Source organism: Macaca nemestrina, unplaced genomic scaffold (genome assembly GCF_043159975.1).
Source record: "Macaca nemestrina isolate mMacNem1 unplaced genomic scaffold, mMacNem.hap1 Scaffold_89, whole genome shotgun sequence".
Classification (NCBI taxonomy): Eukaryota; Metazoa; Chordata; class Mammalia; order Primates; family Cercopithecidae; genus Macaca; species Macaca nemestrina.
The window spans coordinates 6,545-77,919 of NW_027257880.1; the positions used below are offsets into that span (position 1 = coordinate 6,545).

The 71,375-nt window shown below is 48.7% G+C and overlaps 1 long non-coding RNA gene across 1 annotated transcript; it reads left to right on the forward strand.

The window, feature by feature from the left end:
• The first annotated feature begins 8,203 nt into the window (after nucleotides 1–8,203).
• On the forward strand, nucleotides 8,204–47,007 carry LOC139361658 (uncharacterized). The gene is made up of 3 exons (XR_011619238.1): nucleotides 8,204–8,771; nucleotides 32,150–32,267; nucleotides 44,622–47,007. It is a non-coding gene; the product is annotated as an uncharacterized lncRNA (long non-coding RNA).
• Nucleotides 47,008–71,375: the final 24,368 nt, after the last annotated feature.

Sequence of the window (71,375 nt, forward strand, 5' to 3'; positions counted from 1 at the left end):
GCATCCTGTGTGTCTCAGGCTGTGCCCAGCAGGGAGGCTGGCCCGATCAAGCTGCGGTCTCCACCCTGAGAGTGTGGGCTCCTTCCCCCAGCGCGGGTTAAAGCACCGTGTGTCCTCCTGTGCAGTGGCTGGTCCCAGTGGCCCTGGAGGGCTGAAACCCTGGGTCCCGCCACTGGTCCGGGGCATCCGTTTCCCCTTCCTGCAGTTCCTGTGTCTGTGTGTCCAGGGGGCTCCGATCCCTGTCTTAGGACCATGGCTGAGGGGTCAAGTTCACCCGCTTTGGAGCTGGCCCGGATCTTGGTTCTGTGGATCCTCGCTGTGTGGCTCTGGAGCAGTTCTGTCCTCAGGAGATGGATCCTCACAGCCGCCTCTTGGGGCCATGAGGAGAATTAATAGGACGACCCCCGGGTAGCTGCTCAAAGCCCTGTGCGGGGCCAGGCCTGTGTCTCCACCAGTTCCTTTGCTCTGTGCTCCCCCCCACTGTCACGTCGCCAGCCTTTATTTCCTTTTCCTTGGACCCAGACAGCGAATGCTCCACTGGTCTTGGCAGCCCCTTCTCTAGTCTATCCTCAAATCACTTCCTGACGGACAGCCATGAGTAGCCATCGGCGTGACCAAAACCCCACAAAATAGAACCCAACTTTCCTATTAAGCTGTACAGAGCTGTCCCAGCCCCACTTCCCACAGGCTGGCGTCATTCACCATGGGATCTGTGGTTCTCACCTGGGGCTGGGGGTGCCCCTGGCATCTGGTGGGGAGTGTCAGGGATGTCCCTCCAGGCCCAGTACAGTCCCCCAGCCAGTGGCCGGCAGACAGCAGCACCCAACCTGATGTCCCTGTGGCTTCTGGTTCCCCGAGGCTGGCTGTGCTTTGCTGCCTCTACATGCTCTCAGACGTGTGCCCTCTCTCCACCTTCACTGGTTAGCAGTGTTCCATCCATTAGAGCTCAAAGCACTGCCTCCCGGCAATGCAGCCCCTTCTCCTGGCCTGCCGTCTGCCTGTGCCCCACGGTCTGTACCGTGTCCTCACGGACCGATCAGAGCGAGGCTCCCAGGGATGGAAAGGTTCCTGCTTGTGTCTGCTTGTGTCTCTGTCCCGCCTTCTCTGGACCCGGCACCGTGGCCTTTGCCGACAGAGGTCTTGGGTTGATTGTCAGCGAAGCAGACAATCTATATGGCTCTAAATGGCTGTGAACATGCTTGATTGGGTTATTTTAAAAATAGTTGTATATGTAAACATTTGAGTGTGACACAGGTGGATTTTTGGGCTAATGGTCTTGTTCTTCAGGGAGTAACCACAGGCCCATCCACAAGGACCATTTTCAGCTGATTTATGGAACGCTGTTCTACCTGGTTAATTTTCAACGTTATCTCAGACTGAGAGGTAGGTCAGCATGTGACGAAGTTCACTGGTTTGAATCCTAATCTGCTCCTTAGGAGCTGCACCTTCCATGCCTTCGTTTCTTCCTTGGTTAGGTAGGGAAGGTATGAGCTACCTCAGAGTTGTGAGTGAGGCCTGCATCGAGTGACCGCATTAAAGTGACAAGGACTGCACCCGGAGTGTTGATATTTAAAGACCTTTAAACATTGCGATGCCGCATTTTGGTACCCAGGTAAAACAGCAAAGTTCTTTCAGATGCAGACACAGACCCTCGGTGAGGTGGGGGGCTGATGGCAGGAGGTGGACCACCGACCCTGTAACGAGGGCGTGGTCTGTTCGAGGCTGAACGAAGTGCACATCATTGCATGTACCACGGAAGTCCCTCTCGTGAAGTCCTGGAAGGGTCCATGTGGCTGAGCCGTGTGGTCTGTCCATGATGTCCGGCAGGAGCAGAGCTTTCGGGTGCAGCCTTGCTCTTGTGCGCACAGCCCTCAACGGTCTCAAAAGTCTGAGGCTTAAAGCAGGTTTGGGGTTTCCTTACACCTCCTGGACATCTAATTTGCCTGGCAAACATGTTTTTCTTGGGTGTAAAGGTGAAGGAGTGGGTGATTCTGGTGAAAGTGTACTAATTACTGCACTTCTGGGTCAGTGGCGCTTGGTTGAAGACACTATCTGCCCTGGATGGACATCTCTGGGATGGTGAGAACCGGTGGCTGGATGTCGCGGGGTTGCCAAGAAGATGCCAATTTTTTCTTTTTCCTGAGTAACAACACCCTACTTTGTTTAGGGAAGCAGCACACCCAGCTGAAAATCCAATTCTCTTGTACGGCGGAGCGGCTGGTGACACAGGTCCAGATGCTGGGATGCTGATGGGGGGTCCTGGAGTGGGAGGTGTCAGGAGGCTTTCCTGACCCACAGCAGCCCTGGGCCCTTGTCCGGCCTTCTTGCCCGGGGCATGACACCTGGAGGGAAAGCAGCTTCGGGGGCCCGAGGGCCAGAAGGCAGAGTCCTGGCGTGTGAGGCAGGCCTGGGCCAGGCTCCTCGGAGGATGTCACCGACCTGCTGCCCATGCAGGGACCACCCACCTCTGAGCCCCACGCAGATTTTCCTCCATAGCCGAGTGAAATCCTGGTACAGCGAGTGAGGCAGTCAGAGGCACCTTTTGTGGAAGGAGGACAAAGCTGGAGAGAAAGAGGTTTTCCTAAAGGCACAAGGCGCTGATTCTGCGTTAGGGATAATTCCTAGGAGTGTGGTTGCTGGTGGGTGGAAAACTAGCCAGAGAATAAGTGGGAGTGGCACTTGCTGGTATTTAACTGATTCGTTCACGAATGGTCCGAACAGTTCCAGTGAAAATAACATTTCGGACACAGAAGTTTCCATCCTGCCTGACAATGAGCATGACCGTGGGCTGTCCCATTCTTCCTGGGCGACAGTGAGAGGGTCTCAGGCCCTTCCGGCCCTGTGCTGTGCCCCATCCCAGGGTGTATGCCCCATCCCGAGTAGGCTGGAATGCCTCTGGGTGCAGCTGAGCCTCTTGAAAAGGGAAGAGACATGTGATGTGCTCTGGCTGAACAGGAAAACGAGGGAGGACAGGGAGAGGGGCCTGGAGGTGAGGAGGATGGTGAGCAACACTGGGGACAGAGGAAGTAGGGTAACACCAGGGACAGGGGGACGGAGGGTAAGGCCGGGGACAGGGGCATGGAGGGTAACGCCGGGGACAGGGGATGGAAGGTAACACCACTTCTCCAGGTGCCTTTGGGGGATGCTGCCGCCTCTCGCACCCCAGAGTGAAGTCAACAGGATTCTGTCCCGAGGAGCCCCAGAGCCTGGCAGCTGGGATTGTCGCAGTATGAACCACTGTTCACTAGCTCTGCACCCTGGGACAGGCTCCCTGGTGTTTCCACCCTGGTTTCCCATCTGGACAGTGGGACCCTGAGTGTCCCCGTCCCAGCTGCGCCCAGAGCCCTGGACTCCAGCGTGTCGTCGGCACTCATTAGCGTTTCTTTTGTTGTGGTCCGTGGACGAAGTGGCTCTCTCTTTGTGTGTTCACAGCCCTCCTGCTCACTTTACCTTCTGGGAACACTTTTTACATAGCTTCGCATGTGGGGAGGACTCGAGTGATTAATGGAATGTTTCATCAGGTGCAGTTCTTCTGTTTCCCAGTTTTGACACAACATTTGGTGAAATTTCCAGGGACTCCTGTGGTCAGCCTCACGGTTTCACTCTGTCGCTTTCTAATGCAGTATTCTTTGGGAGTCTTTTCAATTAAGCGCCATCATTTAAAAATAAGTTTTATAATATGCAGTTTCAGGTTAATTCTTTACCTTTGTGTCTCAGGCAGTACTACCTACCTGTGAGTAGTCACAAAGGTTCACGCAGTTTTCTCTAGCTGTCCCTAGCTCGTAGCTCTGCAGGTCCCTTCAGATGAGTCAGCCAGCTGTGTACCTGCATGTTCAGGATACTTGTCAGGGGCCTTCCTCAGAGCAAGACCGACGCTCACCTCATCCTTGGGACTTTGGAGCCCGCCCTGGAGAGACTACAGCCACGTCCAAAGGGGCCGTCCGGGTCCCACAGGCTGGTGGGAGTGACTTCTGAGCCACTCCAGACCACACTTTGTGTTCCTACACCCCACAAAGCCACTTAAAGTGCCATGTTCTGGTGCTGTGTGCCTCACCAGTGTGCCACACAAGCCTGCACGGGGATCTGAGCGGGCGCTGCCTTCCTCAGGCTATGCTGGAGTTTTGGGGCAACTGGAGCACTCGTGGCTGTCATTCTCGCCACTGTCTGGGCTTCCCTAGAGGGTCTCACCTGCAGCGTGAGGACCACATCGGCAGCCACTGAGGAGCCGCCAGGTGCAGCGTTGGTCCCACTCAGTCCTTCTCGACTTTGGTGAGAGAGTAGACAGCAAAACTTCAGCTGGGAGCCCCAGGCCTTCTCTGCTTGGGGCCCTGGGACTGACATAGCACAGATCCTGCCATCCACGTGCTGGGGGCCCCGCCGTGCGGCTCCCTCCTCTGGTCAGGGGCTGCACCCTTGGGCTGTGCAGCTCCTGGTTCTCACACTCAGGGGCCCAGGGAGGGTGGTGGATGAAGAGAGAAGGAGAAGGGTGGCAGTTTGAGCCCAATTGTGTTGGCTTCATCTTCCGCCTCTTGTCCCTAAGTACATTGGCAAAGTTTTCCAGGTGAAAACTCAGAAGGGATTTTTAATGACTGGAATCTGTGAATTCCATGGAAGCCACGTCTGTCCACCTCTTTCACCCACCTCATTTCTCCCCGTTGGGGCTGATTTTGGCAGCGTTCATAGGGGCAGGGACGGAAGGGGTGGGGGCCAGCCGTCGGCCCTGTGTCCCTCCCTTCCTCCCCTCAGCGCCACAGCATTTCGGTGTCATCCCCTTCCGTGCACGCGTCCTCATGAAAACCAAGTGCGGCTGGAGGGAGATGCCTGCGCCCACTCCCGTGACCTTCCCGGCCGGCCTGGCTGCAGCGGCCCCTCGGCAGGCATCTTTCTGGTGCTGCCTCCGTGCCCCTCCCATCACCTGATGCTCGTGTTCCTGAATCTTCACGCCTGTGCTCTGTGCAGCCACCTCACGGGCTCCCTGGGAAGGAAGACAGTGTCTCACGCCGGTCAGAATGCTCTTCTCTGTCCACTGAATAGTCCAACACAGAATCATTCCTCTGTGATTATTTGTGCTTTGTTATGTAGAACTGGAATAAAGAAAAAGTGAATTTAGACATTACAGCCATCAGGTTGAAGCTTAGTAATTGCATTAGGGAATTAAATGGAAACATTTGAGCTTCTCGAGTTCTAATTCCACATCTTCGTATCCCCATCACCCCATACCCAGTGTCTAACACAGCTCTTGGTCTAGGAGTTTCTTGATAAATGCTTACTGAATTGAACTGGACTGAGCTTAACATTCCCACCCAGAGTTAGAAGCCAGTCCCTGAATAAATTGCATTTAGAATATGAGTTTGATGTTACTGTGGTAAGGGGTATCCTACACGTCATAATTCCTAGTCAATATCAGGTATTTAGTCAAATAGACTCAAGTATAGAGAAGCATAGGCCCATCTGGCAAAAGGGCAAGGCACGCTGCTTTAGGTCCAGGTCCCCAATATCAACTATGAAAATAAAACGTCAACTCCAATGACAGCCCTGTCCTCAGCTGGTCACTGTTTATGCTAACAATTATAAACAGCTTGAACTTGCTGTCCTGAGAGGCAACACACCCTCCATTCTCTCTGCAGTGTAGCTGCCTTGGTGGATGGAACATGCCCCTCCTCCCTCCCTCTCCCTATCCCTCCCTCCCCCCTCCTCTCTCCCTCCCTCTCCCCTCCTCTCTCCCTCCTTCCCCTCTCCTTCTTCCTATCTTCTCTCACCTTTCTCCCCCCACCTTCTCTCCTGGACAAGGGGCAGAAGAAAGGAGACCTCCGGAATCTTCTGCTTCATCCAAGCAGCTTGGGGGCAGCATCAACAGCTGCAATTTGGCTGCCCCAGCAGGTGCCTCAGGGCAGCCTTTCTAATGGGAATCCTGGAATCATGTCTTTCCTTAATGTGTCCTAAAGGCTGGAGGACATGAAGTGAAACAATGCTCCATGCTCAGTCCTGTGATTTTGTGTAATTATTGGACTTACTTTGAAATTAAACTAAATGATACCCAAGGTAGAGCATGAAAAAAAAGAAAAAACAGGCTATGGTGTTTGAGAAACAAACAAAACCGTTTGGTTTGTTGGTTTGTTCTTAGACCTTCACAGGCTCCTAGGTCACACGTTTCAGTTTCTTAGCAAGTGGCATTCTCTGCAGAAGCTGTGTCAGTCTCTGTTTGATGATGTCAGCCACAGCAGAAAGAAGCACTCCGTAGGCCCCGTGCTCAGCACCTTGGCGTGAGCTCCTGCCATCTTCTGTTCATGCTCATCACAGCTCTGTGCAGTGGGCATCCTCCTGATCCCTGTGGGAGGATGGAGGATGGAGGCGGAAGGGTGAGTGATGGCAGGATCACATGAGGGGTCTCTCCCGAGGTAGGGAGGGGAACTGGCCCAGGACCTTAGTGCCCATCGCATCCTTCTTCCTCCTCCTCTGCCTCTCTGTGACTGTTTGACTCAGGCTGCAGGGACAGACATGAGTATGTGCAGAGCCTGTGTGCACCCCTGGGAATGTGTGCTCATATTGGCAGGGAGGGATGTGAGTGTGTACAGAGCGTGTGTGCACACCTTGGCGGTGTATGCCGGCGTTGGCAGGGACAGATGTGAGCGCGTATGGAATGTGTGTGCACACCTTGGGGATGTGTGCTGGCATTGGCAGGGACAGATGTGTACAGAGCGTGTGTGCACACCTCGGGGTGTATGCTGTCGTTGGCATGGACAGACGTGAGCGTGTACAGAGCGTGTGTGCACACCTGGGGGTGTGTGCTGGTGTTGATAGGGACAGATGTGTACAGAGCGTGTGTGCACACCTGGGGGTGTGTGCTTATGATGTTTTGTAACCGGCAAATACGTGGCCTGTTGCATCGGGCGGCCCTGCGCCCATGCTGAGCCCGTCAGTGGCCCTCGGGTTGGGGTCTCCATCTGCCCAGACAGCACTCGAGCGGCTTGAGGTTTCAGATTCTTCCTCTACGGATACTTGGGCTTCCTCAGGACCAAACATCAGAACCAGCCAACTGCAAACTACAAGAACGTTCAAATGCATCTTCAGTAGGAAAAACAAAAGCAATTGGAAAAATTTTCCAACGTGACCCCGTGGTTAAGCCGTTAGATACTCCAGCCAACAGATTGAGTCACTTTAAAATTCACACCAATTAAAATGGTTGTGAGAGTTGCAGAGCTTTACCGCTAAACCTTGAAATAATTGAAGCATTCTGCTCCACTTGCTTACAAACTAGAGTTGGGGATACCTTTCAGTCCAAAGTAGCAACCTTCTAAATCCAGCTTAGATGCGAGGCTCCCACTGACACAGGAAGAGACAGTGGCCCTTGATTATTCTCCTGTGTTCAGATACTGTGTCATTTCTTTTTTTTCTTTTTTTTTTTTTTTTGTATCCTGATCATCACTTCTGCTTTTCCAATTCAAACTAAAGGGAGTTTAGTTCTGTTTTGGAGAAGCTGTGGTTAGTAGTTTCTTTTCATGGTTTGCTTAATCTCTTAAGTCTGGTGCTTACATTACCCAAATAGACTTTTCTTTAGTACGACAGTGCCATAACCCAGGGCTTCTCCCTCCATATCTGCTCCCCAGGAGGCTCCCTAGGAATGGGCGCTGGAGATCCAGCCCCCCTCCATGTGCCATTTTGTTTGAGTCCAAGGTAGCTTTGGCTCAGAGAAGAAAAGAGGCCTCCGGGTTAGGTGCCTCTGACTGCTTGCTTGTGAAATGTTTAATGATAAGGCGACTTCCAAACTAATTTACACATTGATAGTTGTAGCTTGAAGTATCACCGCAGTCAGAAGAACAAGAAACACTCCCATAAAGTAGATAAGCAGAAAAAAGCCATAGAAGTTTAATAAAGCGCAAATAAAATGGTGTTGTAAGAATGTCCAGTGGGAAATGCTCTCAGTCCAGCCAGATCCAGCTGTGGCGTCAGTCCAGCTGTGGCGTCCTCCTGTAAAAACATTCAGCCACGTGTGGCTCTGATCGCAATCACTACTCTGAATTGTGATCCAGAATGTTGTTGGGGGCCGATGCCGGGACTGTTCCAGCAGTTGAGTCTGATTGGGCGTCACGGTGGTGATGTGCTTAGCGCGGCCAGCTGGGCTGAGTGGTGGCCACCCGTGCACTCGCCACGTGCAGCCGTTATTCTGGTGATGGGATTGCATGCGCCCCGGCTTGTCCACCTGGGCAATTAAAGTACTGGGAACCCAACCGCGGGCGGGTGCCTCCCGACATGGGAGCTGTCTTTTTTATCCAGGGCCCTGTGGCGCTGCAGACCCCTGCCGCCAGTCTGAGCTCACAAGGAGGTACCGGAGGGCTCTGCTGGGGCATGGAGGTCCCTGAGCAGGTGGTCACTTATTGCTTGTGGAGTGGTCCATGGCCTGTGAGTTTATTCTCGGGGTTTGTGTGGGCAAGGTTAACCAGTTCACAGCTGGGCACTTACCCCTTACACAGGTGACACTAGTTAAAGTGGAATCTATATTAGCTCACACGGGAGTGTGTGAGGAGCTGGGAGGGTGGGGAGGCTTGGCCCTAGCACTAGATCCCGGTCTCCTGACGTTTCTGCGTCTTCCAGTTGAGGGGCCGTCAGAGCCGCTGTGGGTCCTGAAGACAGTGGGTGCCATATGGACCAGGGGATGCAGAAGCCTCTAGAGGCTGCGGGAGGCAAGGAGACGGTCGCTTCCCCAGAGCCAGCCCTGCCGCCACTTCGACGTTAGATGGTGGGACCTGTTTTGGACTCCAGCTTCCAGAAATGTGAGAAAATAAGTCAGTGTTTAGGGCACTAAATTTGGGGTGATTTAGTGGAGAAATAGAAAACTAGCCCACAAAGGTGCACGCATTGAAATGTGCTCTGTCCAGGTGTTCACAGTGGTGTGAGGGGGATGGCATCGGGGTTCTGGGAACTGTGCAGTTTTACTGAAGGAAGGGGGCTCGCCACGCCTTTCCTCATATAACTGAAGGTATGTATGCCTGCCACACTGCCCAGGAGACAGGGACTAGAATTCTGACTTTATTTCTTATGGGAACCAAGCCACAGTCAGAACACGGTGAGGGCCGAGACGAGCTTCCTACAGCCTGAACTGGGAAGAGGAATCGCAAGTAGTTTGTGTTTTTCTACACAGACCTGTCCTTTTCAGGTTTTGTTAAGTTTTGGAAAAAGGGAGAAGCCAGGCACACCTCGGCGAGGGACAGTGTTTCTGGAGGTGGTGCGGATTCAGCCTGAACGTGGCCGTGTGGTTGGGAGGCTCAGAAACTGCCCTCCAAGGGCACTCATCTATTCCTTATTGCAGTAATACCTTGTTTACAGAACTCCACAGAAATTACAGTGCGGGAGGCTTCTGGTCTGGATGGGTTTGGACCGAGGTCACGGGGTGTTGTCCCAAGTGCTAATCCTGATCTGGCAGAGGCTCTGTTCCCAAACAATTATTCCACAGTTTCAGAGCCTATATCTGAGTGATAGTCTTTTAACTTTGTTGCATAAAAGGAAACAAAGTATGTCTTGAGGGTCCAAAAATCCATGTGGTAATCATGGCTGTAAACTCATACCTGGGGCTTTGGGATGGAGTGAAAACCACCGTCACCTGGCGTGGACGCTGCGTGGTATTTTTAGCGTAGCGGCCTGCTCGTGCCTTGAACTCTATCTGCAGTGTGAGCAACAGCTGTGCATTTGAGAAATGTGGACAGGTCAGCTTGCTCCTCCAGGGGCCTGCAGGCATCCGGGTGAGGGGCCTGGGATGAGGCCACATCAGTGGGAAGGAGCTTGGTTGTGTCAGCAGATATGTCTGCCTCTACAGGCCCGCAAGCCAGCCAGAACCCAGTTTTCCTTTGGTCATCTAATGCCAGAAAAAACCTGTTTCTTAGAGATTCTCATAATTTATATTAATGAACCATTTCACCATACATAAAATGTTATAAATGCATGAGGCTTTACAACTTGGCAGATGTGTAACTCACATGTCGTTGTATCAAACTGTTGAAGATATTTGTTTCACTTGAAGGTTTTTAACATTTTATGTGCAAAGCAAATGCCAGTAGCATTTTGCAGGAGTATTTTGGAATTTTAAACACAGTGGGATAGTGCTGGGTCTCTGGGATACTGGTGAGGTGGACGTGACCTCAAGCTCTTGTAGCTTGCAAGCAGGATTGCTAAATTGTCACAACTGCAGTGCTGGAAAGTCAAAGTGGATTTCTGTAAATGAGGTATTAGTGCAATAAGGAACAGGTGAGTGCCCGTGGAGGGCGGTTTCTGAGCCTCCCAGACACCCCAGGAGGAAGCGGGGGACGGGGGCAGTTACCCACCAGAACCTGGACGGTGAAGCTGGGTTTGCTGGTGGCCCTGCTTGGCAGGTCATTACGTGCAATAAGAAACAGGTGAGTGCCCTTGAGAGCGGTTTCTCGGCCCCCTTCAGAACCGCAAGTGGAAGACGCTCCAAGGTGGGGAGTGGGGGTTCGGTTAATCCACAGGAGCCTGGATGGTGGAGCTGGGTTTGCTGGTGGTCCTGCGTGGCAGGTCATTACATGCAATAAGGAACAGGTGACTGCCCTTGAGGGCGGTTTCTCGGCCTGCTTCGGAACTGCAAGTGGAAGACGCCCCAAAGTGAGGGGGGGCTGGTGGTCGGTTATCCAGTGGGGCCGGATTTGCTGGTGGCCGCTGCGTGGCAGGTCACTGCGTGGAGCGATGGGAGGGGAGTGGAGTGGGAATAGAGGATGCACCCTCCACAGCTACTGCTGGGAGTTGGCTCTGGTAGCAGAAGGGGCATAGATAGAGGGATTCCCATCAGGGGCAACACGACTGGGGTCCCACGTGTGGTGGATGCCGAGGTGTGGCTATATGTAATCTCAGTCTGCACAGCCGTCCTGGTGAGTGGGTTCAGTTACCTTCCCATCTCACATTTGAGAAATCTCGGGGGCTCACATCACAGCTAGGCGGGTTGGAACTAATGTCTCGGGCAGGACGTTGGCCCCAGAGCCCAGATCTTACCCGCCCCCGCTCTTTTCAGTCCACCAAGCTTGTAGAGAGGGTTGTGTGGTGGTGGGTGGCGGCTGAGAAACCAACACAGTAGAAGGCGGGGAGGAACTAAACCAGGCAGGAGACACAGGCAGTGCTTGGGAGGTCTGCACGGGGTGTGGGTGTGGGAGACATCTCTGGGCCAGTGAACCTCGTTGTGTGCTCCTGGCTTGCCCAACCTTGGCCCTCAGCCACATGCTGCGTGCTTTAGGTGAAATCTCAGTCGCTCGTGTGGTGCGGGCATCTTTTCTCCCTGGCTTTGCCTCTCTTTAAATCACGGAGTCTCAGTGGGGATGGCGGGGCGGATGGTGGTCCATGGAATTTGCCCTCCACCTCCCCATCCTTGTCCTGTCCTGTCTGGCCTGTTACCTGAATCTGTGTCTCTTCAGAGCCTGCAAATGAGTGGAGGCCACGACAGCCTCTCGCTGGCCGACCTCTCAAACTTTTATTCATCAGAATAGTGTTAAATGCCGATTCCTAGGCACCCCCATTGGACTCTACGCCTGCCTAGCATGGGTACTTTGGGGGAAGGTACAGAGGATTGCTGGGCTGTTCCAGGGGGGAATTTGCATTGTTGAATGTCTATTGTGTTCCTTCCAGCACTCTACTTTCCACGCACACGTGGCATTAAACCTGGAAGACCTCTGGGTGCTGTGCTGGTGAGGAAGCCCCGGCTGGACGAGGGGCTGCTGGGGCTCGGACTTGATTCCTGGGCTGGGGGCTGCGGGCTTATTCTCTTCAGTGGGTCTGCTGATGGGATGCCCTGAGAAGTCCTGCTGTGCACTCAGGGGAAGGTGCAGAGACAGGCTCAGAAAAGACAGACCATGGATTTAAAAATTCCTACTGGAAAATCTTTTATGAGCAAAGTAATTTGCATCTAACTGAAGACAATCATTGCTTGAATAATTGGTTTGTTTACAAAGTTGGTCCTATGAACAGATTAAAGTTTTCATTCATGCCTTATCTATAATGTGAATAGGAGCTATTACCGCAACTTAAATTAGCTTTAAATTTCGTATCAGATTGCAGTCCAGATTACAAACGGCTGCTTGATAATCTAATTGATAAAACGGAGGAATTTAGTGCTTGGAACCCAGAGTGAAGGAAACAGAATTGCTTTGGTTTCTCAAAAGGGTGTTGACTGAGTGGTGACCTGGGGTGAAGAGAAGTGGCTAGAGTCATTACACTCGAGGAGATGATCTGCCCCCGCCTTTCTCAGCTGTCTTCTGGACAAAACAAAGGGTGATAAATGGAAAAAATTCAGCACTGAGTTCGTCTATGCCCTGAGCTTCTCATACAGTCATTAATGGGCTGTATCTGTGAAGCCTCCATACAGGCACAAAGGAATTAGGCTAGAGTAAGGCGGCCGGCGACCTCTGGCGTCTGGACCGCGTGTCACTTCCTAAAGCCCTTTTGGGTGAAATGACAGTGGCAATGTCGTTGTTCGGAGGAGTGTAATCTCACGTATGAGATGCAGATTTTAAATGATGCAGATTTTAAACACCAAAGTCAGGAAGCTTGGTGGGAGTGGCTGTCTTCCAAGTGGTTTTCTGTGCTGCCATGGATGAGGCGTGGATGTGTCATCTGTTGGTGAGATCCACTGGTGAAGGGGCTAAGCAAACCATGGAGGTCGGGGGGGTGAAGCTGCATCTCTTCTGGCATCCCAAGTAAATACCTGGGATCCCATCTCCAGCCTTTCAAAGGACACAGACGAATATAAAATGCAGATGGGAGAGTTCATAATTTGGGCATCTCTGTTCTTTTGAAATCAAAGTGCAAAGAAAAAGTTTTGCCTTGAGGTCTTAACCCATACTTGTTTTTCTCCTGAGGTTTTAAGATTTTCTTAACTGCTTTTCTCTCCCCCAATCCTTGAGGAAGTTCTATCTTCATATCTCCTTAAAAGGTATGGTTAAAAGATATGGTTAAATTCAACACTGAAATATAAAAACATGCTTTCATATTTTTCTTGAAACTGATGTATCTGACATTGGTGAAGAACTAACTGGGAGTATTGGTTTATTTTTATTTTTTTGAGACAGTCTTGCTGCGTTGCCCAGGCTGGAATGCAGTGGCACGATCTTGGCTCACTGCAGCCTCACCTCTTGGTTCACGCCATTCTCCTGCCTCAGCCTCCTGAGTAGCTGGGATTATAAGTGCCTGCCACCATGGCTGGTTCATTTTTGTATTAGTAGAGACGGGGTTTCAACATGTTGGCCAGGCTGGTCTTGAACTCCTGACCTCAGGTGATTCGCTCACCTTGGCCTCCCAAAGTGCTGGGATTACAGGCAAGAGCCACCACACTCGGCCTGGGATATTCTTGATTATAATTGTAACATATCCCTTTAATAAAAACAAAACAGAACAACAACAACAACAAAACAGCTGTCTGAAAAGTCTCGAAATTAAAGAGCTCAATTGGACAGGGATTTGGACACCAGTTGAATGGCCCAGCACACCATAGTTACATGGGCCACTCGGCCTGTTAGGTCCTTAGGGTATTTGAAGTCATATGGATATTTGCATTTCTGCCTCTGGATATTGTGTTAGTATTCGGCTAGTGTTTGAGGGCCAGGCTCAGATCCGGGAAAACAAGAGCCCCTGCCCTCACGGCACTTCTCTTCCATGTGTGTGTGTGTCAGGAAAATAGAAAGCATAAGATTTTTTTTCAATGAGCTGGGAAGATGGAAAAACAAGCTTAAGATGTTTACTTGTTCAGAAGAAGGGAAGTGCAAGGAACACTCAGCTTTGTTGCTGCTGAAGGAGGCCCCTGGGGGAGGCTGTTTCAGAGGTTGGGTTTCTCTGAGAAAGGTGGTAAGAGGCAAATAGGATGCCCCATCTGGTTTGCCAGAGATGGGGAAAGTTAGTATCCCCAAAACAGCTTCAGCATTCTGGCAAAGCTTTGGAAAACCAGCTACGGTGTAGGACCTTGTTGGCCGCTGGGTAGAAGGAAAACATTGCTGGTCCTGAGGGCTGTACTGTTGTTCCACTGCTATAAAGAACTATCTGAGGCTGGGTAATAAGGAAAAAAATGTTTAATCGGCATACAGTTCTGTGGGTTGTACAGGCTTCTACATCTGGGGAAACTTACAATCAGAGTGGAAGGTGAAGGGGAGGCCGGCATGTCTTCACATGGCTGGAAGGGGAGAGAGAGTGAAGGGGAAGGTGCCATGCACCTCCAAACAACCAGATCTCAGGAGAACGATCATGAGGACAGCACTTGGGGGATTATGCTAAACCATTAGAAACCACCCCCATGAGTCAATCACCTCCCACCAGGGCTCACCTCCAACATAGGGTTAGAGTTCAGCATGAGATTTGGGTGGGGACACACAGCCACACCATGTCAGGCTTCCCATTCTTCTCCTGCACGTGCTTCGCAAATGGTTCTGTCATTGGTTTTTGTTTCTGTTGATACATAATATACGTACATATTTTCAGAGTGCATGTGATACCTTGATTCACCCCTATATTGATGAAATCTGTGTACTTGGGATGTCTTTCACTTTAAATAGTTTCTTTTCCTTGTGCTGGTTATGTTAAGTTATTCTCTCCTAGCTGTTTTGAAATACACAGTAGATGACCCACTGCCATCCCCCTGCTGATTTATCAATAGTAGGTCTCGTGTTCCCATTAGGCTGTGTGTTTGTGCACATTACCAGCCTCTGCCCATCCTACTTATGAGTGGGCTCTGCTGGGCCCTGTTGACCACCTACTTTTGGCCTCCATGAGATCTGCTCTCAGCTCCTGCTTATGAGTGAGAACATGCGCCGTTTCCTTGCTTGACTCGTTTGCTTAACGTAATGTCCTCCAACTCCATCCATGCTGCCGCGGATGACAGGGCTCTCCGCTGTGTGGTGGAGTATTGCTCCTGTGTGTGTTCGGGCCACGTTCCCTTCATCCCCTGTTGACGGGCACTCAGGTGATTCCAGACCTTGGCTACTGTGGATGGAAGCTGAGAGCAGTCACTGGCTTTATACTCGGGGGACGTGAGCCACTTTGATGTTCTCAAGCAGCCTATCCCCAAAGCCCTCCGTAGAATGCCGCATTCGTTTGTACTCATGGCTTCTTCCACTAGGATGAACAGCTGGGAAGGGGCTTTGAGTGAATGCTTGGGTTTCTGTCTTTAATTGGTACCCAGCTACACTGGCCAAGTAGAGGTCCCAGTGACCCTGGACACTACCTCACATAAGGTCCAAAGATGCAGTTAGGTTCTTTTTTTAACGCGCGGTGGCTCACGCCTGTAATCCCAGCACTTTGGGAGGCCGAGGCGGGCGGATCACAAGGTCAGGAGATCGAGACCACGGTGAAACCCTGTCTCTACTAAAAATACAAAAAATTAGCCGGGCGCGGTTGTGGGCGCCTGTAGTCCCAGCTACTCGGGAGGCTGAGGCAGGAGAATGGCGTGAACCCGGGAGGCGGAGCTTGCAGTGAGCCGAGATCGCTCCACTGCACTCCAGCCTGAGCTGGGCGACAGAGCGAGACTCCGTCTCAAAAAAAAAAAAAAAAATGCTTTTGACCTGGGTAAGCTATGGCATTATCAGTTAGAGTTTTTCATATTGGAAAGGTGTATATTTTATTTTCTAAGAAGGAAAGAAATCCTGTTAAATACTCTAACCACAGATTAAATCATGTCAAGGAAAGAGGTACTATTTTGGGGGAAAATGACCCCTTCATGTCAAAGATCAAGGAGATGACTTACATTGTTTAATTGAGTTAATTATGAAATCTTAAGTGGTTTTAAGAAGATGAGCTGTGGATCCTACAAGACATGAGACTGATACTGATTTAATGTTAGTCAGCCCTGACAGAATGTGGCTAATATTTAAAGCTTGCTCCAGTATTGCTTGATAGATTGTAAGTTAATGTAAAGATCTGTTTGACGCTTTTCTTTTACAAAATATTATTGAGAAAAAGTTTGACAGCCAAGGAACGGCCTTCAACCAATTTCTTCCTAATTTCTATCACCAGAAAATTTTGTCCTGTTAATTCCAGAATTTACTTTTGGAAAGTTCCCGTAAGGAGAGCAGAGGTATTGGTGGTTGAATGGTGACTTGAATTTAGGTGAAGATCGTTAAATATTTCATAGTCATGTTTGTCTTGGTGGTTTTAGCAATTTTATATTAAACTTAGAACTGTGAGTCAAACCAAATCTGTTCTTTTGCTTTTGTGATACTCCTTTGTATGACTATACTGGTAAAGAATGATAAAATGTGTATTGGGTATTTTTTCTGTGTAGATATTAGGATTTTTAGGGGAACAAATTAATCATTCTTCTAATATACACTGTGCTGTGTGTTGGGTCCTTTGTATATTAGTTGAATCACTCTAATGAGGACCACTTGAAAGTCTGTTTCTATACCAGATCTTTTATATGTTGACTTGTGTTATGCAAAATCCTTCATCCTCTAAGAAGACTAAGCAATGGGTTGGAGGAGAGATTTAATCACCCATTAGGTCTATTCCGAATGCCCAGAATTGAATGCAAGTACTAATTATGTTTTTGAAGTGGTGTGTGTGTGTATGGGTGTGTGTGGTGGACTCCTTTTTAGGTCATGGGAGGGAGGTAAAGCGAAGATGAGATTTGCTGATGAACATTTGTGCATATGCTAGTGGAGAAGTCATATGACTTGACTGCACCTGCGTACTCTGATTTTGGTTTCGTTAGTGTCCGTAGCCACAAGCCTCAACTGCCTCTGGGACCCACCCTGAGGGGCTGTGGTGAGGGTTATTACAGAGTCGTGCGTCTTAGTGAAGGGCACAAACGGCCTTGTGGGCCTACTTTGGCTTTGTTTGAACGTCTAGATTGTTAAACTAAGTTTAACATTTTGAGGATTATAAATTGTGATTCTTGTCTAAGAAGAGGTTTCTGTTGTCTCTGAAGACAGGAGCCCCAATACAGAGGGTCCCTGGCTCCCAATTGTTACATATCTGATTTTTTTTTTCAACCTTGTGATGGTGTGAACTAGTCACACTCAGTGCATTGTTTGGCCCAAGATGGGCTGCCTCTGGATGAACCCGTTGTAAGTTGAAACTATGATGTCAAATGCACTTTCTATTTAGGATATTTTCAGCTTACGCTGGGTTTATTGGAACAGTTTCATCCCATGGTAAGTCAGGGAGCATATGTGCTCATAAAAGTGGAGACGATCTCATAGATACCGTGAGATATAATGTCTCTGATGTTATAGAGATACGATGAAAACAATCAAGTGGGACTTGGAAGCCTTGGAGGGACTCACATGGGCGGCTCCTGGAATGCAATCTTGAGCGCCACTGGCTTCTGGATGTGACATCTGTACCTTCTGCTTAGCCCAGTGTGTTATCGGCTGCTCTCGAGGGCAGAGAGGTCCAGCGTTCCTGTGTTTAGGTATTTGAGCTGCCTTAAGAGGCTAGGTCAATTCTCACTGGTGTCTTCAGGGCTTTAGGCCTTCTGAACAAGCAGGAGGAAGCACGACTTTGTAGAGCTTTGGAAATCTCAACGGACTTCAGGGCCATCCCCTTTGGCAGGAGAGAGCCCCACTGGAGGCGAGGAGGGTGCCGTGCGGGCCTCTGCTGGGCCCAGGCATGTACGGACGTTGTGAGGGCCACAGGACACAGATCGGTCTTGGTTCACAACTGGTGTCGATGGCCACGCAGCATTTCTGCCAGGTACATGAGTGCGGGGACTTGGGTTTTGGGGTGTGCGTCCTGGTTGCCTAGTTGCTTGGAAGACCCCCATTCAGACCCCAGCCTGAGTCACCGTGACAGGCCTCCTGCTTCACACGCCACACGGAAGCCGTGACGTCGGTCACTGACGTCCACCGGGTGTCAGATGTGCGTGTGTATCTTCCTTGGTCTCGGGATGTGTCTTGTTTTGAGGTTATAGTAAACGTTCTTTACAAGGGGTTTTGGATTTTTTATGTTGTTTGCAAGGAGGCAGCAGGGAGTGCTTGAGCAATGAGATCCCCTTTCCAACCAATACAATTTCAGATCCCAGCAGGTAATTAAGGCAGCGGAGCTGTGGGATCACCTTTCCAACCAATGAGAATTCAGATCCCAGGAGGTAATGACGGCAGCGGGGCGGGTGGCAGAACCCTGAACTGTGGCTGTTTCTGGTGTCTTGCCCCGCGGACAGAGCGTGCTGGGGCCTCCGTGGTCCTCTGTGGGGTGAGTGGAGCGCATGAGCTGGGTGCTGCTGGGCCCTGGCTGGCTCCCCAGCCCGGGGTTTATGCAGGACTCGTTAGACAACTTGGAACCCAGAAAGCAGCACGAGGAGAACGGGATTGTGCCTTTCTGGATCCTTGGTGCTTCCCAGTCTCAGACACTGAGTAGGCTCTGAGGGGTCTCGCCGGGAAGACTTGCACAGTCGGCCCCCAGGATGGAGTGGGGCTGCAGCGGGTCTTGCAGGAGCTGGAAGTGGGGGTGAGTGTCTCGCAAGCGGGACCTTTCAAGTGGGCCCAGCAGGATGCATCTGTGGAAATGGTGCCACCTAACGCAGGGCTGCGGCCAGCAGGACCTGAAAGGCTACAGCGGGCTGTGTTTCTGCTCTCTCTCTCGAGTCTCTGCACGGTTTTCCTTGGTTTTTGTCTGTTTGGAGGACGCTTCCCCCTTTCTTGCGCTTACCTAGCCTTCTGAGCTGCCTTGTTGAGTATGACAAAGCCCTGAGAAGGCATTTTTATCGCATAATTGTGTTATCCTGGTGGCTGGATAAATGACCTGCAAATGTGGGTGACTCAGTAGCTCTGAGGGTGTTCAATATCCAAGACAGAGGTGGGAAGGAAATGTTCAGGCAGGCATCAGAGGATCTGTTCTCTGCTTTACACTGGGGCCCTGGTTTGCTGACAGTCTTCACACTCGATCCAAAATGGGGGATAATGAAGTCTCACAGATTCGGCTTCAGCTGAGAGCTGCCTCCAGCACAGTCTTGTGTGAGTAACAGTTTATAGGTTTGGTGCAAAGGGCGGGCGTCAGTCAGTTGATCTTATTTGTGGTGGTGCTTATGGTGGGTTTTCCTTAAGGAATGTAGACTTTATTAGCTTTGGCAAGGGAATCCTGAGTGATAAATTGGAAGAATGTCTCAGGAAATTCTGGAACCTGCAGTGAATCTGGAATCTGTATGAAATTGAGATTTGGATTCTCACGATTTCCTAATGCTACCCCGAAACCCAGTAGTTGAGACAGTCGTAGAGCTTCAGTCGTGCTGCCCCGGTTCCCCATTTTAAAAGGGACACGTTGCTTTCCTCTAGAATGTTCTGAGCTCTGAGTGCTGCCGGCGGAGTGACCAGCTCTCTGCATCAGAGGGGAAGCCAGGGCTGCGTTCACGGCGTCGCGGCAGCCGGGAGCTGACCCTGGACCTCAGGCACGTGTGATGCTGACCATTTTCTGTAAACTCCAAGGGTGTAGTGGTCTCCTTGGCCCTTTACAGTCTTCTGAAGCTTTTGATGTGTCTGCACTTTGTAGATTTTTCAGAAGTAGACAGCCTTTTCCCACACCCTTGGGCTGAGTTTCGTCAGAGGCTGGTGTGTGGGAAGCACCACACCCACATTCTGACAGGGAAGACTCTGGTGCCCAACTGAGGTCAGAGTGGAAATTTGTTCTTCCTTCCCTCCAGTCTGGTCCAACTGCTCCCTGCTTGGCCAGAAGAAAATCATGCTTATTCAAGTCGTAGGCAAACCCCCGAAGTCAAACATTTGTCTTTTTTCTTTAATATGCCCATTTAGTTTATATGGAATGATAGCTAGAGAAATGCCTTTTAGGGGAAAATTAATTTCCTTAATTACAGAGAACTTTTTGGATAAAAATCAGGAGGCTATTTTGTAATAAGATCTAGTTAAATACTACAGTGGAAAGCTCCTTATATTTGACCTTACACTTGGGCCCTGTGTGCGTGTCCGCATGCTCGTGCTCATGACGCCAGGCGCAGATGTGAACTACAGGCACAGTACATACTTTCTGGTTGCTTTTTTGAACGTCTCATTGCTTGACCTCTCCGACTCAAATGTTGAGTTATGTTGATTCTGTTCAGAATGTTTATCCCTCCGTCTAGGGTCCAGTCGTCTTTGAGGGAGGAACCGTCTTCCTCATCTCTGTCTCCTACAGTATTGTATATTTAATAGTCAAATATTTATAGGTTACATGGGTGACTGATCTGTTCATTAGGAGGAAAACAATGCCAATTTTCACATCATTATAATGGACTTGTTAAATGATTGTTAGTATAATGAAGTTTCCATGGCAAAAGAGGCTTTGCAGATGTGAGTGTAACGGACAGTGAGATGGCGGAGGACCCTGGGTTGTCCAGGCGGGTCCAGTGTCTTCACATGTGCCTTTTGAGAAGGCAGTACGAGGGTCTGCCTCAGAGGAGGAGACCTGAGGACGAGATAGAGGCCAGAGGGCTGTGGGGGTGAGGGCAAGTGTGGGGCAAGGGCAGGGTCCGGAGGGGTGCAGGGCTGAGGCCGGGGCAGTGGTAGGAGGGGTGTGGGGCTGTGAGCCAAGCTGCATGGTGGCCTCTATGAATTGGGAGACTCCAGGCAGGAATACAAGCTACTGAGCCCTTGACTTCAGCCCTGGGACTCCTGACTCCCAGGGCTGAGAGGAGGTTTGCATTTGTGGTAATTTGTTGCAGCAGCAATAGGAAGCTAATGCATTGTATCTGTTCTTCACCTCCAAACCTTTGAAAAGTAACCCTGTTGTATTGGCCTTTTGTGTGCCCTAAATTCTAATGAGATGGTTTGTAGGAAATAATGGACACAAACGATGGCAGAACAAAAAGTTGGACAGAAGCAGTGTCTTCTGTGGTTCTGTAGTTTGGGTCTGGGAAGTTAGATTTCGGTCAGAGTGTGTGGTCTTGTTCAGCGTATACCTGGAGTACTTGTTCAGAGCTCCTGGGGGAGTGGTCTTTAACACTGTTAGGATTAAAACTCCAAGCACATCAGGGCCAGAGTTCCTGAGTCAGTGTTAGGCGACCTTTGAATAAGAGTTGGCATGTAGAGTCTGCCCACTTTACTAGTATGAAGAAGCAAAATCTTTTTTTTTTTTTTATTTTTTGAGATGGAGTCTCGTTCTATCACCCAGACTGGAGTACAGTGGCGAGGCCTCGGCTCACTGCAACCTCCGCCGCCTGTGCTCAAGTGAGTCTCCTTCTTCAGCCTCCAAATTGCATGATTTATTTTCCTGTTTTATATACTTAGTATGTGAAAACTCTGCAAACTTTATTAATACAAATGACATGCCAGAACTTAGGAGAATCTGGTATTTTCCCATGCAAATTAGTAGTGATGTGGAATTCCTGGGCTGATTTGGTTTTATAAGACATGGGGCAGATTCTTTGCCTTATTTCTGTGGAACTAACAATTGTTAATCACCCAGCACTCTTACCTCCCCCAACAGCTCAGGTGAGGGGGGTGTTACCCCCACTGTCGTGATGAGAGGCAGGAGACTGAGGCTTAGATGAGCAGGTGACACATTACTGTCCAGCCCCACCCACCCTGTAGTTTCCTGCCATGGCTCAGCTGTCTTCCTGCAAGAAAGGACAGACACCCTGGTGCTGGGTAGAATTCCTTGTGAACCCCTTTCCATCCTCCAGGGAGTTCTTGCTTTACAGTGGTGGCTCATGGGGAGTCCTCTGGCCCACTGAGAAAGTGACTCATGTTGTGACATTACTGTCTCTGTCCGGCTGCTGTCGATTGGGTGATTTGTAAAGAGACATTTATTGCTCACAGCTCTGGAAGCTGGAAAGTCCAAGGTCAAGGCAGTCCAAGGTCAAGGCACCTGCACATCTGGTGCCCCAGGGCCTGTGGCTCACAGACGGCAGCATCTCGCCGGGTCTTGCGTGGCAGCGGTCATCTCGTCAGAACTCACGTGGTGGAGGAGCAGGAGGGCTCCTCCAGGCCTCCCAAGAAGGACACCAACCCTAGTCCTGAGAGCAGGACCTCCCAAAGGCCCCACCTCTTAATGTATCCCTTCGGAGATGGTTTCAGCATGAGGTTTTGGGGACATTCAGGCCAGAGCCATTGCTCTGCTGTGGTGTTAGGGCTGCATGGCATCATTACTGCAGCAGAGCCACAGCTTCTTATCTGCATTTGCTGCAGGAGAAGGACGCAGGTGCCTGTGCAAGTTGGGGTTCGGTGCAAGAAGTGGAGACCCTCTGGGAATCTTAGCAGGAGGAACTTAAGGACTTTGAGAACTGACACCTTAGGACTGTAGTTTTCTTCAGACTGTAAAAACCTTGGTGTGTGATAATACTGAACATTGCCTGAGCCCTGTGATCCTTCAAAACAGTGATGGTTAAGACATTCCCCTTCCCCACAACTGCGCCCCCACTTTTACTTCAAGAAGCCCGTTCCCATGTGGCTTAGGCTGACTGGTGGGATGACCATTTACCGAGGACAAGACCAGGTACAGGCCTTCAAACCCCCCTTCTCTGCCTTATAAGTGATTAGCTAAACTGCCTGTTCCCACTGATCAATCACTTCCCACCTTGAAATGGTTCTTCGTGGTGCATTTGCGCCTAGGGGGATGGACTTGTCTTTGACTGTCGCCTTCCACAGAGGACAGTTAGGGTGGGCAGGAAAGAATTCTCTGCTACAGGTCTGCATTCCTGGCTGTTTCCAGAAGTGGGAATTCTGGTGCCCTGGAGTGTGGGAATGGATTTCTAGTGTCCCAGCTTCAGGTGGAGTTGAAATTGAGTGAGGCAACCCACCACACCCATCTGGAGCCAGGGACTAGAGCCATTTTTAAAGTGGCAGTTTCTCCATAAGATTACCCAAAAAATGCGCTCAGCACGTTTCTTTCTTTCTCATATGCATTTGGCCATCTAAAATGGGAATGGTGGTTTTTGGAAGCATGGATGTAGTTTTAAATTTTGAGTATTGTAAACCTTAATGTAGCTTCTTAAAATGTTTGCCTGATTATCTGGAGATTTACTAAACCTTTGGAGTGGTAATAATGAGTTGATCTATATGACTTTGCTTTCTATGATGCAATGAAAGTACTCTAATTAAAACCTCTGCAGTTGGGTCAGCACGCGATTGGCCAAAACAAATTTTGCTTTTTGGGTTTCTTTAACCAAACAAGGGAGTAGAGTGTAGGCTGAAGTGGCAAATTCATTTCAGAGCACGCCAGAGCCCTCGTGACACCACAGAGCCACACCTAGGAAGATGTGGTTTCTGTAACAAGCTTTGGAAAACCAAAGTTCAACTTAATTATCCAACTTTGTTACAGAAAAAGCTTAGACCAGATGGCCAAAGACCTGATTGTTTCATGGTTGAGACATGGTTATAAAATTGCCCTTACTTGGTGCCAATCAGTGTTGGTCCACAGTGATACTCCTCCAACCTCACTGAATAGTTTGGAGACTGATATGAGACTGTGAAAATCTCCTTAAGGTGAAAAGGTCTCTGGAGCACCTGGGAATATCTGCACACCCGTGGCCATTCCCCTATAAGATGGAAAGGACGGCTGGGTCACGCGGGAGCATCCGCACACCAGTGGCCGTCCTCTTTAAGACGGAAAGGGCTGCTGGGGTGCCCCGCAATGTCTGCACACCCGCGGCCATTGTGGCTGTCCCCCTTTCTGCTCAGTCACCTCTGTGTTCCCGCATTCAGGCTTTGGGACACTCATGAACAGCTCGTACCCTGGGCTGGTGAGGAAAGAGTGGGAGGTTGTTCTGAGGCTCTGTCACTGTCTGCCCTGTCATGAGCTGGGCAAGGCAGTGGCAGTGACCCTGGAGGAGTCTGGTCAGTGAGGGCTCCGGCAGGAAGTGCTGAGGCTTGAGGTGGCTCTGCCAGTCGTCACCAAATGTCTTCCCTCTTATTTCCATGATTCCTTCTAGTTCTGCACCTTGCACTGCAGAGTCTCTGTGTGTCTATAAATACACATAAGTTACGATACAGGTGTCTCTTTCCCCTCTTTCAGGGGCTGGGCCCAGGGAGTGAAGTGCAAGACTCCCTTACTGCTGGATGCCCACCAGCACGAGGCACTGCCTGCCCTGCTGACGAATGCCTACAGCGAGTCCTGGAAGCCTCCTTCTGAGCACCTGGCCTGTTGACGGTGTATACGGGAGACAACGGAGCTCCCCTTGCCCCACCCTGAGCAGAGACTGGGGAGGCGGGGGCAGCACTGCCCCCATGGTGCATCCTTGGTGCATGGAGGAAAGTCTGTTTAGCCGGGCGAGGTGGCGGGCGCCTGTAGTCCCAGCTACTCGGGAGGCTGAGGCAGGAGAATGGCGTAAGCCCGGGAGGCGGAGCTTGCAGTGAGCTGAGATCCGGCCACTGCACTCCAGCCTGGGCGACAGAGTGAGACTCTGTCTCAAGAAAAAAAAAGAAAAAAAAAACACAGCCCATCCTCTCAAAAGCAGGGTGACAACCACATTTACTTCTGGAATCTTAAGAAAGGGCCTGTCTCTTTGAGAGAAGAATGTGGCATGAATGTGTGTACCTCCTTTGTTTTTTTTGAGACAGTTTCCCTCTGTCACCCAGGCTGTGGAGTGCGGTGGTGCAATCTCAGCTCACTGCAAGCTCTGCCTCCTGGGTTCATGCAATTCTCCAGCCTCAGCCTCCCAAGTAGCTGGGACTACAGGCACCCGCCACCACGCCTGGCTAATTGTTTGTATTTTTAGTAGAGACGGGGTTTCACCGTGTTAGCCAGGATGGTCTCGGTTTCCTGATCTCTTGATCTGTCCACTTCGGCCTCCCAAAGTGCTGGGATCATAGGTGTGAGCCACCGCGCTGGGCCGTATGTGTGTACCTCTTTACAAGTCTTGCCCGATCTTTGCATTGAAAAATTATTGAAAACCTTAAGGATGTAACTGACAAGAACTTTATAGATTTCTCCAAGTAAAAATTTGGAAAAGTGAAGTGAACCCATAATTTGTTTTATTTCTGAGTCCCACACTTGGATTTTTAAATGTGGGCAAAACATCTGTATGTTCTTCAGCCTGATTTCCGTGGAATCGTGAATGAAACGTACTGAAGTTGCCGTGCGGATTTTGTTATGTGGCGGTAACAAGTGGGGCTGGTCATTAAACAACTGGAGGGATCCCTATCCTTTCTGTGCTCTTGTTGGACACTAGGCACGTGCTTGGGTGTTTTCTGTGTGTGTGGACAAGATGAGGACAGAATTTCCAGATTCACACGGTGGTATCTTCTCCCTTTTCTGTTAAAACATGTCTTCTGCTGCTTCTACATAGACCAAGTGTTTCTTTCTCTTGCCTGTCTACAGAAACGCTGTTTAACAAAAACTGCATTGTAAGCATGTGAAGCTGAATTCCACATGAAAAAGCAGATAGAGATGACTGAGTATACTGTTTTGTGGAAGGAAGGTTTAAAATGATTTTTAGCTTTTTCCCTGAAATAGGGAATACTTTTAACTTTTTCCCTGAGATAGGGAATAATGAAATGGGAAAATAATTAAATTTTCCCATATAATTGTTAGATTATATTTAATTATTAGATTATTCATGTATTGCAAGGGAAAAAGGAACTAGATCACCCCATGTACCCAAATGAAAATTTAAAGGGTATGGGCGAGTTCATTTGAACTCCTTTAATTTGTTTTTGTTTGTTTGTTTTTGACAGTCTCACTCTGTTTCTCAGGCTGGGTGCAGTAGTACAATGACAGCTCTCTGCAACCCCAACCTTCTAGGCTCAAGTGATTCTCCTGCCTCAGCCTCCCCAACTGCTGGGATTTACAGGCGTTAACCACCACACACAGCTTATCACCTCTTGGAGACTAGCTATGAGTTTGGGCATTCACTGAACTATATTTTGGTTAATTCTCAAAGTTTGTCACTGTTTATCTTTAATTTGCTAAAAATCTACATATATTGTAAAATGAGTTACATTTCCTTAGCATTCACGGATTCCCTGTTAGTGGGGCAGAGACGCAGAAGGGCAGAAGGCATTCGGACATCATCAGGTTTGCAGTTGAGTGCTTTCCCCGAACACACTGGAGCTCTGGGCTCTGTGGCCCCACGGGGGTCCTCTGTCCACTGAGGGGGCCAGGTTACCTGAGAGGTCCCTCCAGCCTCTGCAATTTTGCCCTTTTCAGGTTAACATCTCATCGTTGTCCTGGACAGCACTGTCTTTCGTTCACTGACCCATGAGTGAACAGCTGGTCAGTGGCCAGTGCTGCTTCCTTCAGCTGGGAGGTGGTGATGTGATAACACTTCCGTGGAAATTGGTTCTTGGTGTATTAAGGGTTCAGTTGTATGTTTATTTTTAATCTGCACCTCTGAATTGGTCTTTTGATTGCAAAGAGATTGCTTACTGGATTTGTTTCTGAATATTTGGTGGATAACAGGAGAACCTTGCTTATCTGTGTGTTCATTTAATGTGTTTTTGCCAGGCATTTATATGGGTGTGTTAGCCCTTAGCCCACTTTCTGTGTGTGGTGGAGTCATTGAAATCATTTATGTGAAGTCTCTCTTCTATCAAGGCTAGAGGACGTGGGGTGGTGTCTCCCTAAACTAGAGGGAAATGGCATTGTTCTGCCCTCCTCCCTGGGAACGCTGGTGTTTCCAGGTCTCTGAACTTGGCTCCCACACTGGGAGAGTGGCTGTGGCTTCTGGAGCCCATTTTGGGCGGGACTGACTCTTTCATTTGCTTTATTCCCCACCGTCTTTGCTGCTTTGTGACGCAGGGATGAGGGAGTTGGGCCCGGGGGCCTTGCCTGTGCCTGAAGGGCCCGATGCAGAAAACTCCTGGTGGGAAGGATGTTCCTTGAGGGCAGCTTTTGGAGTCTCTTCCTACTTTTAACTAAGAAGCAGCTATTCACATGGTTCTATTCTGCTGGTGTGTTTCAAAATAATTGGTGTAGAGTTGCGAAGATGTCCGAGACACCCATGATCCACTCCGGGCCAGTGCCGGGCATTGTGCTCAGATGCCTTCAGACCACATTCACATGCCAAAGATTCTTGCTTGGTTATTCTCAAACTTAAGAGAATCTAAAACGCGAGCCACGGTATGGATTTTCTCTTGAGCCCCCATGACTTTGCCTTGTAGTTTGGGCATGAATGACTTCATCAAGGGGAAAGAATTTGAGGAAGGAGCCTCTGAGGCTAGGAGGGGGTGGGAAGGGGTGGGGGGAAGAGGAGGGAAAAGGAGCTGTAGAGGGAGGAACCAGGCTGGGGCTGGGGCGTCTCCCCATGATGCTCCCCCACCCCTGGCGCGAGGCCCCAGGGACTGACTGATTTTCCCACAAGAAATGTGTATAATTGCGTGTCTGTTTTGTGGGCTGGCCATTTGGATTGAGGGAATGTCTGTGTTGTGATTCCTTATTGATTCGAAGGTTGGAAAGGTTTGTGCTCAATACAGGGGTCTCTTGGTGCTATGGGAAATGTGATCGAAGCTGCCTTCTGGGTGGGGAGAGCCCTCGAGGCCATCAGTGGTGGCCGGTGTCGGCCTTCGCTTCCCTGGGTGAGCTGCCCTCAGGGTGGGAAGGGAGGCCCTCGGTGGTGGCCGCTGTTGGCCTTCGCCTCCCTGGGTGAGGGCTGCTCCATCCCCGGCTCTCCGACTCCTTGCCTGGCACCTTCCTCGTTGGGGGCCGTGATCCATCAACTTTGTCCACGCGTGTCCTGCAGACTAGTGCTGACTGCAGGTTGAGGAGTGGTCAGAGGAGGCCAGAGGAGGCCCTCGTGATGCAAAGCTAAACGTTTAATGATGGCGCTGCTGAGTGCATGAGCCACGTCAGCCCAAGAGTCTGAGTAAGAGGAAACCGCGGGGTGGAGGGAAGACTGGACAGATGGGTGCTTTCCTCGGCCCCTGGGAGCACGGCCATGTCCACGCTCAGACCTCCTGGTTTCTCCCATATTTCCATAAATAGCAAGGGAAGGATATGGGGCACCCAGGGACCTCAGGGGTATAAGCTGTGTCCTCGCGTGGCCCCAGCTGTGGCCAGTGACGTTATTCTCTTTAACCTCAGGCTTATTTTCTATAAAAACACAAAGGGACAGAAGTAGTTCAAGGGCCTGTAAAGACTTACGTAATTGTTAATAGGCCTACTTTTATGCTTTCTTATGTATTAAGAGCAAATCATGAAACAAACTCATTTCTGTTTGAAGAAATCTTTACTGCTCTCATTTTTGTGGCAAGCAGCATTGATTCTTTGCTTAGTGAGCGTTAGTGCCCTCCTGCCCAGTGCTGCTGCCTGGCGTGTCCTCGCACACACCTCTGTCCATTGGTCTCCGTTCACCTTTCCGCCTAGAATTGTAGGAGGGGCGCTGGGATCTTAGGGCTAGAAAGAAACCCTGAAGACCACTTTTAGGGGCGACTTTTAGTCAGGGCTTCCAGAGAGACAGCCAGCCAGGTGTGCGTGTGTCTCCAGGGCGAGGCCTGCTGCAGGGGCTACAGAGTCCAAGAAGCCCCAGGACCCACAGCCTGCAAGCTATAGTCCTGAGACGGTGTGGCTTGAAGACTTGAGAAGCGGAGGTTGCAGATCCGACCAGGGTCTGAGGAGCTGAGACCCAGGAGCACGGGCTGCAGAAGACAGATGTCACTGGCCCATCAGCCAGACAGGTGGAGTGAACCCAGTTTTCCCCGCCTTGCTGTTTTACTCGGGCCCTGGGGGGATAGGGTGGTGCCCCCCACACCGGCGAGGATGGGTCTCCACTCAGTCCAGAGACAAACATGCATCTCACACAGAAATAATGCAGAACCAGCCATCTGGGCACCCCGGGCATGCTCAGGTTGATGCACAAAACCAATGCCGCGCGTGGCCCTGACATCTGCGTGTTCGCATCACTCCACACACATTGCTCAGTCATCGCCTTGGTGAGTTTGTAAGCTCGTTGTGTGGTTCTGGGGCTCTTTGTCCCTGGTGATGACAGGCTCCCCACTGTCCCAGCTCAGGTATGGAAGGTGATGGCACCAGCGGCTCCTTGTTTCTCAGACACCTGAGTGGGTGCTCTGTGCAGCCAGTTCAACCTGCAGCAGCATCTGTTTCCTATGCCGATTCCATTCGGAGTATGTGCCTCCCTTCTGTTGAGGGTGCAGCCTTCTTTCAGGGAAGAACTGTGTCCTGTTCGCCTATATCGCCTGTGGTGTATCTCATGGCTGAATAAGTAGCTATAGGATACCTTGGTGGCTGAATGATAGGTTCATTGGAAGGAAAACTTTATATTTTTTTTTCTTTTTGGGATGGAGTTTCACACTCAACGCCCAGGCTGACGTGCAATGGCACGATCTTGGCTCATTGCAAACTCTCCCTCCCGGGTTCAAGTGATTCTCCTCCCTCAGCCTCCCAAGTAACTGGGGCTACAGGCTTCCGCCACCATGCCTGGCTAATTTTCGTATTTTCGTTAGAGAAGGGGTTTCACCATGTTGGCCAGGCTGGTCTTAAACTCTTGACCTCAGGTGATGCGCCCACCTCGGCCACCCAAAGTGCTGGGATTACGGCCATGAGCCCCTGCACCCAGGAACTTAATACCGTTTTTTTTTTTCCTTTAAATCGTAATGGGCTTGTTAAATGCTTACGTTTTTTTTTTTTTTAAATTTATTATTATTATACTTTAAGTTCTAAGGTACATGTGCATAACGTGCAGGTTTGTTACATATGTATACTTGTGCCTTGTTGGTGTGCTGCACCCATCAACTCGTCAGCACCCATCAACTCGTCATTTACATCAGGTATAACTCCCAATGCAATCCCTCCCCCCTCCCCCCTCCCCATGATAGGCCCCGGTGTGTGATGTTCCCCTTCCCGAGTCCAAGTGATCTCATTGTTCAGTTCCCACCTATGAGTGAGAACATGCGGTGTTTGGTTTTCTCTTCTTGTGATAGTTTGCTAAGAAGGATGGTTTCCAGCTGCATCCATGTCCCTACAAAGGACACAAACTCATCCTTTTTGATGGCTGCATAGTATTCCATGGTGCATATGTGCCACATTTTCTTAATCCAGTCTGTCACTGATGGACATTTGGGTTGATTCCAAGTCTTTGCTATTGTGAATAGTGCCGCAATAAACATACGTGTGCATGTGTCTTTATAGCTGCATAATTTATAATCCTTTGGGTATATACCCAGTAATGGGATGGCTGGGTCATATGGTACATCTAGTTCTAGATCCTTGAGGAATCGCCATACTGTTTTCCATAATGGTTGAACTGGTTTACAATCCCACCAACAGTATAAAAGTGTTCCTATTTCTCCACATCCTCTCCAGCACCTGTTGTTTCCTGACTTTTTAATGATCGCCATTCTAACTGGTGTGAGATGGTATCTCATTGTGGTTTTGATTTGCATTTCTCTGATGGCCAGTGATGATGAGCATTTTTTCATGTGTCTGTTGGCTGTATGAATGTCTTCTTTTGAGAAATGTCTGTTCATATCCTTTGCCCACTTTTTGATGGGGTTGTTTGTTTTTTTCTTGTAAATTTGTTTGAGTTCTTTGTAGGTTCTGGATATTAGCCCTTTGTCAGATGAGTAGATTGCAAAAATTTTCTCCCATTCTGTAGGTTGCCTGTTCACTCTGATGGTAGTTTCTTTTGCTGTGCAGAAGCTCTTTAGTTTAATGAGATCCCATTTGTCAATTTTGGCTTTTGCTGCCGTTGCTTTTGGTGTTTTAGACATGAAATCTTTGCCCATGCCTATGTCCTGAATGGTACTACCTAGGTTTTCCTCTAGGATTTTTATGGTACTAGGTCTAACATTTAAGTCTCTAATCCATCTTGAATTAATTTTCGTATGAAAAAACTGCTTTAAAGTTCATATGGAACCAAAAAAGAGCCCGCATCTCCAAGACAATCCTAAGTCAAAAGAACAAAGCTGGAGGCATCATGCTACCTGACTTCAAACTATACTACAAGGCTACAGTAACCAAAACAGCATGGTACTGGTACCAAAACAGAGATCTAGACCAATGGAACAGAACAGAGTCCTCAGAAATAATACCACACATCTACAGCCATCTGATCTTTGACAAACCTGAGAGAAACAAGAAATGGGCAAAGGATTCCCTATTTAATAAATGGTGCTGGGAAAATTGGCTAGCCATAAGTAGAAAGCTGCAACTGGATCCTTTCCTTACTCCTTATACAAAAATTAAATGCTTACGTTAATGTTTATTTTTAAAAATGTTATCTGTGACCTTTCAGCTTTTCATAGCACTTCTCGTGTGAATATTTTAAAAAGGCCCTTTAGTCGTGGGGGAGAAGGAGGTTATCCCTTTCAGCAGAGGGAGATGGAAGAACAGGCCCTGGTGGGTCTGAGCACAGGCAGTCACCCCAGCCTTGGTGCTTGCTTAGGTCTGTTCTCCGTTCACCGTAGCCGCATCCACTCTCATTGTCAGCTTAAAAATAAGCTTTTTCCTCTTTCTAATCGGAACAGTTAGTTTGTTAACCGTCACATTAAGGTATCGAGAATGATGGCTTTCAGGCCTCAGATATGACACAAGTAATAAATGCAGCTGACCCTGAACAACATGGGTTTTGAGCTTCGAAGGATCACTTATGTTAATTTTTTTTCCAACCAAACCCTTACTGAAAAAACCTGGCTTTGTGGAGGGCCGACGTTTCCTACATGTGGTTCCATAGGGTGGCCGTGGGGTCCTGTGGATACGTAGATTTGGGTAAACTCGGGGTGTGTTCTGGAATCCATGTCCCTGTGTATACAGAGGGACAATTGCAGCTTTTTAGAAGTTTGTGTCCTGCCTTGTCCTAAAAAGGTTCCAAGGTGGATGCAAAATTATTTCATTCCTTTGGTTTTCTTGGTGGGATATTGATGTTTATTCTTCAGTGTCTAATATCCTGAGTGAACAGAGTTACCGCTTCAGGAACAAAGCCAGTCTGGAAACACATATTGAGATATCCACCTTTTCTTCATGGTTTCACAAAAGGCCATGATCATATTTTATTCAGTTGAACTGTAGGAAACTGCCAGTATTTGCTGTTTTTGGCCTACAAAATGGCAAGTTCGTACGATATTAAAAACAAAGGCTTCCTGGATGGGGAAAATAGGAATCGGTAAGAACCTGAAGTTCTCTGTCATGGCCTCTGAGTCACAGGTAAATAAACCTGCGTGAGGGGGAGTTGACTGTACAGTATTTTCCTTCTGTTTTGATACTGTCAGAAAAAGGTCAGTTCCAATGTGTTGGGTCCCTTTGCCTCAGCTTTGCTGCAGAAGGGACTTGCCATTATACCTCTTGTTCCCAGTGCCCAGGAGGCTGATGCCACATAGAAGACCTGCAGGTCGGTGGATGTGAAACAGGCATCGGACACGCTGTGCACCTTGGGACGCATCTGAGAAGTGTGTGCTTGCAGCAGATCTGAGGTGAGGGCGTGTTCCATCTCCTCTCCCTTCTCTGGCTTTGCAGGCCTTTGAAGTTGGTCCTGGAAGGTGAAATTAGTTAATGCTGATTTAAGCTCCAGGTCAAAGCCTGGGGGCCGAAGAGACCCGCCCTTCACTAGGGGTGTGAAGCATTGGGCCCTCCCATCAGGAGGCAGCAGGGACTCGAGAAAGCCCCACATGCCCTCCAGTTCCCTTATGTTGAAAGTTTTTGTACTCGGCCATGGCGGATCATTTTGGGAGGTGAGTAGGGGATTCACATGGGGGTGTGCAGTATTCTTAGGTGTCAGGTGCGAGAGTTGAATTTGTAGAAGCTGTGCAGATAGGAAAGGGCCTGGCAGGGAGTGCTGTTTACACGGAGCCGATTTAACGCGAGGTCTGTGCTCTACCTGGGTCCGTGTCTGACTGCTGTCTCCCAGTCTGCAACAGGACGTTGACGTGACTTGGCGCCATCGTCCCACTCTGTGTAGATGTCTGAGGATCTGTGCGCAGCTGCTCTGTGAGAATGCGTTGTGATAATGAACTGAGAAACAGTGAACAAACCCTGAATTGGTTAGCACTGGTTCCACGGCCACTTCTGCTGTGGTTGGAGTCATTCATAATAAAGTGTGCTGGACTGCTATGCAGAGCTCTGAATTTCAGAGGCCCTTTAACTTGGCAGCTAACCAGTCGCTTCCTTCAGAAGACATTTGAGTCCCCTTTACCTACCAGGGTGACCCTGGGAGTTTGAAGATGAGCGACAAGCCCTCTGTGTCTTGTGGATTTTACTGTCCAGAGGGGAGACAGATGTGGATGGTGAAGGAGGCCCTATCAGAGGTCAGTGCACGTCAGTTTTATTTCTTCAGCACTTGCTGTGTTCAGGCGGTGCCCCGGGCCATGTGCAGAGCATCTGGGGACCCTGCCCATGGCATCCCAGGCACAGCTAGCATCTGCGCCATCTTCATACTTGGCCTGAGTTTTGGGGAAGTACCGAGGATGGCTTCTGCCTTTGCTGGAGAGAGTTGGAGTCAGGGCAGCCCTCCACAAGGAGATGATCGCCAGCTGATTCCTCAAGAAAGAGAGGTGGTCCCCACATGGGCAGAGCAGGGCAGCACGCACAGACCTGGGTGTGGGGTCTGGGGCATGTGCATCTGAGTGGGTTCTGCTGGGAGACAGCAGGGGTGAGGTGTGAAGGCAGTTGGAATTTACAGGATAAATTATCACTAAGGCGATGCCTGGAAAACATAAAATGGGGACTCTCTGGGGTAAACGTGGACTTAGGGTGACCCTGGGCGTGGGTGTTTTCAGGCTCTGAAGGCAGAGATTTAGGAAATTGGGGCAGAGCTGAGCCCCAGACGAGGATGAAGACCACCCTTGGGATGTTGAATGAGACGGGGTGGAAACCCAGTGAATGTCCTGGGGGGTCAGTCCAGCAGGCAGGCAGCAGAGGAGACCGGTGTCCTCAAAGGCCCCTTGGGCCTACCTCTCAAAGTGCTGGGATGACAGGCATGAGCCACTGCTCCCTGCTGATACTTTTAAAATTTCTAAGCTACTCTCTCTCATACCCACTCCCGTATTTTTTTAAAAAAACCAGGTTTATGGCTATATTTTTTCCAAGGGAACCAAACAGTTACCTGTTTGAAGTACAAATAACACCGTGTTTAAAAACCGAAAATGCCACTTTGCATAGAAGTTTCCAAATACCCAGTTGGTTTGAGCCTTGCATTGCAGTGTCACTACCTGCTCTTAAATTTCTACCCGATGTATAGATAGCGAGACAGGGACGGCTCGTACATCTTCAGGTTTCAGTTCTACTACCTTGGGCTATATTTTCATTTATTTTGGCACAACTGTGGGTGTGGCAAGCAATGCCAGGGTATTTATTTTGAAGCGTGTCCAATAACAGTTGGGAAGATTTTCACATTTTTAGAATCTTCATAGTAATAGTTATAATTTACAAAGAATTTAAAATTGTGTAGTCATTATTTTGCTTTTTTCTAGATGTGCCCCGAAACAGGGTTGCTAACTATCATTCTACATCACAGGATTAATAACAGTACCCTTTTGGAGCAGATGCCTGTAATCAAGGAATTCTGCCTAGTCAGTTCACTTTAAGCGTGTTTAAAAGGTTGTCTTTATCCTAGTTGGCACCTGTGGCTATAGTTTGTTTTCACTGCTGAAGAATATTCCACGATGGAAGCCGTAATTCATCTGTTTTTCATATCAGTGGACATTTGGATTATTTTGGGAGGGTGTGTATGTCTATTCAGCCTTCATTTTTTCAGGATTTTTTGTAGAAGATAATGTAACAGTGTAACATCCTCTGCTAGGGAGCCAACACGAACCCTGATTACAGCCACACAGACTCTCACACAGACTCTCAGGCCTTGTTACCAACACACAGAACCATTTTCTTAAGTTGAAACACAGTAGCAGAACCTGAAGCCATGTGAACGGTTCCTCCGATCTTACACTTGGAATTCACTTTTTATTACTATGTCTGCTAATTAGGAAGCATATCAATTATACAGAAATCTGAGAATGTAAAATTATACGTTTATAACAGAAAAAACCTTATTTAATAGCCCAGAACACATGGCTATGTTTTTCCCTCATGCCCCACCACTGTTTTCTTTGCTTGAAATGGGAAATGACACTTGAATGCGGTTTTCTAGCGACTGTTAGCCTGGCATAGTTCTTCAGAGACAGAGGATGTAAAGCACATGGAGAATTTCTGTTTGTGGAATGTGATTTCCCGGTCGCCTCATTCAGGCTGCCGCCGCCTTCCCCTCTGGCCGCCTGCATCGTGGGAAGTCTGAGAAGGTCCCTGTTTCATCCTCTGGAAATTCTGAAAAGGAAGGAGAGGAGGAGGGTGTGCAGGGTGTGGTGCATTTGTGTTGGTCTTCCAGCTTTTATTTGGAGTCTCCGCTACCTTGGTTCCTGCCTTTATGTCCCTAGCTCGTGGCTTCATCCTTGTGTCTAACTCACAGGCAGACAGATGGAAAGGGAAGTTGTATTCAGCCAACAGCTTGATCTTATTCTCAAGGCTTAAATCGAATGGGTATTTGGAGACTTCTGTGCAAATGGGCATTTTTGGTTTTTAAACACTGTGTCTTATTTGTACTTGAAATGGGGTAACTGGTTCTCTTGGAAAAAATATAGGCATAAAGCTGGTTCTTAAAAAAAAAAAAAAAAAGGGAGTGGGTGTGAGAGAGTGGCTTAGAAATTACACCAGTAATGGTCGGGAGTGGTGGCTTATGCCTGTAATTCCAGCACTTTGAGAGAAGGAGGCAGGTGGATCCCCTGAGGTTAGGAGTTCCAGACCAGACTGGTGAACATGGTGAAACCCCGTCTGTACTGAAAAGATGAAAATTAGCCGGGCATGGTGGCAGGCACCTGTAATCCCAGCTACTTGGGAGGCTGAGGCAGGAGAATCACTTGTACCCGGGAGGCAGAGGTTGCAGGGAGCCAAGATCGCACCACTGCACTCCACCCTGGGCGACAGAGCAGAAACACCATCTCAAAATAGAAAAAAACCAAAAAACTAAACAAAACAAAAACCCGGTAATGAAAACCTGATTGCATCATCTGTGATGGAGATGGCGGATTATTTCATTTTTAGTGACAGGATGAATTGGATATGTTTGCAGTATTGATTTGACAAGGGAAATGGTGAGAACCAAATGTGCCGCCCAGCTTGGGCCTCGCCGTTGGCAGAAGACCGTGGCGGGCAACAGACTGGAGACTCGGAGACCGAGGGGATAATTCTCATGCCTTGACGCTGGTGCAGTGTGTGCTCCTGGACTCCTGCTGGAGGGAGCTGCCCCTTTGCCTTGCAGGCTTTGGTGCAGTGGAGACCTTAGGACCTGCCCCTCCTGGCACACCTGTGGGTGTGGCGAGCAGTGCCAGGGCTGAAGCACAGGTGCTGAGCCCGGAACGTGGGACGGGTGAGGCTGCACACGCCGGCAGGCGTCTTCTCCAGCAGCCAGGGGTTTCCGCAAGGGGGCGGGGCGTTGGTTTTCCTCCTTGAATTTGGGTGGAGAGGGTGTCCTGGGGTGCTGTCTGCACTTGTGTTGCTCTGAGGTCAAGTTGTGGCCCCGAGTCCCTGTCCCTCTGCAAAGTGAGGGTTTGCCCATTTTCAGGTCAGATTTCCCTTGGGTCCGGGTCTCCAGGAGTGGGGCGCATTCCAAGGGGGCGTGAGCACGGTGGACGCCCGTGGGCCTCTTCCTCTCCCCTCAGCTCCTGGGCTGTGTGTGAAGAGCTGCCCAGCGGAATCACCCTCCTGCCTGGTGTTTCATTCACCAGAAATCGTTCTCACTGTGGACTCTTGAGTCAAATGTAATCCAGGAATGGAACGTGCTGTTGCTGGATGCCACACACAGCATCAGGAGCTTAGATGGGGATTATATGATCTTACCCCACACCTTAAAAGTAAAGACTGTAGTTGTCAGGCGTCTGAGCCCAAGCCAAGCCATCGCGTTCCCTGTGACTTGCACGTATATACCCCCAGATGGCCTGAAGTAACTGAAGAATCACAAAAGTGCAAATGCCCTGCCTGGACTTAACTGATAACATTCTACCAGAAATAAGTGAAAATGGCCAGTCCTTGCCTTAAGCGATGATTTTTTGTGTGTGTGTGAAATTCCTTTTCCAGGCTCATCCTGGCTCAAAAAGCTCCCCCACTGAGCACCTTGTGACCCCCACTCCTGCCCGCCAGAGAACAACCCCCATTTGACTGTAATATTCCTTTACCTAACCAAATCCTATAAAACGGCCCCACACTTAGCTCCCTTCGCTGACTCTTTGGACTCAGCCCGCCTGCACCCAGGTTAAATAAACAGCCATGTTGCGCTCACAAACCCTGTTTGGTGGTCTCCTCACATGGATGTGCATGACAATAGTTAAGGGGATACTGAAGTCTTTGGCAGCTCCAAGAGCTTTTTCAGTTTGTGTCGGGCCATTGTAGGCAGAAGGAAATACTTGCTTAGAGACTCTTACAGAAATGTTCGGTGCAGTGCCATTAACTCGTGGAATAAATGTGTAACTTTCCATGGCAGACCTCTGGAAAGAGATGCTCTTTGAGTGCACCCTGGCCTGCTCGCTACAAGAATCGGCCGTGTCACCCCGCTTTCCGTAGGTCTGCAGGTGTGCGTGGTCCATTGCCCTGCACTGTGGCCATGGAAGGGAAGATGATCTGGAATGCTGGCGACAGTTATCGGTGCGTGTTGATATGTGCTGCTTTCTACAGGGGAGAACATTTCTGTTTAATAAACATCTCATCTCGATGATGACTGCAAGATATTTGAGTCTCATTCAATAGTGTTTCTGGGTTCCTTCTGTTTTTAATCTGCTTTCTAGCACTAGGCAAGTGAAGACATGGAAAGTAAAAACTCATCGAACTTGTAGAGACATGGTGTTGTGTAGGAGCAGACTGTAGCCTCTGGCTCTGTTTAAAGATTGTAGTAAACCTCTTACCTGGCACGGTCAGGGTGTAAATTATCTTGTTTAATCGAAATGTGTATGAGTCAAAGCTGGCACCTGCATTGTTGATGAAATACCAGATTTTAAGGGAACATGTCAATGTGCTGTAAGATACCAACAAAGTTCCTCATTGAGGTTCGGGGCGGGTTCGGAGCAGCTGGGCCTTAGGTCACCAGGGTCGTCTCTGGGAGCAGATGCTCAGTGTGGGCATTAGTCACTTAGCCTTTCCAGAGCCGAGGAATAGCTCTCTGTGGTGATGTTTGAAACCTGTATTTTGAGTCAGTTTGTCCCACTGGACTCGAAGTTGCCGCGCGATATCAGACCTTTGCCTCCACCGTGCGCTCGTTTTCTTGTCCCCTGATAACTGCCTCGGTTGCCCCAGCCTGACATTTGAGCCTCGTCGTTCATGGACACAGGCTCCGTGGTGGGGCCAAGGCCGCGAGTCCGGCTTGCACAATTCCTTGCCTCTCACCATGGCTTATCACATCACTCCCGGGATCTCCCATTTAGAGGAAGAGTGTCCCTTTCCTGCAGGCCCTGTGTGGTGTGGAAACCACCCCTACCTACCTTTCTCCTGTTTGAACTGTACCGTGAAGCTATTTCTGTTCTAGTCAACCGTCAGAATTTAAGGAACAGTGATTTATGTAACTTATCACACGCTTCTCAGCAATTCTTTATGAATTTCATTCTGTTGTGAAATTATTGCAGTTTTCATGGCTATGCTGGTCTCACGTTGTGGCCCTTGAAATGAATTCCCTTCCCCATTGTGTGTTAAGGTTGTGCCTGGGAGCTGTTGAGGCCTCACCTCTGCTTAGGGCAGTGGCTTTGCTCTCCTGACAACAGGAAGAATCTTATTTAGAGCACTTCTAATGTAGTTTTTGCTTCCAGACAGAGTTACTTTTTTTCACAGAGACAGCCACTAAAGTCATAAATTATGCTCAGGATGGACACACGGGTCAGCTGACAGAGTGGAGTCCAGAACAGATCCAAAGACACAAAAGCAGTTCAGTGGAATTTGAGTCTTTTCAACAAATGGTGCTGGAATTATGGGACAGCTGTATGCAAAAGAGTGAAAACAGGGAGAAATTCCTGTATGAAAATTAAGGTAGACCATAGGCCTGAATGTAAAATACCAAACTACAAAAGAAAGGGAAATTGTGGAGACCTAGGGTGAGAGCTCTTAGCCATACCATGATCCATAATCAAGGAAGAAAACAAGTAGGTAAGACTCATCAAAATTAAACTTCTAATATAAAAGACACCCCTAGGGAATTGAAGAGACACATTTTCGATAGATGGGGAGAAGATGTCTACGAACCATGCAGCCGGCAAAGGACTCGTATCCAGAATGCACAGGACTCCCACGGCTCATGACAGAGAACAAACCACCTGACTTAAAAGCGGAAGAGACCTGAACAGATGCTTCGCTGAGAAGGACGGGAGGATGGCCCGAAAGCATCTGAAATGACCTTCAGCATGACTGGTTGCACCGAGATGTGCACCGAAGCCGCAGTGAATTTGTTCACACCCCTGCTGGAGCCGCCTGACTAAGGTCTTCCAACAGCCCCAGGTGCTGGTGAGGACCGGCAGTCGGGACTCCTGTGCGATGCTGGGGTTCAGCACGGTGCAGACAGCTTGGCGGTTTCTTACAAAACTGAACTCACACAAACGTGGGTCCCAGTGACCCCAATCCTGGGTATTTACCCTAGAGAAACAGAATCTGATGTTTAAGAAAAACTGTGCCCAGATGTTAATAACGCTGTCTATGGTTGTCCAAAACAGGTTACAATGTGCCACAGCCATATGTGGAATAATAAATACCCAGCAGCCCCGAGGCCTGGCTGTTGATCACAGGACACCCTGGGTGCACCTCCAAGCACGATGCCCAGGAAATTGTGATTTTGCGAGTGTTTTGCCACAACGCTCGCAAAAGATAGACCCGAGTCATGGGAGGACACGGAGAGGGTGGTTGCTGAGAATGGGAGGGTATGCTTATGAGGCCCCGTGAGTGGGTTTGGGGCTGTTGGACTGTTCTGCTTGTGTGATGATGATTATGGGAATATTGTGCCGAAATTCACAGAACTGAACACTGTCCACTTTACAGTAATTTTTAAAAAGTGGTAATATGCTCATTTTCGGTACTGTTTTTAATGGAAGATGGAGTTTGCAGATGATTTGTCAGGGCAAGCCTGTTTCAAGAGTTTGTAGACAATTCGTTAGGGGCCTGTCTCAAGGCCCTTGGGTTGGGTTGGGTTGGGTTGGGTTGGGTTGGGTTGGGTTGGGTTGAGTTGGAAAAGCCTTCTCTGTTGTGGGCAGTAGTACGGGGCGTGGAAAGGATATTGCCAAGGAAACATGTAGAATCCTTTGAGGAAACGTGTATTTCTAACTTGCTATAAGATAGAATTGGAAATTGTAATGGTTTTGTTTTCTAGAGTCTTGGTAGAATAGGGAAGACAGTGTAATAAAAGCTAATTTTGAAATGAAGAATTTTAAAGATTTTCAACAGCAATTGCTCTAGGAAGTCACCCTGGAAATGTTTTTAAAGATGTTCAATAGCAATAGCTCTAGGAAGAGTCACCCTGGAGTTGCTTCTTGAGCATTGGTTTCCTGGCTGTATCTTCCAACTTTCATTTTTAAGTTTTGCTGTGAGTTGGGGATGTGTGGGAATAGCCATCCCAGCCCTGCAGGGGGGTGCATGTGCCCCGAGGCCTGAGGCACTGTTTCAACCTAGCTTGCAACATGGGGACTCTTGTCAGTGGCTGGAGTAAGAGTACCAGCCTGGCAGGCTGGGGGGAGCCCCAGGGTGGTCTGGACACTGTCCTCCCTGCCTGCAGGATGGCAGCTGGAGGAGCTCGAAGGCTGCCTGCCTCGTGGCTGTCAGCGCAGCAGCCCCTCCTGGCCCTGGAGCAATCTTTGGGTCCATGAGTCTCTGCGCCGGGACTTGCCTCCTGGGACCTCCGCCACTGTCCTGAGGGCCCTGGTGCCACTTTCCCGGTGGGACCCAAGCCTCAGGCAGCTGCGACCCCAGATTCGGTTGCTTTCCCTGCCGTCTCATTGCAGCACGAGTGCTCATCTCACTCAATGTAGAACCTCAGGTTCCTTCAAGATCCCCAGAGATGGAATCTCCCAATTTAACAAGATAGTTGGTGACAAGATTTGAGCGGCACTGATTTAACTCAGCTTCCAGAGTTTAAGTTCCCAAGACACAGTCCTGCTCCTTCCCTGGCTTCATCCTGTGTGGCTGGTGTGGATGCGGGGTTTCCGGAGGGTGGGGCTGAGGCAGGTCAGCAGCCAGGGGGATGGCTCATTATTGATCGCTCAATGCCTTGAGGATAACTAGGATTAATGACCTTTATAGGGCTGTAGGTTTGGAGTATATATATATGTGTGTGTATATATACACATGTTTAAACGAGGTGGACACGGTTATCACTGCATTTTTCTGACATGAAACTTGGAGAGCAGAGGGTTTAGGAAACTCCTGAAGCCACACTGTCAGCGGGACTCGGGCGGTCTGGCCTTAGACCCTGCACTGTTTGCCCCTCACCACGCTGTCGGCAGACCCGGGTGGTCTGGCCTTAGAACTCACGCTGGTCGCCCCTCCCTGCCACGTTGTGGGGTTTTTCCTGCTTCTGGGCAGCATTTGATAGCTTGTGAAACAAGACCAAGACTTACTATGAGTGGATTTGCCATTATCTGAGATCCAGAACGTTTCCTGGACCTGGCGTTGCCGATGTCACGTAAGGGAAGGTAAAAACATTTTCATTGTGGTCACTGGGGCTCCTGAAATGGTATTTTTCCCAGTGAAAGTTTACTCATAAAAATCTTTTAACTCAATACTATGTGAACAGGAAGAAATGTGTTGGGCTCTAGTTAAATGTCTCAGAGCCACAGAAGTAAAAGAGGGCACCTTCCGAGCACAGCCTCCCGGAGGAGGCCAAGGACGTTTGTCTGGAGGGTTTGCCATGAAGCAGGACTTGGGCAGGGCTGGTCTGCCTAGGGAGGCGTCTGCCATGATTTAGGTTAGTTGAAGTAGTTGACGGGTGTTGGCTTGAGGTCGGTGGTCCCCGAGGAAGCCCCTACCAAGGTCGGTTTCCGTGGGATGGAAAACTGCCGTTCAGTGGCTGTAATCTTGGCTTCACGGGTCTGACATACAATCCTGCCCTCGGATACTTGGATCCCAGCCAGGTCAGATGGCCCTGAAAGGACATTCGGACTGTGATGGCTGCACCCATTCTCAGCATCTGTAGGGTCTCCTATGTATGTGTGTGTTTCCATTTTCTTTCAGCACAATTTCTCCCAGTGAAGTCGTGAGAAATAGAAGGAAAGGTGGAATGAAGATGTGATTGAGGAAAGTGTGGTGTGGTCTTCGACCTTATTTTGCCTTGGTTGGTGCTCAAGAACTCCACCTGACCTCAGAGCTGAGCGTTTCTGCCAGGAAGTCCTGCCTTTTATCCTACCTCGAGGCCTGTTGAGACACTCCAAGAAGCTTCGTTAACAAATTGCCTTTTCCTTTTACAGCAGTTGGATATATTTGCAGCAAAACAAAGGAATAACCCCCCAATATGGTGATGAAATGCATTTAAGTATAGATAGCATTCAGTCTTGAAGGGCCTGGGATTTTAATCATCTTTGGGTCATGTAACAAGTGGTGTTAGTGATTAAAATCTCCTGACAGCTTTGTTCTGCCACGTTCCTCAGTTTTGAATGATGATCTTCCTGGTGTTGTACCTTGGGAGGGGCGTTTGTGTCAGTAGAGAGCAGAGTGGTGGTTCCCAGAGGCTGCGAAAGGACAGAGGTGAGGCCCCTGAAGGACACTGGTCTTCCTGGTTTAGGGGTTTGGGGCTCAGCCACCTTCCTGTGTCCGTGTAAATTATACCCAGGATCATTTTCACTCGCCCCACTTTAGTTGAGTATTGGAGCTTCAGGATATGTGTGCCCACGTCACCTGGGCTGTGATCCTGGAGTTGGGTGAGACTGATTCCCGGGTTTATAGAATTACTCTGGGATTATTGAAAACAGAAGCACTTGAGGCATTCATAATGCTATTTCCTGAACGTAATTTATGTTCAGTTCTTCAGAAACATTTATCTGAGGAAGCATCTATAATTTTTGTTTTCTGCCACTCAGTGCTAGAAAGAATTGTGCAACACTCAAGTGAGTGGCATTATTCCTCTCCCTCCACCATGCAAGCAAGATTAAAGGTACCTCTGGCTCCCCTCAATCTTCTCATCTGCAGGGTGCCTGGCATGGCAGTGTGCTGCCTTCCGTCTTCTTTTTGGGGAGAATTAGTTGTGTTTGTGTGTACTGCTCAGCTCAGCCTCGTGCAGTTGTGTGGATGAGGAGCTTGGATGCTAGGTGACCCTCCCAGGCCTGCCTCCCACCTCCCTAGGCCTTGTTCTAAACTGACAGATAAACAGTGTGTTTTGGAAGAGGACAGCAGCAGGGCAGGAGAGAGTTTGTTCAGACTTTCTCCTTGCACTGACGTTTGAGCCTTCATCCAGCCTGGGCACTTTTACAGAGCTGCGTTTGTGTGTTGCAAACCATTCCCTCCCAGTAACCGTGCTTTCAGAGGTTTGGAAATGTGACTTAACTTATCTTCAATTTAAAGCATACTATCAAATTTTAGTGTTGAAACTGATGTATTTTATGGCCTTTATTTGATTTCTCTTGATTTTTTTTCCCATATGAGACAGGGCATCTTAAGGGACACAGCCTGGTGTTGGCCCCCTTTCCTAAGGATGGAAGTGAATTCTGAAAGCCCTTTATGTAGGCAGCGAAGGCCTCTTTTATTTTGGCCTAGTCAGGTATATAATTCTTTTTCTCTTTGGTTTTTTTGAGACAGGCAAAAAAACCTTTTTGTTGCCCAGGCAGTGGTGTGAGCACAGCTTACTACAGCCTCAACCTCCCAGGCTCAAGTGATCTTCCTGCCTCAGTCTCCTGAGTAGCCAGGACCCACAGGCACATGTTCCACGTGTCCCCATGCCTGACTTAGTTTGGTATTTTTTGTAGAGATGGAGTTTTGCAATGTTGCCCAGGCTGGACTTGAACTCCTGGACTTAAGCAGTCCAGCTGTCTCAGCCACCCAAAGTACTGAGATCACAGGCATGAGCCATCGTGCCTGGCCAAGTGTGTTTCTAATTTCAAAATTAAGAGGACACCCATCCAGTTAATTACATCTCTATTGGAATATGCTGCTTATAGTGCATTAGGAAAAATCATCCAGAACTTGGAAAAGGAGCTGGACAGACACAGCCCTTCGAGGTTGTCCGATGAACCCCTGGGGTCTTTAACTATCTGGAGGGATGTACCATGTCAGACTCACTGTTGACCGGCTGAAGCCTAGGTTTCATGAGGTTATGTGTCAGCTTGTAGTACTTTCTCTGGCAGAGATGCGAGTGACTTCTGCTCAGTGACAGGCTCATCTCAGGGACTTCATGGCCTGAGGGACGGCAGCCTGTTTGAGCTGATCGAGCAATCTCGCACTACCCTTATTTTCTGAAACGCCTATGAGTGACTTCTCACACGGTCTTTGAAGCGGCTTCATGCCCGCGCTCCTTGGTAATGATCGAATGCTTTTTTTGACCCCTCATCCCTTTCTTTGGGGTGTTCCAGTCTCAGTTCTCATGATGTGTTCTGCTTCTGCAGGAATTTCTGAAGCTGCTGAGTGTAGAAAGCACTGAGGAGGCTGTGCTCCCACCCCTGTGAGCCTTCCAGGCATCATCCTCTCCCCTTGGTGAGGCAGCGTCCATGACACAACGAGGAGGCTGTGCTCCTGTCCCCCGTGAGCTTTCCAGGCATCCTCGTTTCCCCTCCAGGAGGACAGGAGGAACCTTTCAAACCCTTCTTAAACTTGTTTTCATGTCTTTGTTTTAACAGTTTTCTTTGCATCGTCTCCCTTATCCAGAAGTGAGGGTGAACGCTGAGTTATTCACGGGAGTCAAGAAACCACACGCAGCCCAAAGTGACGTTTGTTTCCCTGAAATGATTTGTGTGTGTTCACCTTAAAATGCAACTCAGTAAAACAGGTGTGTTTTGAGGAATGAGTTTAAATTACCTAGGTAAAAATGTGACAGTTAAATTTCATCATCTGTGTGGGTGTCCACAACCCCCTTCTGTGATTGCGTGTGAGTTTGTGACTTGTGGTTATTTTTGAAGAAAGAAAATCTGTTGCTGAGGACTTCAGATGGTGTGCTGGGATTGTGTAGGGTGGACATCGGGGGCTTCAGTGTGTGGCTTCCTTGAAGAGGTTCAAATTAAGGCTGAGAGTCCCTACTCCAAAATGCTCCAAAACCTGAAACATTCTGAGCTTCCTCATGACACTCGAAGGAAATGCTCTTTAGAGCACTTTGGATTTCAGGCTGGGGATGGTCAACTGGAAAGTGAAATATTGCAAGACCCTTCTGGCCTCAGGAGCTTGGATAAGGACATGCAGGGGGCCTGTGCCAGGTATCCCTGGAGTGCAAGGCAGCCTGGGCACTCTGACTGGTTTTTTGTAGGAGCCACAGAAGGGAAAAAGAGGGTCAAAGTGGCCACGCCTGGCTCCTGAGAAGGCTGGACCAGAAGGAGGTGGATGCGGAGGACAGCAGTTGAGTCCCCAGCGTCCGGGACTCCTGTCCCTGGTGGAGTTGAGAGCCTCCTCTAGTTGTGGCCTCTCCCCTGTCAGCAGCCACTGAGGCCTGAAGGGAGAGGGGGCTGAGGAGAGGAGGAAGGATAGGCCTGCTTCTGGAGAGGGCCAGCATCGGCCTGTGCTAGCCTCGTTTGTTACTCCTGCGTCCAGTGTGCACGGCCGTGCCTCGTGGTGTAGCGGTTCCCGGGATGCACAGCGCTCTTGTCTGCAGTAACGTCTTTGTCTCCGACCCTTGGAGGCAAGTTACCTTCTTCTCCAGTGAAAAGAGGTAGAAAATCTTACAGAAATGCATTTGCTCTAATGTCTGTTTTCCGATAAGACATGGTCGCTTAGGCTAAACCTTTGTGAGGTCAAGACAGGAGGATCACTTGAGGCCAAGGGGTTGAAGACCAGCCTGGACATCATAGCAAGACCCCATCTGTATAACAGAAGTTAGCTGAGTGTGGTGGTGCGTGCCTGTGGTCCCTGCTACTCTGGAGGCTGAGGTGGGAAGATCACTTAAGGCTACAGTGAGCTGCTATTGCTCTACTGTACTCCAATCTTGGCGACAGAGCCAAGACCCTGTCTCAGAAAGAAAAGTTAAAAAAAATCCAGAAATGTCATTTTCTTTTAAAATCATCCCAAAAGAAAAATCGTTTTTTTCTAAGAATGTAAAGGGTGACTGATACGATTCTTTCCTTGCATTGTTTCTCCTTTTCGAATATTTACAGTAGTCCGTCCACATCGTCTCTCATCTCATTACAAAGCAGCAGGTGTCTTTGAGGTTAGTGGTGTTTCTCTGTGTCGCACCTTGGAGAACAGCCAGCATGAAACCTCTTACCACGATCGTGCACATCGTTTGTAGTCCCAATTAAAATCCTCTCCAGAGACGCCTGTGCTGCTTATTATAGCAGAACTTTGGTTGTGCTGAAATGTGCATTCAGCTAATGGTTTTAAGTTCATATCTGAGATGATGCTGTATAATTCCTGAAGCATATGGGATCAGTAATGATTGAAGATAATTCTGGCTGATGTCATTTGGAGGATATTTTTCACTTCAAGTTAAAACTTCCTTCGCGATAGTCATTTTGGGATTCATTTAACTATGTGCTTTATTTCATAGCTCAAATTTTCATTAGTCATTTCATACCATAGGATTTTGAAAGCAGATTTGGCAAAACCTTTCTAACAAAATGTTTGCTTATGATGTCCCAAGGAACAGCACTCAGAATTGCTGGTAACTGTGGTACATTTTAAGGCTGATGATAGAAGTCACTTGAATGGTAAGGGCTGCTTTGTGAGGCAGATGGGGTTTGAATCCCGACCCTCCTGATATGCAAGCCCTGACCGTGGCCTTCTCTCCTCTCCCCTGGGAGATGGGAAGGTGCCAGCATCTACCTCACAGGCCGTCCTGAGAACCTGGGACTAAGGGCTTGTGTTCCTCTTGCAGGTGGCACAGACGTGGGGGCTTGACGATACACACACTGCAGGCTGCCAGTGTCAGGGTAATCCAGTTTTAGTCATAAAGGTGGGATTTGCTTTGCTCCCCTGCAGACCAGGTGCGGTGCTGCTGTTGTAGCAGGTGTGTGGATCCTCTTGGGTGGTCCTCAGGTGGACAAGGAGTCACCGATTCGGATTCCCAGTGTTAGATGTGAGGGGACCGTGGACCTCATGTGTTCAGAGGGGAGGAGTAAAAAGCTTCCCTTGTATTTCCAGAACTGTCTATCCCAGGAATGCCAAACCACTGGCTTTCACCTGACGCTGTCGTAGGTGACACTGTCTGGAAATGAGGACTCATGTTCCGCATACTTGAGCCAGTACCCATCTCCCTCCAGGGCCGTGGCCCAGCCCTCCTCCTTTCGCTGGGTTGCCAGCCTGGGGATCTGTAAGCCCAGAGACGTCTCCGGTCTCGGCCCCCGCTCCCCCTGGGGACAGGAGGTGGCTTCAGGAGGCTGGTGATGAATGCCTGAATGAAGCCGACTTGTGACTGCAGTTCTGTCTAAGGGCCTCCCCGGGTGTTAGATGTCAGTAAATGACACCTGTGTGTGGATCTCATGTGATGAGAGAAACAGTGGGGGAAACCAAAGCTTGTGGAGTCTACAGGTTCTGAACTTGGAGGTGTGTGCACCTGTGTACTTGGTGAGGGGTGTGACGTCTGGAATGAGTGTGCACGTGTGTCACGTTTGTGCATGTGTGGTTGAGTGTATTTAGCAGGTGTGGGTGGAGTGAGCATGTTCATGTGTGTCGTATGTATTTGAGGGTGTGTGTGGAGTGTGTACACGCATCATATTTGGTGAGTGTATTTGAGGGTGTGTATGGAGTACATACATGTGTTTGCGTGTATACTATTGGGTGAAGCGGTGGCATGTGTGGAGTAAGCATGCACACGTGTATGCTGTGTGTGGGGTTTCTAAGTGGTCCTCCCCTGAGCCTGCTCCTGGGCCCTGCTGTCCTGGCAGCTTTACAGTTTGGTGCGTCTTTGATTCCGGAAGATTCTGGAACCAAATTCTGAAGCTGTGATCACAAACTTGCAGCCCTGGAGGACGCTGTCCTGTGGAGCCGGCACGAGGGTCTCTGTGCTGGCCTCTCCCTGGGCTCTGTCCACAGAAGAGCATGTCCGATGATTGAGCTGTGCGGGTCTGTGGCTCCCCAGCCTCGAGTCAGCCCTCGGTTCTGTCCCACCTCTGTTTTTCTTGCTGAGGGGCTCCGGGAAGTGGTGCCTGGGATGGCGTTTTCACCCTGGGGTTGCTTCGCCAGCTGCCCAGGTGCTGGCTGCCTGAGCCCTGCTGCCGTCCTGGGTGGACGGGGCTGTCGCGGGGACATCCCTGAGCACCCGCGGGAAGGCAGGTTTAGGAAGTGCCAGAGGTGAGTGTCTTCCTCTCACACTTGATTTTCTGGAAAGTTCTGGGTCTCCTGTTTTTCCCTAAGGGAAGTTAGAAACTGAGTTTCTCTTTAGGGGAACGTCTTTGCAGAGTCTGCTGTTTGAATGTTCCCCAGGTGTGGAATACTCGGGGCCGTATGTGTTTGGGAACATCCGTGTCCTGAGCGAATTCAGTAAGGAATGGAGAGAGGCCTCCTATCAGCTTGGCCTCTGTTTCCAGCTTGTTGAGGGTTGACGGCTGCTGGTATCCCAGGGAGAGTTAAACACTGGGCGGTGTGGGATGGGAATGTTTGCTCTGACAAGGACAGTGGGAAAGCATCTAAACAAACGTCGCTGTTCTCCGGGCTCCTCGGGGTCGAGCTTGTTTTGTGGTGTTGAGGGAAAGCTACCCTTGTTCCTGTTCCTCACCATTTGAAAGGTGTCCAGGACACGTTCCTCTGGAGAGGTGATGTGCGTGAGTGGGGGTCAGGTCGCAGGCTCCGAGGTTATTTGGGACCTGTCAACTGATTTCCTGAACACACAAGTGCTTGGTAAAGATGTTCCTGATTAGCTAAAACATTTCAAGAGGACGTGATAGCTGGTGGTTGTTTAAAGACTATCACAATTTTCCTGTTACTTTTTAAATGCCTGTTGAATAAGGGAGGATTCACGTATTTTTATTTTCCTGTCTGCATACTTGATATTTTGTTTTTTGTTTTTCATGTGGGCGTGCAGTTAACAGGATTTAGAAACAGTCTCAGCCCTGGGGAGACTTCAGGGCCGCCTCAGTCAGTGCTGAAGGGAGGCAGGGATTTGGGGGTTGCTACCTCCACAGGAAGGGACACCAAGGGCCAGAGGTCAGCAATCTCAGTGAGGTCACAAAGACGGGCACACCCAGCACCCTGGCCCATGTGCCTCTCCTTCACCTTTGTCTCTGCTCAAAGCTGCTCTCCTGGGTCATCACTGGTGATCTCTAGGTGCGTGCTTGCTTCTTGCAGAAGTGGTGTCTGGCTGTGGTCAGTGTGGGCCCTCAGGACTTCCATGTTTTTGGCTCACATCAATATTGGGCAGTGGTGTATGTTTGCTTTGGAGTGGTAGATCCGGTGGATTTTGGCTTTGCCAACTCATTTAATACCTGTTCTCCTAGGTGCTGGGACCCTCTCCTAAGCCGCCTGTTCTCCTAGGTGCTGGAGCCCTATCATAAGCCGCATGTTCTCCTAGGTGTTGTGACCCTATCATTAGCTGTGTGTTCTGCTAGGCGCTGGGACCCTATCGTAAACTGCTTGTGAGAGATCTCGAAGGTGCTCCTTATGAGGATCCGCTGCCTGACCTGAGGTGGAACAGTTGCAATTCAAAACCACCCCCCAGAAAAATTGTCTTCCATGAAACCCATCCCTGGTGCCAAAAAGGCTGGGGGACAGCTGGCCTAACGCGGGCTAAGATGTCAGTAGATTTTTGGACTTGGGCCTCAGTTGAAGAGGATTAGATTTTGAAAGGTGGGGTTTGAAGGCTTCTAAAGGGCAGGTTTTCATCTCCAGTGGGGCCTGGCCAGAACTGGGTAGAACTGACCCAGAAGCTGACAACTAGTCAGGCTGGCTCACTGCCTGTGTCCTGTGTGTGCAGCCTTGCTGTTTATTCAATTGTCTGGTGGTGGTGTGGATTCCATCCACAGCCTCAGAGTAGTGGAACCCATTACTTCAAGGCTGACCTTATTTAACTTTATCAAAAAGACATGAAAATCATTTAGTATAAATCTTCCAGATACCTGTATCCTTTCTTTTCCCAGAGGCTTTTAAGTATTGCAACTTAAAAATCTTCAAAAATAACTTGAAAGGAAAACCTCTAAATATATTTTTGATGAGCACCCTTGAGAGCTTTAATATGTGAAGTAAATTCCCTTGACTTTTGTATTCCTAGAAACTCGTTCATGTTTGCAGATGACTTTGTATTTTGTCAACAGTGGCCACTGGTTGGTGACCATCAACACCTGCCGTGTCTCATTTAGAAAGTTGGATGTGGATGTATTAACTTTTCAGACACACAAACACATGGGCTGTTTGTTTTTGGTTTTGATTTTTTTGGTTTTTTTTCTCCCCCCAGCTGAATTCAAGAAAGGGAGACAAGCAGACAGAGTAAGTACCAGAAAGCGTCTAAGTGGCTGGGTGGGGGATCCTACTATGGTGTTGGATTGTGTTCTGCCAGACATCGCTCCTCGAAAAGCTGACCCTGAAACGGCTGGCATTGCCCTCACCCTGGGACATTCGTCTGTCTCACCAGAAAATGAAGAATCTGCCAGAGTACTGTGAGTCAAATTCAGTCAGAACTCGATTAACTAAGAGGCTTTGTCTCAAAGGCCAAAACATGAGGACACATTTTTAATTTTTAAGGAGTGCTTCATTGTGAGTCAGTTCTGATGTGTACTGCATTAGGAAACCTCTGAACTTCCACGGTCAGGCCCAGAACTCTGAGGGAAAGTGGTTGTGCCCTTCCCACTGTTTTTGTCACTAGCTGTATTGATTTCCTTAAAAACCCTTTTTATATGAGTTCTATTATAGTTTGAAAAAAATTCACTTAGGTAGAACTGGAAGCGTTTGCGCCGTGTTAATACTCATGACCCGTTCTGGGTCTCGGTGTATGTGTACTGTATAAATGTACATGTGTGTATGTGGTGTACACATACTACGTGTATTTCCACTGCATGTATTTACAGTGTATAGGTATGTACACTACATTTGTGTCCTACACACGTGCATGCTGTAGGCATGCATGTACATGTGTATATGTGTGTATCTACGGGGATGATTATATGCACACTAGTTGGACACCTATCTGTTCTACATGTGTACATACATGCATGTATTTAATGCCATATACATACCTGTGTACGTGCACCATGTGGGTATGTGCACATTATTTCTGCAGATGTATATATACATATGTGCACACAAGCATGCATGTACACTATGCACACTGAATGAACTTCTGGATATGTACACAATAATACGTATACATGCTGCATATGTACGTACACTATTGCATATGTGTATACGTTTTATACGTTAGTGTACTGATGTACATTGTATACATGTGCATATGTGTACACTGCACATGTGTATGCATGCTGTAGTGCACCTACGTACATTGGATAAGAATGTATGTTATATGCATGTGTATACATATAGCAAATAGCATACCTGTGTACATACGGATGTGCATGTGTATGCCATATACATGTACATACAGGTTATAGTATACCTGTGTACACTGTATGCATATAGACGTGTGTACATGCTCTGCATGTACATACATGTTAGCATACCTATGTACATTTGCTATATGGATGTGTGTATGCTCTATGCTTGTACACACGTAGTGAACTTATTTGTACACTATATATATTTGGATGTGTGTACACTCTATGCATGTACCCTACATGGATCTGGATGTGTGTGCACTCTGTACGCACGTAGTGCACTTATGTACACTCCACGTATTCGGATGTGTGTACGCTCTATGCAGGTACACGTGTTACAGTGTGCCATATACGTACGTTATGTGGATGTAAATGTGTGTGTGCGCTCTATGGCACCAGGAATAGGGCTCCCGCAGGGATCCAAGAACGCACCATCTCGCTGGCACCGGAGAGTGTAGGATGAAAAAAGTTGTTTGTTACAACCTAGTTGAAATTTGGCAGGTTACTCTACCCTTTGCAACAATCTAGGAACAGTCACTTCATTGATGTGTGTGTTCCTGAAATCATAAACAGCTCTGTGAGGTGTGTCTCATCCCCAGACGAGAGAGGGAACTGAAACAACAATGACTCGGTCACTTAAGTGAGGTAGAACTAACAGAGCAGCTGTCTAGCTTTCTGTATTATAACTTTGTCAGCAGCTCAATGAGAAATCGGCACTCATCAGGAAATGTGTCCACTTTCTACTGTTCTTTATTCGTGGCGTATTAACTGCCTCGTGTTATTCCTCACGATGTAGCAAAATCTCTCCTAGAGTTGTGAATATAAACAGTTCATGACAAATGTAGTATCTTCTTTGTAACATTGAAAACGATATGTAAGTTCATCTTCAGATATTGTTTGGAAGGATGAGAAGGAAGATGTTTAGGACAAAAGAATAGAGAGCTTTCAAGTAAACAGGGAAAATAAGGACTTTGTGCAAAATATTTCCAAATTTGGAATTTGAGAATACTAAATCTCACATCTAAGATCATAGGTAGTTTTTTTTTTGGGGGGGGGGGTTAAAATTAGTACTTGGTTTTCCATGCCTTTGGGAATTTCAGTCCTGATGGAGGATTGCAAGAATAATCTGATTTTTCAGAACAGAAGGGCAGTCTGTCTCAAAGGTAAATTCCAGGTTGTACCATAGAGAAATAGAAATTGCTGTCAACTTTCTGTAAGGTTCTTCAGTTCTTTCCTCTTCTGTGGTTAAAAAACCATCTCTGGGTTTAGTCTCAGCCAAGTTCCTCTTATGAGGTTGCCTTACATTTCGCACAGCTGTTGAGAGTCTTCATCATTCGTAGTTAACTTGTTAAAAGCAAAACCTTGTACTAGTTAGATCTGGGCACCTTGAAGGCAGGGGTTTGTTTTATATTTTTAAGAAGCAGCAGGGTGATGGCAGGGCTAGGGCCCTTCATCCCATCATGCATTCCTCTGAGCTTTCAGAGCTCTCACTGCATGCTGAGTGGTGTTGGCTGTTTAGGGTTTAAATAGGAAGACGAGGCTCTGCGACTTGGGACGCTCTTACCACCTTCATAGAGAGCTTGGTGACAGTTTAGCGTGACAGTTTGTGCCCCTGCTGTGTATACTTTGTTACGGCCTCACAGAAAGGGTATTGATTTAAACGTGACTAATTTCTTCATGTTTATTTTTGCCTTTATTCCTAGTTACAGTCCTGATAATTTTTCTTCCTTTGAAATCTTGCTAATGGCTAGTGAATTAGTGATAAACTATATTTACGTGTTCTCTAAATCTAGCAATTTAATTGGAGGTTATTCTTCTTGCACCATGTGTCAGTGCTATGTCAGGATGGCTCAGTTTTACATTGTCAAAGGATTAACTAGAGCAGGATGCAGCCTTACTGGAAATTGCTCGTTTGTGAAATACAGGCACTTTATTTTTTGTTATACTCGAGGTGTGTTCAAATGTAAACATTTTGAGCCATGTTAGAAGGATATACAAGATTGTAATGAAGAAAGCAGCAACTTGATCAAGTACTAGCTAATGAATTTTATGTTTTAAGTATATGGACTGTGGACCTTGGCAATCAGTTCTCATCTTGACCTTTTATTGTTTTATTAGAATCTTGCTCTGTCACCCAGAATGGAAGGGTAGAGCCCAGGAGTACAATTTCCATTCACTGCAACCTCTACGTCACAGGTTCAAGCGATTCTTATGCCTCAGCCTCCCTAGTAGCTGGGGTTACAGGGTGTGTGCCACCATGTCTGGATAAATTATTTTTTGTAGAGATGGGGTTTTGCCATGTTGGCCAAGCTGGTCTGCAACTCCTGACCTCAAGTGATCCACCCACCTCAGCTTCCCAAAGTGCTGGGATTACAGGTCTGAGCCACCATCGCTGGCCTGACCTTCTGTTCTAATATTGGTTATTCAGTCTCGATGATAGCACCTGGTTGTATTAACTTGGGGTAGAAAGCACAATTGCAATGAATCTGGTTGTGTATATACGTGCTGACTTAGCGTTCATGGCAGCACTGTGAGGTGGGCATTGTTCCTGAAGGAAGGCCGATGGGCAAGTCGGGGCTTAGATACGGGACTTGTGGGCAATCACTGCTGTTTCCCATGGCTGAGATCAGGCCTGTCTGTCGCCTGTACCCTGAACTCTGAACACACAAACGAGCAAGTGTCAAGAGTCGGTGCTCGAGTGTGATGTGGCCTGTGGTGTTTGCCTCGCAGCGCTGCTTTGGCTCGGGGTAACAGGGCAACAGCTCCCTCCCTCGTTCGGCTGCCTGGGAGTCCCAGGAGAACCCACTGATGCCGTTTATAAATGCCGGACATCGAGCGTTCTCCTTGGTACCAGCACATCTGGAATTGGACAGCTTGGTTAGATTCTCGGCCAGCAAACCTGTACAAGAGTGTGTGAACTCTGCGTTTGCTTCGCCCGGACAAAGGTGAATTCGTGGTCACTACTGGATGGCAACAGGTGTGGCCTCAGGAGCAGCACGGAGACAGGCACCCGGGTGCAGGAAGAGCATCTGCAAGAGGGGGTGGGGAAGGTGACAGACACAGGTGCGAGTTTAGCTGTTACCGTGGATGGGGGGTGGTTGGGTAAGACCAGATTTTCTCATTGTTGCCCCTTTCTGAAAAAGACCCTGAATTGACTTCTCTGTGGCTCCTCGCGCCTCCTTGTCAGGTTGGAGGAGACTGCTCTCCTGGCTCAGGCCCTGCTTGCGGCATCACGGAAGCTGCTGTTGCTTGCCCTGCCCTCCCTGTGATGTCCTCTGTGCTGTTGTCCGGGAACAGTTCTGCCGAGCAAGCTTGGACTCTGCTCCCTTCTGCTCTTGGATTTCGTGTCTGGAAAGCTTGTGTTCTTTCCTGATTTTTGATGATGCTGAGCTATGTTTTTGCAAGGGTCACGCGTGCCTATAGCAGGGAGAAGCCCCTTTGCAATTTTAACATCTTGACGCTCTCAAGCAGAGCTTGCTATCGAAGTTGACAGACTCCTGTGTTTTTGTTTTGGCAGAAACTGAATTTCAGTCCTAGGACAGCTTCAGCACACTTGATCCTAGCTCTTCTCTCTCACTGCTCCCCTCGTGTGTGGCAGAAATCATATGCCCTGAAGTTTACCAGTCCCTTCATTTGAAAATCAGTTAGTGTATGTGATCCTCATGAGAATTTTACTTTTTATAAAAGCAATCGCAAAGACTGGGTTTTGCGAAACCAGTGTTTTATGTGTATATTAATTGCACTCACAATAAGCTTTGTCTTCTAAATATTTCATGTTTCAGATTAGCCCTGGAATCATGCCCTGGAGTAGTTTTGCTATTCCGCTTTTATTTTTGGCTAAGGTAAAGTTGAGAACATTGTGATATTAGATGTAGTGAGTCCTTTTAGTTTCTTCTGTGTCTGTTTTCCTTTAAGCCAGAACCAGCAGACTGATACCAGTTTGTGAGCACCTGGCATCTCCCAGGCCTTTCCTGGGTCTTCCCTCCGCTGTCTTGTGGACAGGGCAGTCATTGGTGGAAGATGAACTTGAGAATCTGTGTGTGGAATTAAGTAAATGTCATAGCTCTCTTCTGTGACAAACTGAATGACATTAAGCCCAGTAAATTGTAACAGCAGACTTTGCACATACAAAGCATTGAACACCAGGAAGGTAACCAGGCTGCGATGCTTCTGGTCCTGCACAAGACCTCCGGTATCACAGCGCATTGAACATACTGGCAGCATTGAGCGTTTGAAAATGTTGTGTACGTACCATGTCCGTGATTTTCGAGGGCCTGGATAAACACCTCTGGTTATCGCAATCTTTATCAATGGGAGCTTAAGGTTAGTACTGGGGCAGACTGTGTTTTAAAGAATTAAGGTGTCTCGAGTATGTTTCAGTTTTCCCATGAAGAAGAAACATGTCAGCTGTTCTTTCCTGGACTGTGGCTATCACAGTGCCCCACCACGGTCGGTCACATGTTTACTTCCCCTCCATTTAACCGGGCTGGGCTTGGGCCAGAGTACTTCGGTTGTCAAATGTCATATGAGGCTGAGGAACTGTCTTCTGCTTCATCATTAGCTTATGGAAACACTGTTTTCCAAAGCATACTCTCCTTTATCATTTGTGTTTATATAAAATAATGGAATGGTTATTTTAACTGTGCAGTTTCCTATGTTTGGTTATTTAATTGCAGAAAGATAATGGTTTTATTTTGCTAAAATCTGTGCTAGGAATTGTGCAAAATCTTTGTGAAATGCCCAGTTTACTAGCTTAAGTTATAGATCTTTGTATAGAAAAGAAAAAGCCTATTGCTATAAGGAGCATTGTCTTTATCGATGCAAAAAGCTTTAAACTTATTGGCCGTGTAGTAGGTAAAAATGCATCAGAATGTGACGAAAATTGAGAAAAGCATTGAAGTTTTAAAATCTGCTCTGCAGTTTTCTTCAACTCCCTTGCAAGATACTTAATTTGAATAAAAGACAGAATAAAGTGTTCCCACTGAGGAAAGTGGCAGGAGGACTGTTTAGAATGTGTTCTGAATCTGAGCAGTCCTGCCACACTCGTCTGTGATGTGGCGGTGTCCATGGTGTCACTTTTACAGAACTTTAAGAATGCCTCTGTGAATAAAATACATTTTATTCTTAGTATTTCTGTTTTGAGTTTTGAGGTGTGTAAAACATGTTAATGGTTTCTTTCCCTTACAGAATTTGCTTCTTCTTTTTTTTTTTTTTTTTTTTAAATGCCTACAAGACTCTGAAGCACATTAATCGCTTAAAAAGGAAAGAAAAAAAAAAGGGCCAGGCGTGATGGCTCACGCCTGTAATCCCAGGGCTTTGGGAGGCCGAGGCGGGCGGATTGCTTGAGCCTCGGAACTCGAGACCCAGGGAACCAGCCTGGGCAACCTGGTGAAATCCCATCTCTACGGAAAACACACAAATTAGCTGGGCATGATGGCTGCACACCTGTAGTCCCGGCTACTCCAGAGGCTGAAGAGAATCGCTTGAGCCTGGGAGGCGGACCTTGCAGTCAGTGGAGATCACGCCCCTGCTGTCAAGCCTTGACAGAGTTGGGACCCTGTCTGAAAAACAGCAACGTTCATAACGTATGGGTGAACTGCCCGGCTGCTCTGTCTAGAGTAGAATAAATCTAATTATGTTTTTGCCTTTTATTAGCATTGAAATTTTCTTAATTATCCCTTTGTTTTCAGTACATTGTAGCAATATATTGCCGCTTAGAGTCTGGAACAAGTAGGCTTCTCTGGATCAGGTTCTTACTGGATGGCTAAAACTTAGAATGATTTTTCCCTTCCTTGGATGTGACTTATAGAACTTTGCCTTTTGAGGTGATGTGCTGCATTTGATAGCGGACACAGGAATGCCCGAAGAATTCACTTACAGGGCTAAAATATACGTGCTTTGTAGTGTTTCCCTCCTAGAATGAAAACGGTACCTCTCATTTGTGGGTCGATGATGCTATTTGCTGAAAACTTTTAAAATTTTATTTATTTTATTTTATTTTTTTCAGACGGAGTCTTGCTCTGTCGCCGAGGCTGGAGTGCAGTGGTGTGATCTTAGCTCTCTGCAAACTCCGCCTCCTGGCTTCACGCCATTCTCCTGCCTCAGCCTCCCGAGTACGTGGGACTACAGGTGCCCGCCAGCACGCCTGGCTAATTTTTTGTATTTTTGGTAGAGACGGGGGTTTCATCGTGTTAGCCAGGATGGTCTCGATCGCCTGACCTTGTGATCTGCCTGCCTCCTTCTTCCAAAGTTCTGGGATTACAAGCATAAACCGCCGCCCCCGGCCAAATACATGTTTGTTTACTGCCTCAGTCCTCCGTTGGGTAGCCCTGTTCTTCGTCGGATATTCAGGGAGCGGGGGCATCTTGAGTCTTGAAAGGTGTGCTCTGCGAGATGGGAATCTTCCGGCTGCTTATTTAGGGAATCCTGCCGGCTGTCATTTACTGGAGAGCGCAGTTTCCTGGCTGCCCTGGTCTTTGAGGGGAGGGAGACTGAGGGGTCATTTTCCCACCTGGACCAATGTGTTTATTAAACCTGGTTTGTGTATCATTTGGATCTTTTTATGAAGGAAAAGCTACATCTGTGACTTTCAGATGAGTGGAAGTCATGTTAAAAAATATATATATATAAAAATATATATATATATATAAATATATATATATATAAATTATATATATATATAGGCTACTATGGAGAAGTTTTGTCCTTGTGACCTGTGAATACAGTCACAGGAGAGCAGAATGTTCATGGTGTGGGTGCTTACAGTGTACATGCAGAGTCACATTCTTCACTAGTATTATGTTAAAAAGTGACAAATAAGAGAAAAATATTTTGCTCATTACAACGTCGGTAAGAAGCTGGCAGCACTCTTGTTTTTGGAGGGGTGTGAAGGGAATATTGAGAAAGTGTCATCAACATTAGACTCGCCCACTCTGCAAATCCTGTGCCAGCTGGAGTGAGGACCCCGTGATGGAAAGATGCACCCCTCTTCCCGGAAGGAGTTGAATCTTTGTAGCGCTCAGGACGCATGGTTCATCTCTATATAAAGGCAGAGTGTGAAACGCCGTGGAGGCTGAGAGAAGCGATGTGGTTAGCAAGTATGAGTGAGACGTTTGGGGCTTGTTAGCACCTGGCGTGTGTGCAGCAAGCTTTGCTATCTGCACATGTGTGATCCTTAGAACACTGGCGTCTGGAGCCATGGGGGCTGTCGAGGGCCCCAGCTCCTGGCGGGCTGAGGAGTTCCCTGTTACCACCAGGATAACCGTGATTTTTGAAGGCTGTCACTCAATCCCAAGTCCTGGAAGGGGGCTCCTTTCAGAGAGGAAAACACCCCTAGAGCCTCAGGCAGAATTCAGTGATTTTTCTTATAATGTTGCTTAGATTTCGCAAACATGAAACCAAGAACATATTTCAGAATGCTTATGGTTCTTTTGTAACCATGGAAACAAAGTAAGTTGCAGTCGATGGACAGTTTGCGGAAGCTGAACTGCCTACATCGTGAGCACGGCGCTCTCCCTACCGCCCTGGGCCTTGCTCCGGTTTGCTGGGGAGGCTTTGCAGGGCCTCTTGGCTGGGATACCTCTCTCATGTCCCATGTTGCTACCCCTGGTCACAGCCATACTGCTGGGCACCTGCGCCGTGAGGTCACTGAGTGGACACGGAGCCGCGGGGCAGCAGTTGGTCAGGAGGTGGCATCCACATGGTCCGAAACAGGTTTCTGTTCATTAAGAATGATCATTGCAATAAAAACAGAGTGAAAGAAAACTCTACTGACCTGAGAATGCGTCCGCTGAGTTGCATAGGGAAGTGCAGTGAGGAAGGTGAGGGCTGAAAGGAAATGAGGGAGGGAGAGGAAAGGAGAGAAGGGAAGCGAAAGGGGGAGGGCGGATGGGAGTGAAGAGGGAGATGGAGGAGGAAGAAGAGAGAGGGCGATGGGCAGGAGCCTGGGAAATGTGTCCCAGAGCCGGTTCCTGACCGTCGTGGGTGCGTCAGAGCTGATCTTCCAGGAGAGGTGGCCTGGGAGGGCTGACCCTTAGGAAGTGAGGGCCAGGGGGAGCTGATTTTTTGGCCCTCAGCGGGGCTGTTGTTGACCTGAGATACAGTCGATAGTTTTCCTGAAGAGATCGTCTGCACAGCCACCGTTTGCTGCCAGGTTGGATAGAGAAGTGCTCCTCCCCATGGATTCTTTCTAGTTTGTGGATTTTTCCCAGTTTACCTGAGCAGCCTGTCAGTGGAAATGTCGGGGATTACTAACATGTCTCCATTCTACAGAGCAGTCGACCAGCTTCCAATCCTGTAGTTGTTGGGGGCACCATTCCGGTCCTGTCAGTGCCGGCCCAGCGTGGAAGCCGCAGCCCGAGGCGCTGGGAAACCTGCGGGGCTCTCACTGCCAGGGTTCTGATGGGAATCGAGCGCTGGAAGAAAGATGTCCTTAGGGCAGAGCCTGGCGAGGAGGGGGTGCTGCTGTTGCAGCAGTACATGGAATTTCAAATGACAAATGAAACAAGCTTTTAATTATGACCAGAGCCCTATGCTCTGCGTTTCTTCAAATGGAAATGTTGTGCTGAAATGAAATTGCTGTTAATCGGTTGCCTCATGCAAGACGCAAGACGGAGGGCTGGGAGCAAAGTAGAACGTGGACTTATCTACAAAGCTTCCTCCTCCCAGACTATCATCAGTTGGATGGTGCTACACAGGAATATGTGAGAATTCGTGTGAGAAAGGTGATGGGTGCAGACCTGTGTGACCGGCAGGTGTGGGGGAGGTTTGAGAGAAGCTTTTGGCTGAAGTGATGTCAGATGCAGGAGCTGAAGTGTGATGTCTGTCTGGATGGAAGAGCACACACGCCTCTGGGCTGCGGGAAACAGATAAAGGAGGAGGTGGACAGACGTGAGTCGTGTCTTAGGAATGGTAGCAATTCAGGCAGACCCAGGATCAGGCTCCCACGGGGGAGGAGTGGATATCAGGACCCAGGGAGCGTGGGGCGGGGGTCATGCCCAGGCCTCTGCGGGTCTTGCTCTTGTGTCAGCAGGGCCCTGTGCTTGCCCTCCTTAAAACTTTCCTGATCCATAAAATGGGCACGACAAAATCCACCTTGTGACACTGAAGCTTAAATGAGATGATGTACATGGTGTCTTCCTTCCCTTCCTGACACATCCTAGACTCACAGCTATGGTAGCAGCGACAGACTGGATGGAATGCTGGAGCCCCTTTGCGCCTGGTGAAGCCACATGGATTTGTGCAGTGCTGGCGACTGTCTCTGAAAGCCTTTGGTCATGGCAGTGGCAGCCTGGAGTGGCTCCTGGCATACTTGAGTCTGTGGAGTGCAAGGTTGACTGGAGCTCCGGGGCCATTGATACTATCCAGGGGTGAGCTGATGAGGCCCTAAAATATGGGGGAAGGCCGAGAGGACTTGGCTGCCAGAAGCATTGTAGATTTCTGGCTTCGAGAACTTGCTGACTTATGAACATAGGAAGGTAAACCCAGATGGCTCCAAAATTGTTAGTCCAGAAGAAAGGTGGGAGGGTACAATTGCTGACTAGGTCATGGTTGCCCTGTCCCTTTGTTTCTGGCCATCGTTTCTCCTCCCTCCCCCTGCCTTTGTGGGCTGGAGGGCCTGAGCCTGCACAGCGGTCTATTTCATGATGACAATGGCCGATTATTACCCTGCAGTAAGAAGTCTCTCCATTTTATTTGGCAGCAGTAGTTCAATAAATTTAAGGAGTGATGGTGTAGTAGTATTTGTTTTGTTTGTGCTTTTTTTTTTTTTTTTTTTTAGTGTCATTTAACTGAATGTTATTTCCAATTTCACTGATCACTTTGAGAGGCCAAAACATGCTTTGATTTGTTATTTTGTGTTTGAGCTAGTTTATTGCCTCACAGGAATGCCAAGTATTCTGTTGTCACACATCATTAAGTATCTCAAATTGTGTTACTATAATACTTAGCTGAATTACCTCCCTTATTTTGGCTTTTAAAAATCTAAAATCTGTGTGAAACACAGGATGGTGCATCTCCATTGAGGGTTGTTGAGAAGTGTGACTTTTGCTGGCATGCTTGAGAATCAGTGACATTATTTTATAGAAACACTTTGTAACTGACAGCAAAGCTAGAAGCTCCTGTAAAGGGCAGAGTAGGCAACGTGTTATGCTTTGAGGGCCATAGAAGTCTCTGCATATATTTCTTTTGTGAAAACGTCAAAGTGTAAAAATCACTTCTGGTTCCCTGGCCAAGGCTCGGTCGGGGATCGTGGTTTGCAGACCCTTGACAGCAGCTTAGTTGAAAGCTGGTCTCCCATGCGGTGAGCAGGAGCCTACCTCATTGCTTCAGCCAGAAAGATGCTGCCCTCATGCTGAAATTTACTTCAAACAAACTTGAAAGCTCTGGCACCGCTGCTCATTTCCATACTGTTGCAGGCTATCTAAAATACGGAGGATGCCGTGGCGTTTTGATTTTGTTACTCCTCTTGAAGGGCTCTGAGATGGCTCATCGCGAGTTAGACATTTGCAGAAATGATCAAGCAGAGCTGCAGTCATCTTGCAGATCAAGTGAAGTTTTTTCTGAAAGCTTGTTACAGGCTTAAATTTCTGATCCCGTTCCATCCACTGATCTTGTATGATTGGTTTTGTTTTGCACCCATTTGGGTCTGTGAAGCGTCTCCCCACCGTGGTAGAACTTTAGCTCTGATTTCATGCATGATTCGATATCCTTCCTCCTCTTCTGTGAGGAGAAAGCGCTGTAGCTCCTGCGTGGTTTCCGGCCCCTCCCTGCACGCGGATGGATTGGGAGGTATTTGTGGTGTGTGAACTTGCTACCCCCAAAGGCTCCTTGTTGACTCCCCTGGACCAGACTCTTCCCTACTCCCATGGACTGCACTCCTCCCTCCTGGTTCATTCCCCGGACCACATTCCTCCCTCCTCCTCCCTGGCTCACTCCCCTGGACCACACACGTCCCTCCTGGTTCACTCCTTGGACCACACTCCTCCCTCCTGGTTCACTCCCTGGATCACACTCCTCCCTCCTGGTTCACTCCCTGGGTCGAACTCCTGCCTCCTGTTTCACTCGCTGGGCCGAACTCCACCCTCCTCCCTCCTGGTTCACTCTCCTGTGTCCCCACGCCTCTCTCCTGGTTCACTGCCCTGGGCCCCCACGCCTCCCTGTTGGTTCACTGTCCTGGGCCCCCATGCCTCCCTTCTTCTTCACTCCCCTGAGCCCCCACTCCTCCCTACTCCCCTGGGCCACTTTCCTCCCTCCTGGTTCACTCCCCTGGGTCCCCACTCCTCCCTCTTGGGGTCGTGTTAGTTTCTGCTGTGCTTGTGCCAGCACGATAAGGCTGAGTGGCAGCTCCAGGGCTATGGCTGCGCGCGCAGCTGTGGTGTTAGTGCAGAGAACTGTGGGGATGCAGCTGCCCTTGCTGTGATGCTTCGAGTGTCACAGTCGGTATGGGAAACTGGGTGGGATGTGGATGTCCCAGGAAGGGACAGGAGCCTCCCCTCAGCCTCTGTCAAACAGTTCTCAGCCAGGCATGGTGGCTCATGCCTGTAATCCCAGCCCTTTGGGAGGCCGGGGTGGCTGGATCACCTGAGGTCAGGAGTTGGAGACCAGCTTGACCAATGTGGTAATTTTTGACACGTTAAGGATTAAGGAAAATGACTCTCACTCGTTTGCCTTGCTTTTTAATTGATGATTGGTGTAGCCCAGTAGTCTGAACTTGTTAAGCAACCATTCTTACTGAAAGACTAATGTTTAAAAGTGTCTTCCTCTGGACACGTCTTTGGCTGCTGTAATCAAATGCAATGTAATCAAATGCAATGTAATCAGCACTGGTTAATGGCTTTCCTTGTTTGGTTAACAAATGCTCCTCAGAAACTTTGGTTTCTTGTTATTTTCATTTATAATTATGTTTTAAGCCTTCTAATTTTTCTAGCTTTCCTGCGAGTTGGGAATAACTGTGATGGGTGCTTAGTTTGGGATGTTGACGTATACTCTATGCCCAGCTACTATGCCATTGTGTGAACACTGATTTCTCACTTTCTCATGAAGACTGATTTCACCTAGTTTGGTAAATTCTATTAATTTTAAGGAAGGGGGTGGAATGCAACTGCTGTTAGGAGGCTTTTTTAAGGATCGGGGAAATGTTGCCATGATTATTACCGTTACAGAAGGAACATAAAAATACGTGCTGCCTTCAGTCATGATGAATATGTAAGTCCGCGTCTGGGACTGCAGAAAACGGCAGCCCCAAATCTTAAAATCGTGTGGATGTACCAAGCCCATCTGCAGGGCACTGTGGAGCAGCCTGCATTAGCCGAAGTTGGCCCACAAGCCCTGAGGGATTGGTGTCTGAGTTATGATAAGGCTCTGACTTGGGATTTAACAGATCTCCTAATACTGTGATATTCTAAACAAAGACATGATAATGCCCAGGGAGCCCAGTGGGCACCTGTAGGCAGTGTAGGTGAGAAAAGGTTCCAAAGAAGATTCCTGCAGCTCAGCTAGGAGGATTCTGTAAGGCAGTAGACACATCAATGTTCACATGGGAGTGTTGAGCTATATTCATTCCTTTTAAGCAGCCAGGCTTGTGTGTGTTTTTAGGGGCACTCACATAGCGCCCCTTCCACCCTCACTGCCGGTTGTGCCTGTTTGATGTTGCGGATTTCTGTGTTAAGTGTGTCCACTCTCCAAATGTATCTCTGTCTCTAGAATATTTTAGAGTAGATCATTTATTGTTTAAACGCTTGCTTTTAGTGAGGAAGAAATCTTTAAAACGGGCCATACAGACCCTGCTATAAATGTTGAACAATGGAATGTGTAATGTTTAACACGTAGTGTTTAAAGTAGAAGACAGTTTAATTTAGAAATCCTGTTGGAATGCCAACTTAAATTACCACCATCCGTATGCATATGGAAAAGAATGAGAGAGAATGTACAGAATTGGAATTTTGTCTATTTTGTCGAGATTCTGTAATGTATCAGGTACAAGCCTCACTTCATGATTTAACTGCATGAAGCTGAAATTACAAACCTTGACAAAAACATGCCTTTGAATAGTGAGCCTTTATCCTCCTTGAAATAGTGATTTATTCACTAAAATGTCCACCTGCAACTTTGTCAAACACATTTGTTGCATTAGTTCTCAAGTGAGCTCAGTTTTCCAGACAGGGAGATTATTATTGCTTAAAGTTTGTCCTGATGATGTTGGTGAACAGGGAAAATCCTATGATGTGGATCCTCTGTATGTGTTAAATATCAGATGCGGCCTGCCCAACCCTCTGCCTGTAACTGGGAAGCTTGACTCTCAGGATCATTGTAGAGAACCTTGAGGAAAGCAAAACAAAAAGCCTCTGGAGTAGCCAAAGATGTAGCTGATTTCATGCAGTAAAACTTACACATTTTTCTTTAAAATGTATCCTTCGGAACCTCAGTTTGCTGATTATTTTAGAATCACTGTAGTCTGCTGACAGCAGTCGTGGGAACAGGTGCATGGCCCGGCTGGTGCAGGAGGGTCTCAGAGCGGAGCCACACTGCTGACACCGAAGGAGGGGCCGGAGCCATCACGCTCGTGACTAATGCAGATGGCCTTGGCTGACCTCCAGAAGAGGAAACGTCAGTATCCAAGGAGGAAAAAGTCTATTAGTTTCATGAGTGTTTGCCTTTGCAATGGCTACAACCCTGAGTTTGTGGCACCTGCTGTCTCTGGAATGAGGAGTCTTCCCTTCCTGGCAGACAAGCTCTAGATGGGAACAGGAGCTGTGATTGCTGGATTGAAGAGGTTTCCTTCTTGGGGAGGTGGCCTTCGAGCCTGACATGAAGGAAGCTGTGACTGGCGGGAAAGGGCCTTGGAGACAGTGTATTTACCAGGAGGGTCAGTGACTGAGAACCATCCTGTTCCGAGTGTTGCCATTCTGGTTCTAGAGTAAACTTGGGGAGAAACAACAGCCAAAAGCCCCGAGGAATATTCTGTGATGTTGATGACATTTGGTAGATTTGTTGCTGAGACTCTGAAATGAGAAGCCCTGGAGGTGCAGGTCTATCAGGCCATGCGACGTGAGACAGCTGCTGCTTCAGGGGTTGGAGTCCCCGTGCCAGAGGCTCAGTCCTGCAGAGACTTCTGCACAGTGGGCAACTGATGCCTCCGGTTGATTGTGAGTCCCCCAGATGAATACCCATGAAAGGTACCGTGTCAGCAAAGAGTCAAACTCTGTGAAGCATTTGGAGATTTATTCTGAGCCAAATGAGTTACCATGGCCCTTGATACTGCCCTCAGGAGATCCTAAGAACGTATTCCCGAGGAGGTCAGAGCCCAGCCTGGTTTTATAGCTTTTAGGGAGACATGAGACAATCAATCAAATAAATGTAAGATATACATGGGTTTGGTCTGGAGGAAATCCTCCAGGTAGCTTCGGAGAGAATAGATTGTAAATGTTTCCCATCAGACTAAACGTCTAAGTTCTGTCTAATTCCAGAAGGGAGGTGGGGTGATGAGGCAAGTCCGACCCCCCAGCGATCATGGCCTGGACTAGTTTTTCAGATTAGCTTTGGAATGCCCTTGTCAAAAGCCGGGGCTGTTCAGATGGCCAAAGTGGCTTCGAATTCTAATGTTTTTACAACCAGAAGGTGATTGTGTTTTTTTCTGTGGATGACAGCCAGTGTGGTAATTAATATTTTGTTAGCAGATTAATTTGGAAGTCAATGTGTTTTCAAGTATGTTAATTATTAAATCATCAACAAACAGAGAAGGGCTTACTTTGAAAGCAGCCTGAGACTCAAGAGGCTCGGCAAAGAAAACGATGGACTTGGGAGAACTGATTCACGTGTTTACTGTGCCAAGTTTCAGGCATTATGAGAAGTCTGTGCTGATACATTGTGACTTGAGAACTTAAATCTTGATGGACTCTTAAGAGTGAGGCTTTTTTCTTTTTCTTTTAAACGGTCAGCGTTTCTGTCTCCTGTGTTTTGTCTTCCAGCTGTGGAGCACTTTAGGTTTGTGTTCACGTGGCGTTGTTCCCTCAACCACCAGGTTTGTGGCTCCGCGGTCCTTCCCGCCTTGATCGTGTCTTCCCCGCCCCATGGGTTTTATCCTGAGGACGGTTCTCCGCTGTGTGGAGTGGAGGATCAGTGGACACTGGCTTTACCGACTCATTTTCTATGTAGCTCCCAGTTTCTCAAAATCATAATTGTCTTGGATTCCCTGTGAAACTGGGAATCAGGCCTTGGGCACTGTGCTGGGTGGCCTTGGGTGCAGTACTGGGGCAGGAGGGAGAGATGAGAATAGGAAGGACGGGTTTGTCAGGGGAAGGAACCCTTTGCCGCATTCCTGTGTCTGTTTTAGGTTAAAGATGAATGGCCGGGTGGTGGAAGTCTCCCCTGCTGTGGCTGGACCTCGCTGTGCTGAACCCTGAGCAGGGGCCCCAGCAGCTGCCTCCTGCCAGGCCGGGGCCACAGGGCTGGGCTGCTGCCTCTAGGGTGGGTTGCGAGGGCTCGTGCCAAGTTGCAAGGGTCTGCACCGCTCCTGTGTGACCTGAGGGGCATGGGGGAAGCTGGTCTGTGCTCCTTACCTGGGAGAAGTTGAGCTCACCTGGGCCCAGAGCCTCGGGGGAGGTATTAAGGCAGAGGCCTGGAATTCCTGCTTTCCCCAGACAACAAGAAAGCTCAGTGTTGCACCTGCTCTGAGATGCCCTCAGCAGCCATATATAGTTGACTTGAACATGAGGGAAGGTGCCAATTAACCCTGCTCTGTAGAGAGCTTTGAGGAGTCCAGGCCCTGGGCCCCGGGCTTTTTAATATGTTCCTTCCTGAACAAAAAAGAACAAAAGATCCCTGTGGCTGATGCCGACTGCATGGGGTAGGACATGCTGAGCTTGCGTGGGGCTTGCCCCTGAGTTTCCTTGGTGCTCCTCCCAGCCCCCACAGACACCAGCCTTTCCAGGCCGAGGCTTGTCCTGTTTAGACCCTTGTTGGTGGGGTCTGTGGTCCTGGATCGAGGGCCCAAGCACTTCTTTCATGATTATAAATGATTCACCAGAGACGCACGGCTGCCCCCAAACATCTCACGAGCATGAGAGCCAGTGTCGCCACCGCAAGCTCATAATTCTAATGGAAAGAGGAAATTTTACTTTTAATGTGCTCGTGTGACTCAGATGCAAATATTTAATTCCCGTTAAACTTTCAAGAGCTTGAGAACCTCTGAGATTCCTTGAAAGTTGTTCCTTTGCCCCACGAGTAACTCTCCTATGGAAGGAGGCTGGGGTGGTCCGCGGGGTCTGGGGTCCTGCTGCGTTCTCCAGGATTCCTTAGGTTTCATCGTTAGTCCCAGCTCTTCAGCAGGTGGAGCTGATTGACTCTGACATTTCCATTATATTGTTCTTGTGTTGCCTCAGTTAGAATAATCAGTATTTACCAGAAATAATTGATGGCGAGATGGGAATTATTGGTGATTCCCTGACATAGGCAGCCTGTATAGATAAGCGTGTTACACGGTGTCTGATTTCTGAGATGTTGGTCCAAATCTCAGCAACACACTTTGAAGGGTAGATTCCTGTGCAGGAGAAGCTGCTTTTCCCCGAGACGCGGTGGCGGCCCCTGCACTGGCATGGCAGGGTGGGCGTGTGACTGGGCAGGGCTGGACCTGCTCCTGTCCGCCCCTGTGCTGGGCGCGTACCTCCGCACCACATGTGTGTCGAGGGTGCCTGCCTTTGTTCCCCCAGCTCGAACTCATAGAATTGTATACCTTCCTGACACATTCCTGCATAGAGATGATTAGATCTGGGGGCTGAATCTCAATCTGACATGCATGTAGGTAAATTATTGACGTGAATGACTTGGGTCCTCCACGTTCAGGGTCAGGAGGCGCGGAGTGGGTTTGGAGACAGCTGCCTGGCCTCAGGAAGTTTCTCTCAGAGCCTGTTTCTTTCTCTAGCAAAGTAAATGATGCCTTCCTCACGGGGCTTGACACACGCTCAGTACTCAGATGCTGTCTGGTCTTTATTATAGTTAGTATTTGGGGAACAGCATGGCTGGTAAGAAAATGCGTTATCTTTACAATTTATAGAATGTCACACAAGGCAAGCGTGAAACTGGGACTCTACCCTAATCTGAAGATGCTGGTGCTTAGTCTTCTGAAGCATTTTGTTGTAATTCTGGCGTGTGTCAGCCAAGTCATATGATGGCACCGCATGTGTGATGCCAGCTCAGTTACCTTGGAACGGGGAGCCTGAGGCTGCCAGGGAGCAACCCTCTTACCTCCAGCCTTCGGCGGTTTCTCTCTCTCCTTCCCTCTGTCCCTCTCTATCCCCCACTCCTCCTTTCCACTCCTGCTCCCCTCCCTACCCCCCTCACTTACTCTACAACAGACACCCAGACTTTGACAAATCCCAGCTGGGCCTATTTATCACTGGGCTGGGAAACCAGAGGGAAAGGGGCCCAGTTACTACAAAAATAGAGAATTGAAATAGAATGTGAACTACTTTTGCGTATTTTTTATTTTAATCTGAATATGAAAGGCAAGTATCAGCATAAAATGGGTGCTAACTGCGCCACACAGCTCCAAGTCTGCCTTGTCGGGGCTCCGTGGGTTCCCACGCCCTGGCCTTCTCTATGAGTGTCTGGACACGCCGTGGCTGCGAAAGGAGCATTCAGTTATGGTCCTTTGAATGTTGCAGAGTCATGTTTAATAAAAATCTTCACGTTTACCCACAGCCAAGTCTTGATTTAATAACAGGTACTGCAGGTCTCTGGGTGGGCCTGAGCCTCTGTTTTAGAAGCAGCCGCACCATCCGAGGGGCAGGTCCGTGTGGGCTGGCAGGCGGCCTGGTCCTTGGAGCACAGGGTGGACCTGACCCAGTCCTGGCACTGGGGGGCCTTGCAATTCTAGAATGTAGTGATGCAACCTGTGGCATAAATAAAAAGCCTCATGTGCCCCCATGAGAAGCTGGGGCTTCCCCTCAGTAGTGTGGTGTGCTGTGTTTGTGATCGTGCAGATGTAAAAGGGTGAGGGAGATGTCTAAAAACCAGGCTCCCAAAGACAGCCCTTCATGTCGGGTGCTTTCATGTGTGTATGTACACCTGTTTGACGAGTGTACACCTTCACGCGTGCACCTGTTTCACGCATGTACACCTGTTTGTGCATGCGCCTGTTTCACACTTGTGCCTGTTTCGCGTGTGTGTGTGCCTGGGCATTCACCTTGTATTGCGTCATACGTTGTATTTTACAGATTTTTTTTTTCAGTTTGTATCGTGAGCTTGTAACGACGTCGTGAAGAAAAGAGGGGATCCTGGCAGCCTTTGGCTCTGAGAAACGTGATGTCACGGGAACAGATGAGACAGCCCGGGTGAGGCCGGCAGAGGCCATCGTGGCCTGGGAGTCCGTGCACATCCACTGTCTGTCGCTGTGTGACAAGTGACCCCAAAACCTAGGGGCTTAAGGCAAAGTACACGTACGACTGTACAGCTTCTTCAGGTTGCAAATTCAGGGCAGCCCTGCTGAGCGGCTCTGGCCCAGTCCCCCGGGTCACCGTGAAGATGCTGTCCAGGGCTGCAGCCATCTGTAGGCTCAGCTGGGCTGGAGGTTCTGCTCCAGGATGCTGTGCTGACGTGTCTGCGGGCAGAGGCCTGGTCCTCCACACCTGGCCCCTCCCTGGGGCTGCCAAGTGCATTCCTGCCCAGGGCCGCTCCTTTCCCCAGAGACATAGCAGTGCTGGTCTTATGCCCAGCGTCAAGGTGGCCGGGTCAGGAGCAAAGACTTGTTTCCCCTACTCGGCGACTACTCCTGCAGGGCTGGACGACAGTGGAGGTCGCGCAGGAAGGTGTTCGCTGAAGACCGTGCTCTGTGACTTGACGGGTGTTCCTCCCAGGAGGGTGAAATGGAGACTGGACGCTGGGAGCGGCATCCTGCGTGACCCCATGTGTAGTGGGGTCACAGCAGAGCTAAGTCCTTCCTTTACAGATACTTTTCAGAGTTTGCCCGTCTTTAGATTCTCTGATTAACATGTCTGAGGAGGGTCCCAGGAGTCTGCCACCTGCCAGGCCAAGGAGGTTCCCTACATGTAGCTGGTACCCTGACATCCTGAAAAACGTGACTCGAGAGGATCACCTGAGTTTCCTAAATGAGTCACCTGCCTTCTCTTCCCTTTGCTTTTATGCTTCCCCCAGGGTGGGTCAGTCCTGTCAGCCGCAGCGATACCTGCATGCTGGGGTTCCAAGGAGATTGGGGGTGTGTGTGGTCCCCCAGGGAGATTCGGTGACTGAGGATGCTGTCATAGCAGCCAACATGTCCCTATCGTTTTCACTTTTAATGAAGTTCAGTTACTAGGTTTTCTGAGGCACAATGATGTCCTTGTGAAAAATTGGTGATCAGGGAAGCAAGCAAGTATGGGAAAATGATCCTGCCCTTAAATCTAAAAAACGATGAAACAGCAAAGAGCCCTGAAGAGCCCATGAACCTCCTCATGGGGCAGTGAGGAGACACCTCAGTAATGGCTTAAAAAAAAATGAGATCATACTGAAGAAAAAGTACACTAAATTTTGGGTCTCCTATGGGTAAAGAGATTGTGGTTTACATTTTGGAGGCATGCATTTATATACTTATTTTTCTTTGCTGGATTTAGAATTAGTTGAAATAATTGTGTTTTTTAAATTTAAAAAAATGGGGTATACGAAGTCTAATCCCTTTGTGACATTTCTGTACTGTGAGACTCCACATACAAAAGTGAAGCCCAGACTGTCTGTCTCTAATGAACCAGAGAGAGGTGGTCATCTCCTACAGGCCGGTCTGGTCTCCAGGCATCTGGCCATCCTCCCAGTCTTGGGCACACCTGCATCACTGGTGCTTCCTGCCAGACTGTGACTCTGCCCAGGTTTCAGGAGCACCCGGAACAGTTTTCCTAGGGGCTCCTGCTTTGTCCTGGCTCCTGGAAGCACAGGCTTTTGATGAAGGACTCCCCACTGCTAGGTAAATTGGTGATTGCCCCACAG